General features: G+C 56.0%; 9 protein-coding genes and 2 non-coding genes across 11 annotated transcripts in view; 9 read left to right on the top strand and 2 right to left on the bottom strand.

The window, feature by feature from the left end:
- Positions 1 to 3,149: 3,149 nt before the first annotated feature.
- Positions 3,150 to 3,473, top strand: BESB_017370 (uncharacterized protein; the record flags this gene model as incomplete). Its single annotated transcript, XM_029360452.1, has 1 exon — positions 3,150 to 3,473. One exon carries the CDS (start codon positions 3,150 to 3,152, stop codon positions 3,471 to 3,473), a length of 324 nt encoding a protein of 107 aa, XP_029216428.1.
- A 3,736-nt stretch (positions 3,474 to 7,209) lies between these two features.
- BESB_017360 (3'5'-cyclic nucleotide phosphodiesterase domain-containing protein) lies at positions 7,210 to 14,900 on the top strand (the record flags this gene model as incomplete). The annotated part of the gene is made up of 12 exons (XM_029360451.1): positions 7,210 to 7,287; positions 8,084 to 8,382; positions 8,775 to 8,874; positions 9,749 to 9,907; positions 11,405 to 11,458; positions 11,639 to 11,806; positions 12,202 to 12,251; positions 12,668 to 12,773; positions 13,075 to 13,182; positions 13,900 to 14,039; positions 14,262 to 14,525; positions 14,738 to 14,900. The coding sequence occupies 12 exons, from the start codon at positions 7,210 to 7,212 to the stop codon at positions 14,898 to 14,900; spliced, it is 1,689 nt and encodes a 562-aa protein (XP_029216427.1).
- Positions 14,901 to 16,750: 1,850 nt separating this feature from the next.
- Positions 16,751 to 18,586, top strand: BESB_017350 (uncharacterized protein; the record flags this gene model as incomplete). Its single annotated transcript, XM_029360450.1, has 1 exon — positions 16,751 to 18,586. One exon carries the CDS (start codon positions 16,751 to 16,753, stop codon positions 18,584 to 18,586), a length of 1,836 nt encoding a protein of 611 aa, XP_029216426.1.
- Positions 18,587 to 21,316: 2,730 nt separating this feature from the next.
- On the top strand, positions 21,317 to 27,637 carry BESB_017340 (uncharacterized protein; the record flags this gene model as incomplete). The annotated part of the gene is made up of 13 exons (XM_029360449.1): positions 21,317 to 21,449; positions 22,008 to 22,240; positions 22,999 to 23,226; positions 23,410 to 23,508; positions 23,719 to 23,787; positions 24,385 to 24,453; positions 24,785 to 24,904; positions 25,009 to 25,104; positions 26,656 to 26,724; positions 26,817 to 26,873; positions 26,996 to 27,064; positions 27,196 to 27,282; positions 27,398 to 27,637. The coding sequence occupies 13 exons, from the start codon at positions 21,317 to 21,319 to the stop codon at positions 27,635 to 27,637; spliced, it is 1,569 nt and encodes a 522-aa protein (XP_029216425.1).
- Positions 27,638 to 31,458: 3,821 nt separating this feature from the next.
- Positions 31,459 to 39,363, bottom strand: BESB_017330 (enoyl-CoA hydratase/isomerase family protein; the record flags this gene model as incomplete). Its single annotated transcript, XM_029360448.1, has 14 exons — positions 31,459 to 31,845; positions 32,220 to 32,303; positions 32,697 to 32,832; positions 33,372 to 33,457; positions 33,821 to 33,952; positions 34,588 to 34,646; positions 34,987 to 35,053; positions 35,329 to 35,395; positions 36,030 to 36,141; positions 36,452 to 36,532; positions 36,933 to 37,106; positions 37,581 to 37,720; positions 37,942 to 38,051; positions 38,683 to 39,363. The coding sequence occupies 14 exons, from the start codon at positions 39,361 to 39,363 to the stop codon at positions 31,459 to 31,461; spliced, it is 2,316 nt and encodes a 771-aa protein (XP_029216424.1).
- Positions 39,364 to 40,686: 1,323 nt separating this feature from the next.
- On the top strand, positions 40,687 to 45,388 carry BESB_017320 (tRNA -methyltransferase family protein; the record flags this gene model as incomplete). Its single annotated transcript, XM_029360447.1, has 11 exons — positions 40,687 to 40,878; positions 41,266 to 41,389; positions 42,048 to 42,083; positions 42,379 to 42,453; positions 42,790 to 42,848; positions 43,015 to 43,077; positions 43,594 to 43,662; positions 43,971 to 44,041; positions 44,253 to 44,311; positions 44,862 to 45,001; positions 45,320 to 45,388. 11 exons carry the CDS (start codon positions 40,687 to 40,689, stop codon positions 45,386 to 45,388), a joined length of 957 nt encoding a protein of 318 aa, XP_029216423.1.
- An 899-nt stretch (positions 45,389 to 46,287) lies between these two features.
- Positions 46,288 to 46,359, top strand: BESB_018770. The gene has a single exon. It is a non-coding gene; the product is annotated as a tRNA-Gly (tRNA).
- A 615-nt stretch (positions 46,360 to 46,974) lies between these two features.
- BESB_018780 lies at positions 46,975 to 47,046 on the top strand. The gene has a single exon. It is a non-coding gene; the product is annotated as a tRNA-Gly (tRNA).
- Positions 47,047 to 48,555: 1,509 nt separating this feature from the next.
- BESB_017310 (uncharacterized protein) lies at positions 48,556 to 57,502 on the bottom strand (the record flags this gene model as incomplete). Its single annotated transcript, XM_029360446.1, has 2 exons — positions 48,556 to 56,878; positions 57,498 to 57,502. 2 exons carry the CDS (start codon positions 57,500 to 57,502, stop codon positions 48,556 to 48,558), a joined length of 8,328 nt encoding a protein of 2,775 aa, XP_029216422.1.
- A 655-nt stretch (positions 57,503 to 58,157) lies between these two features.
- Positions 58,158 to 60,017, top strand: BESB_017300 (uncharacterized protein; the record flags this gene model as incomplete). Its single annotated transcript, XM_029360445.1, has 1 exon — positions 58,158 to 60,017. One exon carries the CDS (start codon positions 58,158 to 58,160, stop codon positions 60,015 to 60,017), a length of 1,860 nt encoding a protein of 619 aa, XP_029216421.1.
- Positions 60,018 to 61,699: 1,682 nt separating this feature from the next.
- BESB_017290 (uncharacterized protein) overlaps positions 61,700 to 61,745 on the top strand; it is a gene marked incomplete at both ends in the record, with an annotated part of 849 nt that continues 803 nt past the window's right edge. The window contains one exon of the mRNA XM_029360444.1: positions 61,700 to 61,745. This exon is cut by the window's right edge and continues 803 nt beyond it. Coding sequence (XP_029216420.1) covers positions 61,700 to 61,745 — 46 coding nt within the window.

The following is a 61,745-nucleotide window of genomic DNA, read 5'->3' as shown; positions in this document are numbered from 1 at the left end:
GCCAAGAAGCCCCCGCCACAAAACTTGACTTTTCGGGTGCAGGCGGCCGTCCTCGCTCTGAGACTACGCTCTGCAGCGAGATATTCCCGCGCCTTGGCAGGCTAAGTGGCGGTTTCGGTTTTTCAGAATGGTAGAATTAATCAGTGGTTAACAAGATAGTGGGGCGATCAATGCTGCAACATCCAACGATCGCAGCCACATTTTCACGTGGGTCATAACTGAGGAGAGGTCAAACAAGTGAAGAATACGTTCGGTGTGTATGCTTCACAAGAAGGCCAAGTTCCACAGTTGTCTCTGGCGCGTTGCACAGCAGGCAAATCCGCAGGCCCAGAGAGCTTCTGCCCTTCTCCAGCAGAAGGAAAAGTTGGGAGGGGGGGAGCGGGGGGCGGGGATGCGAGAGAGAGACCAGGCGATAAATTCTTTCTTAGATGCGTATGATTTGACTGAAGGCATTTTCGTTACATGAAATGCACTTGTCTTCTGTTCCGTCACGGTTATGCAGGAAGTAGACTGCAAACTATAGTGTAGCTCATGCTTCGTTGTTTCACGGAAGTAAATGCAACGTTTCGTCATCAAAAGGTGCTCTCTGCTCAACGATACCCAATGTTACCCCGTCCATGAGAGCGGTGACCTCCGCATCCTTCGTATGCAACTCGCACTACCTGGCCTTTTGAAGCGCCCGCTCCAAGAGGCTTCCGATCTTCCGTAGATGGGGGGGATGGGGGATCATTGTCACCTCAAAGAAGATTCTTCAGACAGGGAGGAGCAGCCACGAGGCCACCCTAGCCGTAGCCCGCGCCGCCAGAATTCAGTTCCTCTCGGTTCAATGGACCGGCTAGATCCCTCATGAATGGCCGACACGGGCCCGGTGAAGAGTGCCTGGGTTTCCCCTCTGTTCAGCTGTGGAACTGAGAACTCTGCTCGCACAGCCCCCGTGCCAGGCCTGCGATCGTTGCGTAGGTTGCTCGCCACCACACTTCGTGGGAAATCAGCCCTGTATCCGGCATGAACCATGATAGGGAACAAGTAGCGGAGGAACGTAGCAAGCATGCACTGCTGTTCGTATCCAACAACACCCGCTGGATGAGCAAGTCGCACTTTTCAATACTAATGTTGCATGCGATACGTGGATGGTCGCTCGTTCTCACCGCAAGTTCGGCCTCCGCAAAGGGTACACGAGCAATATACTGTTTCAACCGGCTGGTGCTGCAGCATATATCAATGCTACCTTTACCGCCGCGGGATACACTTCGGGCCGTAGCCGCTCGCTGCCATCATGGATCAGGTTCGTAGACAGTCTGCGAAAATGCCAACGTTGGCATGTGTTTGCGGATGCTATCACGGGAATTCGAAAAAAAGGAGCCCGTGCGTAGTCTCAGTGTCAGCGCTGTACAGCCGTCTCTGTAGGACTTGGCCTCTCCTGCCTGTACCCTACGTATTTTGCCAAAGAAGTTTGCTCCTGGGCATACTTTGTTTTTGTGGTAAGCAGGCGTGGCAAAAGGTCGGGACTTTGCTTAGTACATCCACGAGTTTCTTCCGCGAGGTGCGGCATCTCGGGCTCTCTTTACCGTGCACGCCCTTTTAGCGGTGCCTGTTGGTGGCAGAGATCAAAATCGAGTTTCGGCGGCACGGGTTTGAAACCTCTCACACTGCGTGAGAAAAAAAGGACATACAAACGGAGATAGCATCGATGGAAGGAAACACCAACGCGTAACAAGCCAGGCTGGGCAGACATCCGTTGAGTTGCCAGGAAGGGAGCATTGGCTCCCAGGGAACAACAGGCACTTGAAATTCGCAGACGTGCATGCGAACGGGTGATGCTTCTCTACTTTTTCGTGGTGGTGCTGCAGCTCCTCGTACGGAAGTGTGACTCTCTGCAGGCGGTCAAATACAAAAGAAGGAGGTCCTCAGTTTCTCTTCAAGTGAGTCGAGCAGAAGTGTTCACCCTGTCCCAAGTTAACGTCGAGATCCCGCCGCCTGAAACCTTTCCCCTGTCGCGGGTAGGCCCAATTGCTGGCTTCTCTGCAGCACATCCCGCGTTCAAGCGGTCTTTAATTTGCAGCCAGCGAAGCCGACTTCAATTGTCCCTTTTTCTCTCTGTTGTGGAGCTGCTTTTATTTAAATAGATATCGGCATCCTTTTTTTCGGGTTCAGTGCTTGCCCGATCTTCGACGTCCAGCGATTGTTTCACTTGGGGGATGCGGAAATCGGTCTCAGGGAACCCGTTGCAGTGACGTAGATAAGTTTCACTGCCTCTGTCGCAGCGCGGTGTGTTTCCGAAGGGATGATTTGCTCTTTCCCAAGATCCAGTCCTCTGCATTTCAATTTCCGTCCTTGCCGCTGCCGAGAGTATACTTCGGCCGTAGGTAGTAGACTGATTCAACAAGCGTCGGCAGTGGAGCCGCGTTTTCTCCCTTCGTCGACAGGCTATGCAAGCTGCTCTCTTTATTGCCGGTCAAAAAGGCTAGTCTTCGCGGACGCAGCAGCCGTTCACTGATACTGGGCATTTGCCCTCGAGCGGTCAGACGCGCGTGCTTATTGCTCGAAGCAGTCGTCAGCTATTTGCGACCATGAATCGTGACACGCTGCATGCGTTGTCTGTGATGTTAAATCTGCGGCAGAGCCACGAGGCGACAAGGCTCTGTGTGCGCAGCTCTTTCTCTGCCTGGGTCTCCTCCTGCTTACAATTAAATCTGGGGCTTAGGCATCGTATATATCCTTCGTCTTGTTTGTGTCCATGGACGGGTGCGCTGTGGTCTTGACCCCAAGCTGTACGATGCCTCCTTACCCTTTGACTTGGCGAACGTGTCGGTGTTGTGGTAGGGCCGTGGACGAGCTGTATGTCACTTCGCTTTGGTCAATTCTCTTAAAAGCATCGTAAAAAGTGTCTCTTTGTATCGGTAAATTGTGGCGAGTTCGTGTAATGCTTTTGCAACGGCGGTAGTTGCTGTCTTCTACGAATTCTATACGGTTCCACCCTTTCCATCATCTGTCGCAGTCACGCACACAGCTGACCTGGATCACTCAAAACGGCAGGCTGCAATGTCTGCGGGCGTCTGGCCGGCGCGAGGGTACTGAGGCCCGGTGCTGTGTATGTTTGCTGCGTGCAGGCCGCCGCTTGCCGTTTTCTCGTCTCTGACTCTTTTGCCATGGCGCGGTCCCCACAAGAACGGGCGCCGGCCGCCCCGTCGACGATGCCGGTGCGAGATGTCTTCAGCTCATTCTTCGCCCGAAGATTCTCCACCAATGCGGCTCCCTCCGCGCCGGTCCTAGAGACTGGGTCGCCGCTCCGTCGTATCAGAACCGGCGCCCCTGTCAGGAATGACCACCCGGAAAACTGGCGCATGTTCATGGGAGGCCATGATCCCGCCAGCCCGATGGCCGAAGGTCTCATCAACGTACACAACCACAACGTTATGTGGATGATCTTTGTTGTCTCCTGTGTCATGTGGCCCCTGAAGTGCAGAATCTAAGTGCGCGAAAGCAACAGCTCGGTTCTTCTCGAAGAGTGTACCCCCCCCCCCCCCCCTCCGTGGAGGGAGGCAGCGGAGTCTTTGTGGACGAGCTGATGTTTCCCACCGGTGTGGTTTGCATTGACATCGAGAACAGTGATACAGACACACAGTTCCGTTCAACTTAATTCTTCGCAGATTTTCAGGCGGAGCAGCTTGCTTCACAGAACAAGCGCCGATGTAGTCGCTCACTGCACAGCTCCGTACTGCGGCACTGCTTTCGCCAGAGCAGCTCACGACAAACTGCGTCCTCGAAAGCCTCTGGCCGCGTCGTAAAATACGGTTGTGTTGCCGCATGGAGACCGGGTCTTTTTTCCTGAAACGCGACAGCAAGAGGTAATCACTGAATCGGAAGCGTGTGTTGCAACCCACGCGAGCAAATATGGCGAATCGCCTACTCCATAAATCATCGCAGAGCCTCCTATCCACATGCTCAGCTCCTGGCATGCATTGTCAACATTCATTTCATCAGCCGTGTTAGCATGCCGAGCGTGCTATGGAGAAACCGCATGGCCCCGTCGCCGCCACAAGCATCACACCGCATGCTGGATTGCAGATGCTTTCACAAAAGGACGTTATCTTTAGGGAACGGCAGGATGGCGATTCGCCCACAAGTGACAGGGAAACGTAGCACGCCTGCAGAACGCCGCCATGAGACCTTGTTGTTCAACCAGACAGAGCCCTCAACTTTTTAGCATCATTCAATGTACTGCCATGCGCGTGGGCAGTGAGGGAAGCGCCGACGTATCTGGGCATAATAACAGAATGGACGTAGCTCAAGACGAGACCTGGTAGCCGCTGCGTGCTAACTGGTGCTCCGCAAATACAGAGCCACAAGTGTAGCTCAGGACGAGCCTGGAACTTCACGGTCATTTCTCGAGTGGCACTCAAACTGAATTGCTAATGCCTCACAATCTTACAGTGGCTGCAAATACCCTACCATCCACAGGTGATAAATATTGAAGATGCGCGGTTTGGACTCCGTGCACAATGTTTTAGTCTTTAGCCTTCTCGGGAATATTGAAAGTGCGCGGTGTGGACTCCATGCACAATGTTTTAGTCTTTAGCCTTTTCACGTACGCAATACCCAGCTATGGGGAGCTTCTGTCGCGCCCGCGAGAGCTTCTGACGTCGGATTCCCATCGACGACTGCCGCGCGTCGCGCGTTTTGCGAGGGCGAACTAGCCTTGCCGGTGAGGCACCACGCCCCACGAGATGACGTCATCTGAAAGAGCCGCTAGCGGGGTTTACTCGTTCAATGCACGTCCACTAATGTGTGATGACATCGTTGTTGTTATGAGAGTCAGATGCGATCACTAAGGCCTCGAAAGCGTACACTGCAACACAAGCATCCATGGGGCTCGGAGCACCCGTGGCTGTTTGCCTCAACCGCGAGTCTTCCGCCTGCAGTGTCTCTTTCCTCTATGCAGCAGCCAAGCAGTGTGCGGTCACGGTGAGCAGTGGACTGCGATGTATGGAGAACCGTGCCCTTCAGCTGCGCAACAACAACTTTCTCACTACGGAACAGCGAGCTACAGATCCGACGGTGTGATTCTTTTACGGCACATTTCGTGCCAGCTCCGCGCCTAAAGAGACAATTTCGACACTCGAAGGGGATTCCTTTGCTCTACGACACTACAGTTTCTCTGGTCAGCCCTCGGGCGTGTCGGTGATATCGCGTGGTGGCGCTAGACTGTGCCCTCGGCAGTGTCTTAAAACCAAGCCCAGCAGCCAGCCTGGTGAGACTCTTCCCATACGGTGTTTTCCTGCTGTCTGTGCACGAAGTATCCTTTCTTTCCGGCAAGTCGTGTTCCCGGTCCTTGCCTTATCACAGGGTGTCACTGAATCCTGTTGCTTCATCCTGCCCAGTGTAAGGATCTACCGTCATCTCTCTTTCACTGTCACGTACAGGCGGAACCTGATACAGGCTTTGTGTTCGAAATCGGTCGCACAGGGCCGGTCCCCAGTGACAGAAAATTTTGAGTCATCGAAACACCGTCGCCCTTTTCGTGTTCACTGGCAGTACTGTAGGACTGCACAGTGACGCCATCTGTGCGGTTGTCAGAGTTGGGCTCGCGTAGTGGTTCCACCAGTATACTCTTTGCCCCATGGCCGTGCCTCGCACGCTCGCGCTGGGTGCTCTGTGTCGGCCTCACCGGTCAATTTCACGACCCCACTGCTTGGATTAAGCGTGTCCGGACGCCTTCGACATGACCGGTGACAACTCCCGAAGCTGCGGGGCCACTTCAACTTCAGGAATCCGTAGGCCCGTGTTCTCTCATCACCTTGCATTAGCCAGAGGAATTCGCAAGTGGTTTTTCTTTGAGATACCGGCTGAGGCGGGGAGACTGGACGCGTGTACCTTCTCTCGTGGCATCCCATGCGCCGATCCACTACAAAGCCCAGCCCGCCCCTTCTCCTCATCTCCCTCCTTCTCGCATTTCCTCACTCAGGATGCGTCAGAGGGGGATGCCATTGAGCTCGTCCACGAGCGGACTGACGGAGAGAGGTGCCGAAGTCGTCCAACAGGCGCAAGAATCTGACGAGCCACAGGGAGGTGAACTGGCGCCACGTATTCCGCCACCTTCTCCAAACGGAGACAGTCAGCTTGGCGGGACTCCTTCCCGTCCTTCGCAGGTTGTGCCACTGCCCCCCCGCGGCGATCCCACTCATGAACTGCCTACTCTTCCACCTCAACTTTCACGGGAGCGCCGAAGTGCGCCTTCCGCATTCAAAACCCGGCAGACGGGATCCTTCAAGTTGCGTGTGCGCGGGAAATGGAGACAAACGAGGAACACACCAGGTCGTGAATCACCGTCACGAGAACCGAGCGGTTTGCGAGATTCGCACTCAACACATTGCCATGCAGCAAGAGACGTACAAACGGAAAATGCAGGGAGCCCGCATCAACAGAGCGACAGTCATAGTAATCTACACTCAGGGATGGTCGTAGGCTTCGGTTCCATCGACGTCCGAGGTGAAACGGAAACAAGTCATGATCGTCCCTCCAGTGAGCGAACCAGTCCCGAGTCCGCCAAGCACACTTGGAGGAGGACACGCCTTCCTTTCACGTTGGGCCGAGATCTTGAAGAAGCCAGAGATGTGAGAGGAAAGAGACATGGTGGAGCCAGAGAACCGGCTGCCTTTGGTGCTGGCATAACACGAGCAGAGCTTCTTCGACGGCAAAGTGATTCTCGGGAGCGAACTGCGTGCCGCGGGCTAGTGCATTTACTTGAGAGGCTTACTGAGCTCGTTTGCATAAACGACGTCGACTTCGTTACGATAGAACAGGGAGAGGCTGAAGCCAAGCGACGTGCACCAGAGAGTTCTGAAAGCGTAATTTTGGACGAATGTGAGTCCTCTTGTCTCCACAACGGACGTAATAAGAGGCGAGAACCGCGAGCACGGGATGGGTAGGAAGCACGAGCTCTTGATCTCTTGTGTACTCATTGTGAGAAGTGGACCATGCGAGAAGAGCAACTTCTTTAGCGTTTGCGCCTCCCGTGAATAAAGTGCTGTTCTGGAGCAATTCCTCGATAGACACTTCCGGGGGGGGGGTGCGGGTGAGGGGAGCGAGATGGGTAAACTTTGCACACGAACACACTACTTGCCTTGTGTGACACGCGGGCGAGGGCTGAGAAACGCGTGAGCTCTAGTGTTTCCGTTGACCCAAGGATGCTTCGCCCCGTTCCACTCGATGGAGCGGATACGGGGTGGGTCACTCGACCCCCTTGAGGGTTTCTTCTGCTGCTGCAGAGTTACTCTCATCCAAGCGGTCAGATTCCGAGGCACCAGAACCAGTGGCCTTAGTTCCCTGCGTGCGCCAGCCCAGCTCGTCATACAGAAAGAGATGCCACGGTGGAATCACATTTACCGGAGCAGATGTGCCTTCTCCCTCACGCGAGTTGTTTTCTGAACCTTTTCAGTGCCTGTCTTTCTTCATCCTTTCTTTCCTCGCATGGCTAGCCCTATTCACTTGTTCTCAGACTCTGGCTTCGCTACACACTTCTGACCGCGTGGCCTGTTGCCATGTGTTTTTTGTAGCATCTGGAGAATGGAGTCCGACGGACTGGAGGTCTCTACTGTGGCGGCCTATGCGAAGCAGAACGCTGAGTCGTTGGAGCCTGTGGGGAAGTGAGCCTTCTCGTCGCAGAAGCCAACCAGCATGCCGCACTCGGTGGATGATGAGCAAGGCCTTGCTTCCTCACAATTTGATGTTTGTTGATCCTCATTTTGAAGAAGAATTTGACTACAACGTGAATCGCTTGTGTGCAGAGCGTCTGACTTTATCCTCCGTGGTTTTCCTCTTTGTTTCTCTTTGCAATTATTCGTTTCTTCTTGCTGGCGTGAGTAGTGGCTGGTATCTGCAGGGCCGTAAGGCTCTGATAACCTTACATGTTTGCTTGGCACTGTCTATTGCGTTGTGTGCCCTCTTCTGGGTTGCATCCAGTTGCTTTCGACAGTGGGTGCGTCAGTGTGCGGAACAGGCCATCTATTGGTTGCTTTCCGGCCTTAATCTTGCTGTAATTTCGTTTGCTATATCTATCACAACAATTCTGTTTTTTGACCAGCTAGAACCAGGGGAGGTTCTGCCGAGGGAGCATCCTGTCTTTAAAGCAGGCCCTCGGCCTCCTCCATCCGCACCGGCGCCAGATGACAAGCGAGACACTCACCTTGTGTACGTCCTGCTCAGCGTGAATATTGTCGAAGCTGTTCTTAGTTCGTATTTTTTCCTCATGGTCGTCTTCTTGAGTCACGTGATTCCTGGGCGCATTGGAATTACGTTCTGGCACCAGCTTGCTCTCCTCCTCTTGCAAGCTGTACCGTCATCGATTGGGCTTGGTCGACTGTCTATCCTCGTCTGGCCTTTGTAAGCATCAAAGTGCAGGTTCAAACTGGTAGTTTTGCATCAACTCGGAGACTTCTCTTTTGTATGAGCCACTCGTCTGCAGGGGGGTCATTCGGATAGCTGGTGCCCGCATCCGAGTCCGCTGTATTCCCTCTGAAGGTAGAGCACGATGCGTAGTGTGCGAGTTCCTTTTCAACCGCTCAAACCCTCTCCTGTGTAAACTGCACAAACAGGAAACGCCTCTATAGCCTAGCAGGGGCCACCCTCTCATCCGGCAAGTGAAGAACGGTCGTTAATTGGGCCATCTACAAAGCTTCCCGGGGACTCTCGTGATGCCCGGCGTTTTGCTTTTCTGTCTGTTCGCCAACGTCTCATCAGCTGGTTGTTGCGGCGTGCGCGTTGTTTCGCTGCAGTCTGATCAGGGTCGTCGCGACAGCCGTATTTTTGCTCGTTTCTCTGGCCGCGAATGTATGCACGGAGGTGAAACGAAGAGAAGCATTCTCGACGTGGTTGGTGAGCTCACTGCAGATTAGGCATATCAAGGGTCCGCTGCACCATGTGTGTATCCTGGTACCATGACAGTCAGTCGCGGTGCAGTCACCTTCTAGAGGTGAAAGCGCCATATTTCTAGCCAGCGTCAGCCGTACCACGTCTCCAACTGATCCGGTTTTGTTTCCATATTCTCTGCTCCGCATGTGTTACACTATGGACTCCCGGTGTATTTCTGCAGTGTGCCAGTGTAGTCGCCGGACTGAGCATGCCGTCCCCGCAGCGCGAAGCCCAAGGCTTAGCGCCATGCGACTAGAGATTAACGCGTGGCAAGGGAGTCTGGGTCCCTATCATCTTAGATACCGGCGCGAACATGAGTGGTCGGAGCCAGGGGAAGAGGCAGCTAAGTGTGAGTGCAGGCACACATATTCGCTTCTGTGCTTCCGTTTCTCTTCGTGAAAGTAAGGAAACAGTCACGTACATTTGCGACAACGCGTTTCTTCGTCGCTCCCCCATTTCTGCGCAAGGTCGTGTTTTGCTCTTCAGCTGGTCCAAAGGACAGCGGAAGCCAACAGACAGATCTCTGGAGATGCAAGGAAGAACTCCATTGTGTCTGCGCTGGACCGAGTCGGATCAAATTGTAGAGAGGTCAGGATATGCAACCGAGGAGAATGCAGCACGGATATCTTGCTTCGATGAGGGGGCCAGGCAGTCTAGTTCTTTGCTGCACGAGGGAGTTGACCAACACAAACGGAAGACAGCAAGCGTACCGAAGCATGCTGTAGAAGCTATGAGAAGGAGCTCTCCGCACCTTGGGGCCGGTTTTTCCTGCTCGGTCACTTTCTTCAATCGTCCGCAGATTGCTTCCGGATTTCCGGTTATCGGGTCCTGTTCCCAGGCCGTCACTGTCTTGGAGCAATGCAAACAGAATGTCACCGACATTGAAGTGAAGGCGCAGATCACTTACGCCACCGATCTCATCTCAGACAGCCTCGAACTCCTGACCCGTTGCCCGAACATTTACGCTTCTCACGTGGATGAAAAACTTCGAGAGCAGGTAGTGCAGCGGTACCGGTCGACAACTCGGTTTGTTTACTGGGCGTCGTCGGGCCGCCACTCTCTTCTGCGTCACTCTCACGCCTGGCTGAAGCCTTTTGCACGGACCTGGCTTTCCTTCATCGGCGACATGCTTCTCGCAGATTTTACACGCATTTGGTTGCGGCAGGCAAAGAACACCAGGTCGAACAAGCTTGGACAATTATTGGTGCCATTGTGAGCTGGTTTTTGTGCAGTTTCGCTTTCTCGGGTCATCAGTGTATTCGCGCATGTTCTCTGTGCTTGATCCCGAATCACCCGAAGGGCGCAGAACCAATCCGAGCTTTTGACCTATCTCGTACAAGCTTAGGCCTTCATACATCTTCGCACGCGGGCGTCAGCTAGACAAACACTCTAGCCGAGTGTTGGGAGCCTCCCTTTTCCAGGCTCATGCTAAAAATCGCCTCCATGAACGAATTCTTTGTAGCACTGCCCGGACTCAACTTCTGCTTGCATGTGGCGATGTAATGCTTTGCTCTTGCAGAGCTATATTCAGGGATACCAGATTGAACCACCGAGTGCAGCAGCGCGCGGAATTTCGCTCCACATGCGGGCGGGTCCCCAGCTCTTGCGATCGATGACACGGACGCGCTGGAGCCAAAGAATGACAATGAGTTCGTTAGCGACCGGTAGGGAGGAAGACAGACCCTTGAACGACAGGCTAGGTTCCAGTGGGTGGGACAATAAGGGTTACGAGTCGAAGCCATTCGCAAGCTGAAAATCAAGTGCTGGTATGGATTTATTATACGCCAAACAGAAGCAAAACTTACGCATAAGCAGAAGTGCACCGATGGGTGAACTCGTATGAGCATTCAACTGAACAGGGCCAGAAACACACTGGGCAAAGGAGATAGAGACCGAGTACCATTCCCACGCAAACAACCGGTCTCTCTCCATCGTAGACTGTGATATATTTCCTCCCCCGCCCCGCAGGCCACTTTTCGTCTCTCTTGTCCAAGGCTATACCGCTTCCGTCTCAAGTAAGGGATGCAGCCGCTGAAAGTGCCCGCTCTACTGGTATTGTTGCTCACTGCGTGGCCTACACCCTCTCTATCGCCCCCTGTGTCTGGATAGCTTTTGCTTTGTCTCCTTTCTGCGGTAAGCCTTCGTTCTCCGCCTTCGTGGTACCTTTATGTTTTACATTGCAATTTGATCTGCCCAACACGTAACGAGGGATACAGACGCTCGACATAACACCACCAATGTGAGCCGAGGAGTCTTACAGAAAGATGCATGGCCAAGTATGGACGTTGCTGATAAAATTAAGCGGGTTTTCCGGTCCCCAGCTGAGATAAGTTTTAGAAAGTGAAGTGGCTTCAGGCGTATCATGCTTTTGCATCGTTGTCCATCGCATGTGGGATGAAACATGAGCAGAGCCATCCACCAAGGATGTCCCTGCATTGGCGTGGGTCTGGCTCGCTCCATTTGCTCATTTGCATCCTGCTGATGTTGTTCCCAGACTGGTAGAATCTCTGCAGCTCTGCGGTCGGGGACTCTCATTTCTATGCTTGAGGTAGGTAATTGCGGGGTCTCTCATCACCACGCCGCCATTCGCACGCACCAGCGTGACTTTCGCCAGCGCCTCATCTTCCTTTCCATCACCCCTCCTAAATCGATAACGTCGCGCGAGGGGATTCTGAGTGGGCCCGAGCAGCGAGAATTGTGGCGCTCGCTCATATCTGTGGTTCCACAGTTGGACCTCCAGACGGAGCGACGAGCTCTCATAGAAGTCGGATACGCGCTACTCAAGCCTCTAGTCGATGAGTGGAGCTGCGAAGATCTTGTGCTGCGAAACTTCCTATGGAGGACTGACCAGCACTACCAGGATACACCCTATCACAATCAGATCCACGGAGCCATGGTAGGCCTTGAGGAGGAGAAAGGCCGTTGCGCGCCATCCCAGTCTAGAAGCGGTTGAGTACGTGACGGATTTTCTGAGGGCAACTAGCGTTTCTGGAACTTTGCAAATGGAATGAAGCAGTTGATCATGCTGATCACCCGGCGGACCAGAGGTGCGCACCCGCATCTCGATTCACAGTCAGGAATAATGCGAGAGGCTGTAATGCCTGACCTACTGAACTCGGGATAGTATATCTGACCATGAACTAGCCTACCGAACCGACTCTTGTTGAACAACAAGAGAGTATACAGCTAGCATCAGACATTTGCTTTCCTCACCGCAGCGGGGGGTTCTCCTCCGTAGGCCCATGGCCAGGTGCTGATCGGGGCTACAAAGCACTGCGGTTTTCTGCTCAGGTGGCTTTCATGATGGCGCGCATGATAAATGCACTACAAGTATTTTCTGAGTGAGCACGCTGTGTTTCCATCTTGCCGGACAGCTTTCACGATTCTGAGTCATTTCTCAGTCCGTTCTGTCCTCTCATGTAGTAGCTGGCAACATTCGCTTGTAGCCACGGGGAAGGTGAAGCGAGATTTGCGCGCGAGTCAGAATACTGTAGCGCGCCATGAGGTTCCATCTGGGCAGGTAACGCGTGGAAGCTTCTCTCCGAATAAACATGTGGCATTCTATTGCTGGAGGACTGACAGCGCTCTTCCGGCAGGTGGAACCGGCCTTCGTCCGCCATGGCACGTGACGCTGTTAGAACGAGATATCATGACAGTTTCCACGTGATCCTCGATATGTCGTATCTGAACCGAAAGCGGAAACAGTCCGTGCCATCGTGTGTAAAGTGTCTGTCTCTTCGTTTCCCTGTGTTCCCAGATCCCAAATCTTGGCACTAACCGCGACGCGCTTGGCTTCACTTTGCCATGACGTTGGCCATCCAGGTCGCAACAATGCCTTCCTCACGAGTACTTCTCACCTTGCGGTAGGCTGGATTGTCACCATCCACCCGGAGGTAACACGAATCAAAATTCTCGTGAAATGTGACAGCAGCAGGATATAACCTGAAGTTGCCGTCGATATGCTGCCGATACCCGGGATAGACTGCTTCCTCGATCGGCGTGCTGCGGGGCTGTTTTAGCCTCATATACCGACTGGATAATTGCACTGAGCCTGACAAGAGCGTGATGCGCCACGATTAATACACTGGTTTCGCAACCACACGCGGCTTCTACACTTTGCTCACGTTCCGGCTCGTCGCCGCTGCCGGTCCTTTGTGTGTTCAGAGCATAATCTACAACGATTCGTCTATACTGGAGAATTTCCACGCGGCCCTCACTTTCCGAATTCTCTCCAGCGAGGACAGCAACATAGTAGAGAACACAGCACCTGAGGTGAGAGCTGGCCAAAAGGCACCAGGGGGTTGAATATATCTCAAGCGCGGCCATGCTTTTGTTGCAGTCCTGGCGGACGAGTTGTGTTCCAACAGCTAAGAAGTAGTCTTCACGCCGTCTTCGCTATAGAAGATGAAGGAGTTAGCAGAGACACAACATAGCCCTCGCACCCGTTTGTTGCAGTGGCTCCCCGGGGCTTCGATGCTCGAGAGTTGCAAGCCGATATTTTGTTTAACCGTTAACAGCATCCAGCCAGCGCGCGCACCCAAATCCCGTGCGACCAGCGCAGCCTTCTTCTCAGGCGCTTTCGATCAAGTCTTGGACGCTGGGCATGCCACGTTCACTCGTATCTTGATCTCTCAGGCGGTCACTTCACTGCTGTCCAGCGGCTGTTCTGACACATCGACACACGAACACAGCGCTCCTAGTCAACTAATATTGTTTGTGCACGACCGGCAACGAAGCAGCACTATGGGTGTCGTTAGCCTCGCCCCCCTGATGGCAGCGTCGTACCAGACCGGTTTCCGTAGGATAGCGGAAAGGGGGTGTGGCGTGCATATCGCTGTACGTCATTTGAAGTTTCAGTGTGCTTGCCAACTGACCAGCAGTTCGACTTCAGCGTGCCTCACGTAGACTAACCGTTGCGCCTTTGTGGTGCTGACTTCTCCGCAATGACAGCGATGCGAGAGTATGAGTTCCACGATGTATCTTATCCAGTTTTACAGAAGTGTCCGGGCCCTGATGATCGACTTGATTCTCGCAACTGATATGAAAAGTCACTTTGACTTTGTCACACGAGTGAGAACGAGGAGGAAATCACCGGAGTTCAACGTATTACAGAACATCGAAGACCAGTGGTAAGTCAGTTGCTCTCAATGCCCCACGCGCTGGCTATAAATCCCTCGCATCTGCAGCCTGCTGGGGCAGAAGCAAAAAACAGCCCTTTTTTCGGGACCGTGATATCAGATGTGGCTCTGCATACGCCGAATACCTGCCATTTTGACCGCGATAAACGTTCCTCACCTGCTGTGAACGTGACTTCCGAGTTTCCTCGCCTTGTTTCTCTTCTGGCTCCTCAGCTTGATGTCTGAGGCTTGCATGAGAGCAGCAGACATCGGCCACGGACTTGTGAACTGGGAGGAACACTACGAGTGGTCGATGAGGGTAACCGTTGAATTTTATCTCCAGGGCGACGAAGAAAAGCGACTCGGATTACCGACATCTCCTTTGTGTGACCGCGACCAAGCAAGCCAGCTTCCAAAGTCCCAAGTTGGCTTCCTTACCTACGTTGTCCTGCCCCTTATTGTGGAACTCCAGCCTGCCGATGAAAGCAACGCGTTCATGTAAGGCATACGGTCAACTATCTAGAAGTGCGCGTTTCCTAAATCTGCTTCGATACGCCATCATCAAGAAGTATTCTCACACTAGAGGGGGAGCGTTTCTGAATGCGGTCGACCGTTTGTTGACCTAAAAGTGCATTTTATGTTGTTGGCCACACCTCATTTCGTGCTTTTCGTAAGCGTTTTGGATGTCACTTTCGCGTTCATGTTTACAGATCGTCGCTGCTGGCAAACCTGACAAGCAACGCGACCAAGTGGGAATCTCTACAAGGCAAGGAAGTAGAAAAGCCCGCATCATTTAGTCGGTTTGACCAGCGCCTGCGGGGGCACGATATGCAGCTGGATGTAACACTTTTGACTCGCAAAGAAGTCCCTTGAGGGAAGCTTTGGGATAGCTATACATATTTAAGCGGACGACCCCAGGGATCCAACTCGGAAGCTACAGGAGGAGGGGTCCCGGGTCCGCGGTTACAAGGAGGGAGGATTGTGGAGCAACGAAAGTCCAGGAACGCTTATTTGCAGCAAGAGTGGGATAGGGCGCGCGCGCGCCGAGAGGCGAGTCTTTTAAATTCTGAGCGCCTGTGCTTCACGAGCAGGAACAATGGCGGTACACCTCATTTTTTAGTGACCGTGCGAATTATGAGCTGTTGTCGATGAACTGACAGGTACATAAATACCGATTTTAAGAGCACATGTCTCTATGTGTTCCGGTGTCAGATATACTGTCACGGCCTTTGCTGCGATCCGCAGGGGAATTTGAGTCACAGCTGCGCTTTTGCCAGAGTATCACAGTTTAACACCGCAAAAAACCCAACGCTGCACGCACCAAACTTCGTTACTTGTCTTGATTCTTGCCACGAATAGAAAAAGTCCAGTTAGCTGGATGCCACGAGGAGTAACACTCCGCGACCCCGGCCCCTCCCCCCGCCAACACAGAACCCGTTTTGAGACAGAGCATGTTCAGGTTACATCGGTTTGTGAACAACGCTTGCATCTATTTCAAAGTAGTACCCGAATACGATGGGGAATTCCCAAAGTTGTTGCCCAGTACCCGATCAGCAGGCAATACACGGACGTTCGGCACGGTGGAGGCAAGACACCTGCGTGAGTGAGTCGCGGACTCACTTCGAAGCATGCGCCATATGCAGCCTGGTGGCAGGCCTATTAGACAACGCAGGAAGATAACCACAGTCTGTTGAGAGGCTTGACAAAAGCAGCTTGTGAAGAAATGACATAGTAGGCCGTACTTTTTTTTGGAGAGAGACACCTTAGCAAGGTCGCTTAGGGTCGGGGGCGGGAGACCCGCCAGATACAGGCATGCGACTGCTGCCAAGACTTTCATTGCTAAGTCACCAGTATTCTTTTCCCGCACCACTCTGGTCCACTGACATCACGGAGAATAACTAACTCACCGCCCCTCGCCCATGACTTTTTCCCGCGTGCTTCGTCCGTCTTTTCGGGAATTGTTTTTAGTTTGTTTCGGGGTGGTATCACCGCGTCGTCCGGAGGTTGCTCTCGAGACACTCCATTGACGGATGCTATGTCTGATGCCTTCAGTCTTCGAAAGCCGCCGGCGATACCCGAGCATCCTTCATTCTTCGTTTCTCCTGTGCTTTATCACGCAACAGGTCCAATGAATGCCTCGCAACACCCGTGATACGGGGCGTCCAGTTCTTGATGGCGAGTGGCGGAAGATAAGAACGGCGCGGTTGGTGTTGTCACTGGCGCACGGCTGTCCTCTCCGGAGCTCGTCTCTGCTACCTCTTCCCACGTTTTCCCCTGCAGTGTTTGTCGGCGGGACTCATGGCGAACTCATTTGTGGCGTCGCTAGTGGAACGTGCGTCGTTCGCTTTTCATTGTCTTTTCCGCTAGCTCCCGGTAAAACTCGCGTTTGTGCCCAGTCCTGAAACACCACCCAGGTGCTCCATTTATTTTCCCGACCAACCCCTGCGCGCTGCTCTACAAACGTGATATTCTTAACCGTGCTATTCTACAGCTTGCTGCTCTTCCATCCTGTAGTTCCGTAGTCCTCGTCGGCGCAAGCAGTACCAGGGCGGCGCAAGCGCTACCAGGGCGGCGCAAGCGGTACCAGGGCGGCGCAAGCGGTACCAGGGCGGCGCAAGCGGTACCAGGGCTGCCTCACCCGGTTGGGCGACTGCGCCAGTACTTAGGGTGGTGACACATTACTCGACGTTCTGTCACCATTCTCATCTGGAAGGGCGGAAACAATGGTGTCGTGTCAGGGGTGTGGTGAAGAGACGACTTCTCGTCTGTGTTGTCCGAAATGCTCAGAGTTCGGACGCACCACCTTCTTCTGTTCGCAGGACTGTTTTGTTAGCAGTTGGCCGTCGCACAGCAAGCTCCATGTTATCATCAAGCAGTCTGCTATGAACGCCTCGCCTTTGTCTTCGGACGCATGCACAGATGACGGCTTCGATGATTCCGCAACTACTGCGGCTTCCTTGCCTACTCCGTGGGTATCTTCCACTCTTTCCACGCGTCCTAGCAGCCTCGTGTCTTCAACAGACACCCCAAGTTATTCCAGAACCTTAGGAAGTGGAGGGGACAACGCTTTCCCTAATTCACGACTTGGAACAGAGCTGCCTGTCGTCCCGCCTCGCTCGTCGCTACATCCATCCTCGTCGCTTCTCACGTCGCGCACACCGGCGGTCCCGTCCACGTTACACGAGTCGCAGGCGGACTCAGACGCCGAGTCGCGGCAGCACGAATCATCTCCGAGAAGCCACACCTCGTCGGGCGTCTTCGGCAAGGTTCGCAACTTCCTGACCGCTGCCGGAGACATCCGAGGGTCTGCATCTGCTCTTCCTACCTCTCTAGATCCTCGCAGCAGTGGCCGTCAACGCCATGCCAGTAAGGGAGGCGGCGGTGGAGCATACACGAGCGCGGCTAAACGGCTGGGTGCGTTGGGAGCCTTGACTCGCGCCTCCTCGTCGACTTCAGCAGGCCGACGGTGCTGCTGGATGGTTTTTTGTTTGCTTGCGTGCGCTGTCGCGTCCGTGTGGCTGATGCGACGCATGCTCTCTGACGCTTCTGATCAGAATGGAATGTTCGACGTTGCGCAGGGGGACCTTTCCTCTAATTCCAGTGGCGCTGCGCCAGGCGGCGCAGGGGACAGTACAGTTGTCAGCTCGATGTTCGCTCATATTGGAGGGCGACGCTACGCCGACGAGTTGTCTGCGCTCAACGAGAGCGTTCAGGACCTTCGGAATGAGCTCGCGGCGGTGACGACCCTCGTGCAGCAACACGCGGCAGTGATATCTCAGTTTCTCGAAAAACCGTCTTCAACTGGACGACGCCAAGGAGGAGCAGGTGCGTTGAACCATCCAATGTCTGCGTCTGTGGAAGGCCCGCCGTTGCCCGAAGCTCCTCACCTGCGATTTGGACGGGGTGGCGGGTCGGGAGGTGAAGCGGGAAACAGAGCCAATGATTCTTCAGGGACAGGAATGGAAAACGCGGAACCGGGCGACGCGAATTTCAGCGGAGACAGGCCTGACAGCACTCGCCAGGGTGCGGGAGTATTACTGCAGAAGTCTTTTGGAGCGAGTGTTGCACCGGAAGGGGACGCGATACCGCGCGAGACGCGGGAGAGTCCGGCCCCAGCAGAAGATACAGCGGGAATGGTTTCTGTTCCCGACGCAGGCAGAGAGACAGATGCACGCGACTCTCGGAATGCTTTCGCATCTGGCGGCAGGGGACCTGCTGATGGCCATTTGCCCCTGAGTAATGACAAGAATAGTGCTGGCGCGACCAACGAGAGCCCAGCGGGCGCCGTTGAAGGCGCAGATTTGGCGAAAAAAGTGAATAACGCCGACTCAGTAATGGAGGGAGAAGCTGCGAAGCAGACAGGGTCGCGAAGTGCTGCAGCCGCTCTGGGGGCATTTCAGGCGCGTCACGGTGAGAGCTCAGCCGCGGCCGGAGGTGCTGAAGAGACTATAGAGGAGGAGGGGAGCGAAGGTGACGGTGGAGATCAGCGTATGTTTTTGGGCCTCATGGAAGGGAAGGGCGTCGGCGCAAAGAGAGGAAAACGAGGCGACAGGTTGTGATCTCTACGGATGAACAACGCGTGGGAGACTCTGTGAACCAAGAGTGGTCTGACTGTTTCAAGGCGGCGTCCAGCGCGGATCCCGCCGCATTTCCGTGGGCTTTGCTAACCTAAAAACGTCACCTGTCGCGTACTCGCAGAATTGGCCCGTGAACATGGGAGCATCGCGCGTGACGTTTTTTCTTCGGGAATGAGGCACTGTGCTTACTTTGTCCGCCGCTAATTGTGGGGTGCAGTCAGAGGCGCGAATCCGCTATGTAGGGAACGTGCCTTCTTACGTGCTGTGCTCGAACTCAATTTTTTGTCATTGGTCAAAGTTTCACTGTCACGTGCGTGGTGGCTCGTTGTGGTCGGGTTCCGGGTCTCGACAATCCGCCTTCAGCGACATGTGCGTGACTCTTCAAGCGAGAATTCGCAAGCGGCTAGGCCCAGGTTGTACGTGACCAGTGGAACCATTCTTGCGCTGCGGCGCTCTAGGTATTCCGCATGCAAAGCAACGCAGCGTTTCTCTGTTGAGACTTGTTGCTGCACGTAGCGCGAGTTTACAGCCGCTGTTTGTATGCAGCACTGGCTTATCGCATCACTTCATCAAGCCTTCACATCGTTTTCTCAGCAGAAAAAAAGATGGTGTTTCAAGCCAGGACCTCCCGGTGCTGTTTGCATGCAGCATCGACCTAGTCGACCTCGAGCATTCCTGCTAGGCGAATAGGAGAGCGAAGCGTTCTTCTTAAAGACACAGGTTCACAGAGGAACATAAGAATCGCTTGTTCTTTTCCATTGGATTCTTGCACCAGGCAAACACCACCCCGGTCCCCACCCACACAACAGAACTGTGGTCCGACAGCCTTACATCGCAGTGCTGCCCCGAAGAATGCCTCATGCACGCCCCCTCCCGGAAGGGCCCTGGGTTAGTGGGGAGACAACGCTTTTGCTACTGAACAGGGACCAGATACTCTCATTCAACCGCCTGAGCTATTCTTGCAAGGAGAGAACAGCCGCGGACGCAAGACACGTAGCTATTAAGCGCCTTTACCGCCCGCCACACGATCAAATACACAGGCCACTTTCCGAGCGCGCCGTTTTTTCTAGCTGCTTGGGGTCCCCATTTCCTCCTCTGCTGCCGGATGGCAGAGGAAGCTCCAGACTATGATCTGGAGTTTTCTCAGGTCTGCTTGCTCTGTAGGTGTGGCGATCAGAATAAATGGCTGACTTGTTCGTCGAAGTACCAAAACATTTACGGACCGAATCGCCTGGTCAGGTGTCGACACTAGATAAATAGCATCCTTACGCAGGGTGGGGGCTCAAGAACTTCGCCTGTGAAGGGCAGTGTGCTTGAGAACCTTGTCATCGCTATACTTCCAAATTATGGGCAGAATCCTTGGGTGCCGGTCCTCAGGTTGTGGATCCGCAAGAACCCCGAGAGCAAAGATCGCTTGCACGGGCCCCCACAGCTGTCTGCATGAAAAACGATGGGGCTGCCGCTTGAACGGATACATGTGTGAAAGTCTTAACGAGTGTCTCGCCAACAAAAGCCAGTGGCGTGTTGGGCCGCTGTGCAGCGTGCTCCCTCCAGAGCTGATTCTGGCCACGAGGACAGGTGTTCTCGGCCCGATCTCCTCAGGTACCGCGAGATTGCTACTTGCTGCCCCGACGAAATAAACGACCCTCCTTTCCGTTGCCTGTACTGTACATGCATCAGCAACTCGACGTTTCAAGCCACTGAGTAAATCACGCAGCAAGTGCCGCTTCCGACCTGCCGAGCGAGTCCTAGGCAAATTCGACTTCAGGCACTTAACTCTGAATGCTCCCCGCGACACGGTGACCTGGCAGAGTCACACTGTTTCCGAACACATCCACTTGTGAAGGAAGTTCATAGAGAAGCACATTGTTGCAGCCCCGTATCGAGAAATATTGGACGGCGTGTTATGTGAGGCCAAATCTCCCAGTTCGTGGCGATCTCCATTTCTTCATGACCTGATTCTGCGCCGTTTCTCACGCGATATGGAAACACGGTATTTATATTCGGGATCAGTGTCATGTAGTGAAGACGCTTTCGCACGGCGGGAGAGGATATCATGTCCTCCCAGCAGTCGGAGAGTCTCGTCCGCACCGCGGTCGGTTGCATTCCTCCGCAGAGGCGGGCAGACCAGCCCCCCCTGCATATCCCCCCACAACAGACAATTTTCAGCACCCTTCCAACCTACTGGACCAGTTGGAAGCATGCAAAGCTCTTTTCCAAGTCAGCAGCTGGGCGGGTCGACCCAACAGATCCGTCCATTTTACTTGTCGCCCGTCCGAGGATCTTCAGGCTGCGCCTGTACCAACCTGGGATCGCACATGCCGCAGCTAGAAAGCGAACAAATGGGAGTTTCTGCAGGATCGGAAAATTTTCTCGATGCTTTCCAGCAAGCATTGCATGAAGCTACAACACAGGCTAGCAAAGAGGTACTCTGAATCGGACGATTCCTACGACTTCCGTGATGCAGCAGGTCGAAGGGTGGCACCCTGATATTCCGTTGCACCTGGCACCCTGATATTCCGTTGCACCAATAGGAGCACCGGCACCGACGTCGCTGTGTTACAACCGCAGTGACACAACCTTCCTCTCCCGCACAACTCAGCGCACTGCTGCACACGACAGTTGTTTGCCTCCGAGCTCGCTCAGAGGATACAGACATCTCAGTGACGAAACAGAGTACCCCCAACATCATCCTCCTCAGTTCCGTGGGCGATGCCTCCGCTTTTGGAGACGAGCGTTCAAGTCATGCACTGCAGTTACTTTCTCGGAGCGCCTTCGCAGTTTCCCTGTCTAGCGCTGTCGGGCTCGCGCTTGGAATCCTTGGCAGCGGGCAGCGCGGTCAACTGTGAGTTTTGATGCTCCATCATCATGCTGCGCGATCGATTTCTTGATCGATTGGGGGGCTTAACGACAGTACCGGGACTAAAGCACTGCCACTCTGCCGAGCGTACTCTTCTTTTCTCTCAACTCTCTTAGCCCGTCACTTGCTCCGAAACCTGGCGTCTCCAGCCTAGCTTTGGGCTTAAGAGGCATTCCGCCCCGAGTGCTGTGCCGTTTACATGCTGTCCAGAGACTTGACAGAGAAAACGCTGAGCAGAGATCTTTATGTCTAGAGACGGAGATGAGAGAATGCAGAAGACAGAATGACGCCCTACGGGAGCAGGTTTCGTCTCTTCTGGAAAAATGCAATGGTCTTGTTTCTGAAAATTTGAAACAAAGTAAGAAACGCCTGCCATCTCGAACGTCGCCGCCAACTGGAGTGTGCATGGAACCTGTGAAGGAAACCAACGTGGGACGCGAGAGGTTAATACTTTGGCAGGGTGCAGCTTGAGCAGCGATCCACACAGATGCACTTCAGAAAGCGGAATGTGTGTAACTGTTTTGAAACTTCTTGTGATTCAAGGGACAGAGCTCAACCAGATGAAACAGCAGAGCGATGACGAAAAGGCCAAAGCAAAACTCTTCCAAGATGGAGTACAGGAGAAGCTCCGAAAAGCCGACACACTAAACGACACTCTTCAGAGTGCGTGGAAACAGCTCAATGCAGCTCGCATGGCTCTGACAGAGACGCAAATGGCCGCGGCTCAGAGTAAGAAGGAGAATAAACAGCTGCGACAAGACATCTCAATGGAGAAGGTAACGCTCCGGACATAAACATGGATTCCGCCATAATTTCGTTGGAATACTGTAGGGATGGATCTCGTCTTGTATCTTTAGCAGCGGCAGCAGACTCAGGCGGGCTTCACAATAGGCGCATCTGGGTTGTCAGTTTACAGACATAACGTCAGCTTTTTTCCATGTTTCGGCTCTACAGGCCCCTCTTTGGCAGACAGCACTCATCCGATTGGCTGATTGTTCTTGTGTAGAACGGCAAAGCATTCTTCACTTGCCTTCCCCAATCGGCGGGAGAGACCGGGACTCAGGGGTTCTTTCACGCTGCGGGCGCAGTTACAGGATGGACGACCATGCAACGCTCTTCTTCGCAACACGCAGCACTGCAGATCACTTTGCGATACCCTCTATGCATTAGCAACTTAAACTAGAGGAGTGACCGGGTGCACATTGTCGCCGCATGACGAGCTGGAAGGGCGTTATTACCCCCTGTGCATACGAGAACTACCGCTGGCTTATCGCTTTCGCTCAAGTGGAGGGTTTGGGCGTGAGCCCGTTCCTACGCTTATCAGCGGAGAGTGACCTGTTGTTACTGCAAGCTTATACAACCTGTGCTAGTTCTACACGCTCTGCCTCTGAAAGCACCATCTTGGTCCTCCCTTCGCCACCTGGGAGATGGTCGCTCATTAGCATTTGCGTCCTATTGGCATATCCCATCACTGAACCGACAACGCGATGTGCGCGTATGTGGGCTGCGATTCGTGACCTGCTCTCGCACGCAGGAGCGAATCAGTTCCCTCCGAGAAGAAATGCGCATACTGGTGGAACAACGGAAGTCGGAAACGGAGCTGTGTCTCAGTCTGAAGGAGCAACTGCGAAACTTCCGCCAGCTCCAACAGGCCGCTGGAGCGATTGACTCAGACAACGCGAGAATGCGGGACGAGCTGTCTCGTGCGCAGGAAGAGATTTGCAGCTTGCGGATGGTCGCGCGGGAATTCGATTCGTGTAAGGTGCGGATGCTTTTCTGACAATCACTAAAGCGCCCAGGGCTCCATCGGACTTCGGCGTTCGCCTCCGCGAGGCGCTGACGAGGAAGGCACAGCCGAGTGAGACAGAACTGATGCGGGGGCTCAACCGCGTCGTCTTTGTTGGCTTGACCGTAATGTTCTTTCCCTCTGCCAGTCTTCCCGTAGGCCGAGCTCGAGAATCTCAAACAAATCAACACCGAGTTAGTCTTCCGGATCAACTCGCAGCAAACTAAAATGGAAGAACTCCAAGGAAAACAACGAGAGGTACTGCCCGCCGACTCGCTCGTTCGCCAAACACCGCGGACCGCACGACAGCGTCGCTGTATAGCACTCATCGTTCTGACAGCTGAAGGACAACAGAGCCGCGACCCACTTAGTTGAAGACAGTATGAACTCAATACCAGTGTACGGGCATGAAGGAAGCGTGCGCATCTATCACTTTTCTTCGGTAAATGTCGCGATTACGTGCTACAGGAGAAAGCAGAATCAGCACGTCTGGGTATTGAGCTCAAAAATGAGAAGCAGAAAGGAGAGGAGATGATGGTAAGCGAGAGGAGCTAACACCTGGCCTGGTACACGGAGAGCAGACACTGGAAAACTGACGGCATTCCAATGCTGTGTAGACTCGAATACCGTATATCTATAGTGCGGGGAACTTTCGTGCAACGCAGTGTAGCGGGCAGTGAATATGCTTGACAAACACCTGCGCCCGCGACGGCAAGGCAGTCTCGCCATGTACCTGCAACTCACTGCGAAAGCGGGGCTCCACCTGGAAAGTGTCCGTCCGCTCATTGCTTCTCTGTTGCTCAGTACAGAGAAAGGGACCTCATGAAGCAGGTGCACCACCTTACCCAAGAAAAAGACAGAGTGGAGGCGATAGCGGCTCGCCAAGGGAACGAGATTCGGCAACTAACTGGACGACTGGATACAGTAAGCCGAGAAGAACGATAGCGTCGAGGAGCATTTTTATGTCGCGACACGTGCGAGGATGTTCGCATAATTATCTGCGGGGCCTGGCGAACGCAATATCGCCTCGTTCGCTAAAAGGCTATCTGGTTCAGCTGCTAGTGTTTATCCCAGTGACACGGGAATCGCATGCATGAATGTGCCTTTTTAAGCTGTTATTTATTGCTACTGAAGGCTGCCAATGAACTCGCTCGACTGCGGTGCGAGGTGGCGAAGGAGAAGAAAACAGTTGAACAATTGCAAGTAAGCGTTCGTTCCTAGTGTTGCATGGCCATAAACCTGGCACACTGTGATATCGACTAGACCGGCCGACGACCTCACACAGCGACTCTTGATTAGGGACGCCTTCTAGGATCGAGTAAATTCTGCTCCACAAACAATTACGCCTACCAGGTTCATGCCATCACTTGCTTACCTGTGGCAAAAAGGATGGAACCGCAAGCGTGAAACAACAAAGCAAACGCCTCTGATCGACTCTCGTGAAGCAGGTTGCACGCGGAATGCGGTGGGAGTCCCTTCTTTGGAAGTACCCACGGGCTGGATTCGTGTGGATTTCTTCTGTTTTCGCGAACAGGAAAGGGAAATAGACCTGCTGCAGCAAGTGTCCGCGACGACCCAGCAGGTTGAGGAAGAGCGGGCTGCGCAGAAACGGCATAGGGAGGAACTTCATCATCTTGCAAAGAGATCAGAAGAAGTAGGCAATCTTTCGGGTACGGCGCCCCTAATGCAGCCCAGGCCTCCTCCCGACGGAGACAGAAAAAAATCTCTGTTTCCATGTATCCCCTCATGTGCCCGCAGCAGAATTCCCGTCTCCAGCAGCAGATGGATAAGGAAGAGCTTCTGCGCCGCCGACATCAAAAGGACATGCACTGCCTATCTCACAGGCTGGCAGAGGTCAGTTTCCGCTGAACCTCGCTGTGCACCTAGCCCCTGCAAACGAGCCTATGGTCTTTGACTTGCTTTGTGGGCGGCTGAGAGGTGGAGGCTTCTGGGAATATCGACACCTCCAAGCGCCCTTCGAACATTTTGCTTGGCAGTATAAAAGGGCTTCTGGCCCCAGTTGGCTTTGTGACAAGAAGCGACGCCAGGACCGCGACTGCCCTTTTTGAACAGTTTATCAACCGCTTGGCGCTGTGCGTGTGTGCGCGTCCGCCTGCTCAAACTTTCGGTAGAGCATGGAGGCTCTGCAGACTGCGGAAGAAGCGGCAGCGACGAGTCGGGAGCAAGCTCGGATTATGGCGGAAGAACTGAGGCAGCTCTGGGTAAGGTTGCGTTCTTTATAGTTCCACCGCCTCCTGGATGCCACGATGTTGTGCGGAAGTCTTCGAGAGCTAAATATCTCCCTGACAACATGGCAGAGCCTCCCCGACTGAGGCGACGCAGATGCACCCAACAGTTGTCTCCCCCCTTCTCACCCGCTCATAGCCCAGGTGTAATGGATACCTTTTGCCGCGTGGCGCGTATTCCCCCACCGACAAGTCGCTGCCCATGGTTCATGCGCCTGGAGATGCCTGCGGTAATCGAGACTGCCGTTCCACCAACCTCTCTTGCGCGAACGCAGTCTCCAGGAGAGTATCGCGCCTCCAAAGTGTTCATCGTGTTCGTGCTCTGTGAGCCACTTTAGCGATCCTGAGCTTGAAACGATACCTGGTGTGTCCGCATCAGGTCCCGTATTATTTCGTTCCATGGATAGGACAGCCTGCGTGATAGCAAGCGGCTGTGATCGCGCCTCTGCGACGATGAAGTGGACCCTAAATACACCTCTGGGCGCTTGCTCTGTGCGCAGGAAGTTCGTGCCACCGCTGCTGCCCTCGAGGAAAGAATGCAGACTCAAACTCGCCTCGTTACTAAGTACAAAAAGGTCAACGACCAGGTGTGATACAGAATTGCTCACCGCCTCGCGTGGCTTCACTCCTAACTCTTGGAGAAAATCTAGCGCACAATACATAATTTAGTGCCTTGCGGCTCTGCGTGAGCCACCTAGACGCTGCCGTTGCAGCGGGTCCGGCGAGGGCAGAAGACCCTGACGCAGATGGCGTCCTCAGAAGAGTACCCTACTCTGCTCCTCTAAAGCGCACGTTACAAGTATGGACACGTCTATCGTTGAACGTAGAGCCGCACCGCATCCTAGTGTCGTGAGAGGACAACTTTTCCGGCAGGCAGCAGGCTTTAAGGGGCCTGATAGTAAATGCGAAATACCGCGAAACTCTCACGCAAATACAACCCGTTCGTTCTTCACAGAACGCCCTCCCCTCTTTTAAAATGCCACTGAGTGTAACAGTCTTGTCTCTCGATGCCAAGAAGGGGACCTTTTGTCTAGGGTTTAGGATCACCAACTCCCCTCGTTCCTCAGAGGGTATGAGACGAGTCTAACTGTCCACACCGCGCGGTGCGAGTCGTGTTTAGCCTTTTCCGCAAGGCTCTGTGATGCGGCGTACTGTACAGCTCGAACTCAAGCTTGCGCAGCTCGGTGCGGACTGCCAGCAGCTCGGAAGTAGTCTCCGTTCTTGCCAGGTACGTGCCCGTCAATCAGACCCCAGGGTACGCGTGCGCGTGCCGTTGAGAAAAAATGCTGCGAGAAGGCACGCATCCCCGCTAACCTTCAGGAGGAGCTGCGACTAAAAGAACAAACGAATCGAGACATGACCACAACAGAGAACACGGTAAGGCTACGGGCTGCAACTCTCGCATGAAAGCGAGTTGCATTCAGCCAAGAGAATGCAGGCATGCTGCCTGTCAGAGAGAGAATTTGTCTGCTTTCCTTACTCGACTCGGTTGCCTGCAGCTGCGGAGCAGGCTCCTGCAGACTCAGGAGGAACTGTCTGCTTCTCAAGAGCAAATAAAAGTCCTCGAGGTACGGGGTACGGGCGAGAATGCTGGAGAATCCACGGGAATAACTGGCTCGCTACACCACAGGAGCAAACCCTTGGTGCCTCTCTTTCTCGATTTTTTTAATATATATGCACTATATATCTTTATCCGCAGCGAGACAAGGCTGTTTTGCTGAAGTATGAAGGCGAGTGCGAGCGACAGGCTGAACTCATCCTGAAACTGCGATCGCATCAGAGCCAAGTGAGAAAAGAATATCGCCAATTCAATTAACCCTGCGGCCTGAGCCGCCAGGCTGTAAACTGACTTTAGGAAGTACTCCATTTCCATGCATTCACATTGTCTCATTGGAGTCCAGAGCGAGGAGGAAATCAGTTTTCTGAAGGAAGAGATTCAACAACAACAACTTCAGCACCAAGATGAAGTGGGCGCACTCCGCAACAGGCTATCTGAGCATGTGACCCGAGAAAAAGACCTCGCAGACGAAGCCGACCGCCACCACAGAAAACTCGACGCTTTGCAGTTTCAACTGGACGAGGTGGGAAACATGCTTCCGACATCAGCTTCTGTGGATTTCGAAAAGTGGCTATTCTTCTGACTACGCTTAAATTGCCTGTTTTGGCGATACACCGGCAAGCCTCTACTCCACAAAGTGCCTGCTCAACCGTACTATGAGTCGCCTCGCGAAATCATGCGGAAGGGTTCCTACAGCCGCACGTTAAGTTGAACCAGGAAACAGTAAAGGAATTTTGAAAACCAGACAATACCTGGACACCTATAACGGTCTCTTAGGCTCTCAAACCGTACAGCATCGTACTCGCCCGCAACGGATACATACATCTTAAGCTGACAACTTACGGGAGTATGTCTGCCATGTGCCGCTATTCCATGGGGCATCTCACCGGCGTTTCGCGTCCGGCAGAGAATCCGCACAGTCGGGCTGAACGTAAAGTTGCGGTGGATTAAGCTCCATAATCGGCGACCAGCTGTTACACCGCAGAGAACCCTAGCGGACAACAGCCCGTGGCACCCAGAGCCGACTTGCTTCCATCCTCGACGCAAAATGTTCCTCTATTTACGTCTATCACGCTGTTTCTGCCATCTGTGGAAGTGCGGCGTTACCTCAGGCGGAAGCTCGGGTTGAAGCCCTCAAAGTACGCTGATGACAAAACACACGATGAACCACTCTCCCGTACCGTCTTTGCTGTCATTCCTAGCGGGCGACCTGCGGACCTTAGCTCAGGTCTACGATTAAGCACTCGAGACAGACCACAGGAAGAGAGGGCCCCTCTGTTTTTTCCAGATTGAAGAAAGGGCGCGCGAGGAGGCGGAGGCCGAGGTTCGATCTCAGCGGCAAAAATGCAAATTCCAAGAAGAACAGAAACAGGTAATCCGCGCGACTAAGCATCCATACCCACAGCACAGCGCGTGGAGACGCTCGGTAACATACACAGCCGGCAGCGACTACCGCAAACCGGCATTGTAAGCCCTAAGTGGCAACATTATGGAGCCGCTTCCCTAATTGTTACGAGAGAGAGGTGTCGTTTGTTTCGCTTCGCGATCCTTGCACACCGTCATGAAGGCGCCGGCGAGCCGAAGTATTTCATGCATGCCTGCTTAACCGGTGTACCGTATCGTGGGTTTTTAAGGTGGTTCACACCCGCGTCGCTGAGGCTGCTCACACGCTCTACCCACACTGAGCAGTTCGTAGGGGGTGTTCCGGGGCTTGGAGATCATAAGTCTGAGAAAGCAGTGACGCTAGTCTGATACAGAAGGTGGATCTTGTCCGTGTACGGACAACCTGACACACGGGAGAAAGGCCCCCCACTTACACTACGGACGCACTAACTCTTCATGCTTAGTTCACAATGAGGGCGAGTACGCACTTGGTATGCACATCGATCGCAGAGCCTCTCCGCTAGATGCCAGGCCCTAGAACAAGAAGTCCTGCGCCTGCGCCGTGCCACGAAGGAAAAAACGGCGATAGCGCAGCAGTGCGAGGAACTGGAGGCGCACAGAGAACACATGACCGAAACACTCGAGGTAAGGGAAGCCCCCCAACACTCGAGGCTTTCCTGTGGATGATGCGCGTTGCGCCCAAAACTGTCTGCGCACTGGGTAAATCCCCCGCCGGAGGCCTCGTTTGCGATAAGCGAAAATGGCCTCGATGAGCGCTTGGGAACGGGACAGCACTGACTGGCGGTCTCACATGCTCCCTCAGAGCCGCATGCTGGGCTGCGCGCCCGCGACATCGGATTGTAAGGGGGGGCCGGTGTACGCCTCCGCGACCTCGCCTGATTCTTACTTCACGGTACCGTGAGACGCACGCCCATGATCCATCGCAGCACGGAGACGGTGATGTAGCCACGTGGTGGCGGCTTCACACTCGCCTGATGCCTGCTGCAGGAAGCACAAAGAGACTGCCGGAATTTGGAGGAGCTGCTGCGAGCTCGTGACAACGAGATCTGCTGTTTGAAGCGAGCTGAGTCCGACCTACGCCAACAATTCCAGGTATATATTCGGATTTTGAGCCCAGCTCTGTGTTTAAATGTCGTCTCATTCTGAGAAGTCTCTAGGGCTTGCTTGTCTTGGTAGCGGAGTTGAGCAGGTCCGAGTCTCCCCCAACAAAGGCACTTCGTCGTATGAGACGCTGGCTGCATCAAACAAAAAAACGATTTCACCGACGAATTGTTTATAGCAGCTTTCCTGAAGTAGCATTTGTCCACGCCCCAAACGGAGACTGCCCACGACGAATGAGAGGGTAAACCTCTCTTTCGATGCCGATGACCTTCCATCGCGCCCCAGCACAAAGCCCTGCTCCATCGTCATACCTCAGCGCCGCGGGTAAGAACTGCCGCATGCGTACTCTACATCCGGGAGCCTCTTTGCAAACGCTGAATGCGTGCTTCGCAGCGAGAGAGAGCTGAGGCCGTAGAGGCCGCGACCGCTATGATCGACGCCGAAGTGAATGCGAAGGTCTCGGCACTCAAACAAAGATTCCAGACCAAGCTCCAGAGGTAAAAGGATTGCTTGAGTGTAGCAGCTTTGCTGTATCCATGCTCGGGGCTCACGTTTGACGACTTCCAAGGCGTTCATGCCACCGTTCAGGCTGCAGAGGAAGCTCGCGGATCGAGACAGTTACGAACAGAAAGTTAGGGAAGTGATGCACGCAGGTACGCTGTGAAGTCTGTCTTCCTAGCGAGCTCCGACTCGCTTCTCCCAGGATGCACATCAGATACCACGTGATTCCGATTGCGCTGAGACACCCTAGCAAGCACAACTAGCTTTTTTGGAGGACTCTCTCTGAGCGAACAGAGCCCGGGTCACACAGGGTAGGGTCTCTTCGTCACCGGACACTGGATCAGCAGACCCTCGTCACTACGAAGTCGAAAGAACACGACTAAAGGGTAGTGGAAATGTGCGCCGTAAGCGGATGCAACTGCTTCTTCCACTCCATGGCTGCTGGCAATATCGCGCCAGCTCCGCCAGCGGGCATCTGCATGCCTCCACTGCTGCTCAAAAGGCGGCAGCAGCGGTCTTCATCAACCAGCACATAACTTGTCCGACTGTGGAAGCGTGTGGGACCTGCCACCCTGTTGTCGCCGGAACGCGCCGGTCAACGATAAAACATGCAAACAGTGCCGTTCCCCTGTCTCGTCTGTGACTCGCGAGCAGAGCTGTGCAGCCTCGAGCGGTGGAATCAGGAAATGGAGGAGTGGGATCGCGCGGCCAGAAGACGAGGCAGGGCGAGAGCGGCGCTCGGTTCCTGCGCAGCTGCCTGCGATCCATGCCACCGGCTGTGACATATTTACGTTTGAATGCATTCTTGGCGTCCCTGCTTCGAGTACAACTAGACGGTACCAGATCGTCCTACACCTCTTTTCCTGTATTGTGGATCCGCGGCGGAACAACTCCGGGGCTTTCCGAGCCGCCATTTTGCACGCTTCTACGCGTCTCGGCGACAGAAAAAAATCGCTTGCTGTGAAATCTGTACGGGTCCAGTCAAAGAGCTCAGGATGTAGAGGGGAAACCGATGCCTGCGGCCGATCCATGCTCGACGTTAAGCCCAAAGCGGTTCACGTGGAGCAGCAGTGCCTCTTTCGTGTGAGATCATCCATGTCTTCCTAGTCTTCACGCTGTCTACCTTACTCGAAGCACGCATCCGAAAAATCGGATACGCTCGTCGAGCTGCCATGGAAAGCAGCTCTTTGGCTTGACGACCTTCTGAGTACCCGCCAGTAAACACCACGTCGGGAGCGGTCAGTCTGCATGCCGATTCTGTGCACTGCTGCATGCACTACACTTTCGAAGGTGCGGAGTTCGATTCACTTCACACGGCAAACCATTTCATGCTGAGACCACAGCTCGCGTAGTATTGTGCATCGACACACCTCTGAAACAGGACTACGGAGAACCGCCCTAGTCTTCCTGAGCACTGGCGCCGCCGCGAACTACGTGCTCTCTGGCCTGCGCTTGACTTCTTAGCTGCTTGAGGGCCTGAATGCGCTCCTGGATAAACAAACTGTGGTTCCACTGCATTTGCAGCTTGTGCATGGCGTAGGGATCGTGGTCGTTTCCTGTGTCTTCATCGAAGTCGGGGTGTATGCGCCGAAGAAGGGGATGCGCAGACAGCGGGAATAGCGTCCTCGGGGCCACCGAGAACTCAGGACAGGGGAAGAAGTATGCGCAGGACGGTGAGATCTGCGGCCCCCCACGAGCCGATGCAGCTTCTCCGAAACCCGACGCCGGCGGGAAGAAGCCCGGCAACGGGCCTAAATAGTTCTCTTTGTGAAACCACTGTCCTTTCTGCGCAGCCAGAAAAATCCAGGATAGCAAAACATGCATCTCTGCGAAAGTGACACAGACACCATCGAACGAACTCGTTCTGCCCTCCTCCCGAAGAATCTTCTAGGAAACACAAAAAACGCTACACTCCACTCCTTTGCCATGGCGGGTCCACGACAAACGAGATAGTAAAGCGGTTGAGTCACACCGGAAAACCCTTCGCACTTTCACGGACGCTATTTGCAGCACACGTGAGCGGCTTGTACAGGTGCAGCGCACAGCCGCGACTCTGAAGGGAATTGTGTCTCTAGAGGTAAACCGCTAGTTGGAGGTAGACAAAGAGGAAGCGGACGTGCACAGAAACCACTGAAAAAGCACTCCTTTGAGCCTCTCACCTTCCACTGCGGAGGGTACGCATATTCGGGGTCAAGGCGCCCCGCGAGCTTGAATTGAAGCCCGGTGATGATATCGGGGCTCCACTGCAAAGAGAAAACAGTCCTTCGGAACATTTTGGATGCAGTCAAATGACCTGATGCCACGGCCGCGTCCCAAGTCACAGACGCCCATATACGCCTCTGAAATAAAAACACGCGAGACTCGTCAGTGCGCGCTTGCCTCGTCGAATTTCCACACTCTCTTGAAATAGAGACTCTCTTGTTCCCTCCTCGATCACCACCCGCATGACAAAGCAGAACGCGTACGCGAACGACCGGAGGGCGACAGCACCACCGGAGGCGCTTCCTCGCGGAAGAAAAAACGTGCCTGCGCCGCTACGACGTCTAGCGAAAAAAAAAAACGCACACCGGCAACCTTTCTGAATCCAAGCCGTCGGCTAGAGCGCCTCCTTTTGCTTTCTTCAAAAAGGAACCTACCGCCAAAAGACGCAGCGCAGCGCGGAGCTCGAGCTGAAGGGCTTCTTGCAAGAGTCGGTCTTCGATCGCCTCTAGCACCTGCTTTCGGCAGTCGCCGTGGAGCGAATAGGGCACCGACAGGCCTGTCCGGCGAATTCTGAAGAAAGACGTCGCGTCCAAAAACTCAAGGGGGCGTGGCGGCTACACCACAACGGCGAAACACGAGTGAAAACGTGAAACGCGCCAATGCATGGGTTTGCCCGCGCCCACGCGTTCTGCCGCCGCGCCACGGGTTCCGACCCTCCCTATCGGAGCGGCGTCTACCTTACTGAGCGAATGAAATTTTCTTGCAAATGACTGAGAGACGAGCACGTTTGACACCGCCCCATGTAATGGAAGCGTCCGCACGCAACATGCACAGTTTCGCGAGGATATCTGCAGCGCTACATGCGGCGGATTCGAACGAGAAAGAGGGCGCTGAACCCACAGAAGAGAAAGTAAACCGCGGGGCTCCTCTGGAGCCCCAGACAGGGAGCGTTGGAGTGGGAATGCAGATATATATATATATATATATAAACATATATGCATAAGTATATATACAGAACTGCATGATGTATTCCGCCCTGTTTCCGTGGGTGCCTTTTTTTCGGTCCTCAAAGTCTGCTGCGGTCGAGGGAGAAGAGAGCCTGGTCTTACTTGTGCCACTCGCTTCTGAAGATTCCGGCCTCCTGAATGATGTCGCGCTTCAGCTGCTTGACGCTGCGGATAAGCGCGAAGGTGACCTGCAAGGCGTTGCGATCGCAGGGCGCACAACACACAGGAGCGCTTAGCCATTTTGTTTGCACTCGCGAAGACATGTGCTGCGCGAAGGAATAACCAAATAACACCAGAGTTATAGGATGAACTCACAGAGAGAGAGGGCAACGCCATGTTGGGTTTCCTGGAGCAAGGGCTCCACACATCCCAGGCTCTGGTGAGCGCCATAGCGTCGTTTCTTGAGCTAGGGTGCAGATCCCCGCCACGCGCCGCCGCGCCGGCGATGGGACGTGGACTGCGATCGGCGACTGGACACATCCCATGCAGACGGAAAAGATGCCGAACGGGTGGTGTAAAGCGTTTTCACCGAATGCGAGGCTCGTGCTTACGTCGGCGGCTAAGGGCGATCGCTGCGCAAGACGATCCAAAACGGCGCGCGCCCAGGCTGCGTGCATCTGGTCGACGACGCTTGCAGTTTTGCGCGACGCAGTGACCTTCAGGCGCTCGCAGACCTCCGCAACCTGAAAGCCATTCAACAACAAATGACAACACCCGGCATACCTGAGCTGAGAGGCACCCAAGCAAGAAGGAACGCACAGACGAGCGCGCAGGCAAACAGGGAATTCACCAAATGCACAGACAAGAGATGCTGTCGAGAGCCAGAGCAAGCGACGACAGAAAGCATGCGTCAGCAGAAGGAACGGATAAAGCAACGATGACATGTGCAGGAGGTGCGAACTGGCAAAATCGGAATCTGAACCGTGAACCCTCGAAGAGAAACGCAACGCCTCGGAAACTCATTCCAACAAAAGACGACAGGAGCATAGCCAAGAGACAAAGACCCGAAACAGAGTCACAGACACTCAAACGGAGAGGCCGCAAAATCCCGTGAAAATACCCCAATTTGAGCACCGGGTTTAGTAAGCCTAAGTATTGTATTATTAGTATCATTCCTATGCACCTCCTGGGTTTCAAGCTTATTCCAAGAAGGATGGAGAAAACATGGATGAAGCAGGTCGATTCGTGAGACGAAGCCGGATAAGCGCCGCAGGAGCAGAGACTCCTGTGCTTCTTTTTCACTATCTGCAAACACGAGGCTTTGGGTAATACCATAGCGCCGGTGTGTACGAAATCGATGCTATTACGCCGAACTCACATTTGAGGCATCGAAGTGCTCATGAATAATCTCCTCCCACTCGTCCAGGGAGTAAGTGTCTGCAAGAAAATCCAGGTGAGAGAGGAGGAACGAAAACAGATCCGTTGAAGACGCGGGGTGACGCAGCAGCAAAGCAACGCTTTATGCACCGCGAAATGTCACAAAAAGCACGCACAACCGCGACGAAACAAAAAGATGCCTGCAAGATACGGGAAGAGCCCCTAACGACCCGGGTACCCGAGGCACAACCGAAGACGCGCCACTGAGTTTTTCACGACATGCAGCGGCTGGAATGACGCGAAGCGCCCCTCCTGAGGCAAACACAGGACGCTCCAGAGGTAGACACAGACACCGCGAACGCGACCGCAAAGCCACAGTCCTCCTATTGCTCCAGCTCACCCGGAACTTCCAGAAAATGTTCCTCCAGGAGCACCGCGGCCTCGCGTTCAGACACTTCGAGCTGTTTCTGAAAAGAGGCACAATTCAGAGAAACGCCGTACCACCACGTCGTCTCCCTCGGGTACTTACTGCCGCAGCCGACGAAAACGTGCACGTGCTGCACCGTGGGGCCAAGCTCTCTAAAGAAAACAGCACACCCTGTTCCGAGAGCACATGGAGTCCCAGGCACGAGACGATCATCTCCCCACGTCAAGTTGTCTAGCCTGGAGCGTCGAAGAGGGAACTGATTTCTTCTTCGCGTGGAGAGACTCGAGAAGAAATGCAGATGCTTTGGAGGCTTACCTCAGCGGTGAGTTCCAAGAAGGGAAGCGCCTCCGGCGACACCCAGTGCTTGCAGAGGCCAGACCACCTGAATGGAGAAAATCGACGCAGCAACGGTTCGCTCTCCATCACAGAGAGAAGAAAAACAGATGCTGCCCTCTGCGGACTTGCCGGGTTGGCACCTCGTGAACTGTCAGCGAACCGGAACCATCCAGTCTCCAAGAAAGACGCCGAAAGGAGCTAAACAGGGAATGACGCTCAGTGAACACCACTCCCGCCCGATTCGCGAATCAACAATGTACAGCTGTTCACGACAAGGGCTGCTAGATACCGGGAACTGGACAACGACTTATATGAACGACAAGGTTATGAGTCTACTGGAATTTGTAATACAGGATTGAACTGTGGGCTACATTCAGTGCTCCAGGCAGAGCCCGGTTCCCATAAAGTACAAACGCACACACACGCAGGCGCAGGTTCTCATCTCTCAGCTCCACGCCGCCCCTCCTACAGCAGAGACAGGCTCGCGTCCCTCGTTGCCACCGCCCCATCCACGAGAAGATGCCCTCCTCTCTCCACGCATATATACATATATATATATATCTAGAAACACGCACATTCGAAGAGGTACATACAGCGGGCAACGCGCGGCTCAGAGACGACGCACTCTTGTGAACAGCCGCGATTGAGGACTCTACAGACCTCCAGTTGCTGAGACTCACACTAGGTCGGGGCCTGAGAGCGTGTGACCGGTCAGGGCCAGAAAAGTTCCAAGAGAGCCGCGGAGATTCGCGAGGACGAACGACATTCCCGAGTCCGGAATCCACCCATAAGCTGCGAATAAACACAGAAGAAAACACAGGGCCTCCCACGCCTTCTAAAGATGGCGCCCGCGTCCGTCGGCCTGAACTCAGCAGCCTGTCTACCAAAGCCGCCTACCAACACCTGTCTCCTCCCTGCTTTCATAGGTCTATGACTCGACTCACACGTAGAGATTCAAACACGAGAACGAGAATGTATGCAGCTGCGTATTTCGCTCGCGCGGCACTGCCCTTGGTCTGCTCAACCGAATCACGACCTCTCTGTCTTTGAGACCGCCAGAACGCACCTCCTGGTGCGCAGACACATGCAAGCATACACTCACCTGTAGGGTCACACGTGAAGGAGGACGAGTGGTACGCTGCGCTGCGATTTGCTAGACAGCACAGAGCGGCTCCGCTGCCCTCTGCAAAGAAACACAACACGCTACACCCTTCCCTCTATAAAAGTTTCGACAAGAGCGTCAAGGGCTTGTTGACCAGACGCTGGTCTACACGCAGACCTAAGGCCTCCAAGGAAACTGGAGAGACCTACAGTCATGTAGGTTTTCCATGGATATTTGCAAACATTAATATACACACATATATGTGCACATGTACGTACGCCCTGACGCGCTACAAATTTGCCTGGATGAACACGCGTATATAATCATACGTGCATACATCTGCGCGTGACGCAGACTGGATGTCGGATCTATCAGCGCCTGAACGGTGCGCGGCGTCGGGAGGGCGTCGCCCGGTGCCCAGCTTGAATTCTGTCGCTCGCGCTCAGGCTAACGAAACGAGAAGCAAACCCCCAGGATCGACGTATTGGAGACATGCCTGTCGCGCCGTTCATGAGGACGATGAGCGGCTTGGTATAGTTGTGAATGAGGTAGGCGATGTCGCAGAGGTTGCGCAGCTGCCAAAGCGCGACCAGCGGAATGGTCTTCTGCTTGCTCGCACTGGACATTTGCGTCAACTCAGCGAGGAAAAGGAGCTCTAAAAAAACGAAGCGCGGCGACACCGACAAGCCACAGACTTCCTATTCCGCTGTGCGCAAACAGGTGCGTGAACTCGCTTCGGCTGATGAAGATTCGGCTCGTTCGAGGAGTCTGTCAGCCCGTACACACGCGCAGCGCCAAGCGTCACTGGAGAAAACTGCATCTTTACTCTGGCTCGTAGAAAAAACTCGAAACTCGCGTAACTCCACGGACTGCCGAGAGCGCCAACATGCTCACTCGCGAGCGCGCAAGCACCAACTGGACGCACACACGCGCACATCTTACGCACAAAGCGCTAACCGAATGCATAGAGACAGCCAAAATTAGACACTCATATTCACACACAACTACACATATATACGTGGATACACCTACAGATACTGTATATACGTAGACATATGTTATGAGAGGGCGCCTGGAAGCCGCAGGCCTCGTTCGTGCGGACTTAGAGACACACTTTCGGTGGACGTACCCTTCAGGTCGAATCCGGCGCTGAAGAAGTGCCGATGGCGGGACGTCAGGATGACGAAGCGCTTGAGCGAGTTCACTTCGAGGTCGCGGAGCTTGCGATGCAGGCCGCAGAGGCCTCGCATGTTCAGAACGCCGGCCGAGCTGAACGCCACGACACGACCCACACACGCCTCCGTCGTGCAGGCGCCAGACACGCCCTGAAGGAATCAGTGCCGTCGAACTCGAGCGCGAAGGAGTCGACCGCACCTGCGTGAAGCGAGGGAAAAGGCGCGGCTAGGCACCCGGCGGTCAGCGAAGCGAAGAATCTCCAAAGTGAGAAGCCCGCTCACCACTGCGCCCACAGCCTGAGAAAGAAGACTCACTTGTTGAGAATGCAAGTCCCCATGCCAACGTTGCTGCGCTCCAAGACTTCCGCAGCGAGGTCGCCGCCGCCGTCTGCGTGCGCCCACGTCCGCCCAGGGTCTTCAGCGAACTGGGAACAAGAAAAACGAAAGCTGTCGAGCCTGATGCACGCCGCAGAGACGCGTTTGTTTAGAAGGAGCAGAGATATGGGAACGTCCCCAGAACGGCAGATACGGCCCCTCCGAAAGTTTCCGATTTATCATTGAGTTCCATTTTAAGGCCTACAGTAAAAGTCTACTCCTAGTTACTGATTCGTTCTTCGGGATTTGTAGCAACTTCTAGTTTTCAAGAAGAGATTAAAGGTTTAATTGAATTCACTTTTAGAATTGCACTTAACCGCTTGACAGATTGGAAGCTAAGAGTATTGCTGCCGACTTAAACGTTATAGGAACTGGATGAAACAGATATTTTAATCAATTCAACTCACATTATTTACACGAAAAGCCCACGGTCCTTCCCCACATAGCTGAATCGAGAAACAGTTTCACTCGCGCTGTCCATGTCGCCTGCTCTCCTCCGCGCGCCGATTCTCTCTGCGTTTTCTGCTGACTCAGCGCAGCGAGCGAGACGGCGCTGCCCTTGTTTCGTCTACGACTTTTCCAGTCAGCGGTCTTCCCTCATGGTATGACTTCTCTGGAGTGCATGCCGATCGCAAAATAGTTTCTGGCTCGACTAGAACATCATCGAACGCCACGACGTACCAAGACGTCCTCAGGGTTGATGAAACCGGGATCTGTGCGGAAAAAGCCTGTGCGCACACTGCGCGCCGAGGTGCGCATCGCCCAGCTCTCGCGGTGCCGCGTGTTCTTTCCTTCTCTAGAGAGAGGCAGCCGCGGAAAAGAGGCAAGCGGCGTCTCAGAGGTGAGCGACAAACCCGGGCGGGCTGCGGTCGGCGAGCCAGGCGCCGCCAGAAGAGACGAGAAAGGACAAACAGGCCGCCGCTGAACGCCACCGACGGAAGACGAGTGAACGGAGGCCACAGGCGTGTTCTGCGAAGCCTGAAGGGGCGAGCGAGGCGACATGAGCTTCAGAGAGGAAAACGACACGAAGAAAGTCGGCACATGGGGGGGGGATGATGAGGCTTCAGAGATAGCGGCTAGAGACGTGAGGGAGCGACGACGCGAGGTTGCGGTGAGGGACGCACGCAGAGCGAAAGAAGAACACGAGGGCCTGTCAGGGATGCAAGGCAAGAAAGACGCGCGCCTCGTCTCCGTGGTGGCCGCAGCTCGCGGGCTCACGCCGCCCCTCTGCTCGCCTAGAGCGCTCAGGCCACTCAGCGAGCGACAGCGAGCGCCGGAGAGCTCCCCAGCGGGGAAAATCCGCCCGTGGACGATCTGCGACAGACGGCGCAGCGGCGCGCGGGCAGCGCGGGACGCCTCCATCGTCGAGAGGTGCCGAAAGATATGGGGAAATTCCGAAAAATCTGGAGAAGTCCCGAAATAGCTCTGGAGGAAGGGCGGAAGAAAACGAGACGAAACGTACGGAGAAAGTCAGGGAAAACCCGAAAACCCCGGTCTCCGGAACAAAACAATCCGAGACGCCACAGGGAGTGTGAGAGAAGGCAGAAAATCACAATCCTAAATCGCGCTGAAGAGCGACGAAACGACCTTGCGGGCGACGAGAGAGAAAGGCGGAGGCGCTTTCGTAAGCCTTCGTTCTCACTCGAGCGCCAGGCAGCCACACACATGAGCTGCAGAGAGGGAGGATAAGCAGTACTCCCTTCCGCGCGCTTCTTCTTGTACCTAGAAGCCTGAGGTCCGTCCTCTTTCGCGTCGACGTGTGAGCAGCGCCACACACACACACAAATGCTGGTCTTTTCTCCCTAGGAGAGTGAGAAATACGAGGAAAATGCGGAGAAAAGGCGAAGAGAAGAGAGATGATTCCTGCCTTTCTCAACGTTTCCTTCGCTGCTCGTCTTTCCTGCCGGCATAGAACAGGTCTGAGGAGGCAGAGAAAAGACGGAGGCAGCCAGCCAAATAGAGAGGCACAAGAAGAGGATTTCGCCCCAGAATGCGCGAAGGCGGAAAAAGAACCCGAATACTGAACCTGGTCCTGATCTCCGCGGCTTCACCGCTGGAAAAAAGAGCGGAAACGATGCACAGCTGTAGTGAAATTCTCCGCAGTTTTCTTCGAGAGAAGTCCCGGCAGTACCCACAGCGGTAGGGCACGTCCGCGAAAGAGGACAGACCGAACATGTGTGCGCAAGAGAAGCGCCTTGTCTCTTTCTCTTTTCTTTTTGCGAGGCGTTTCTGGTCGCTTTTCTCTCTCCACGTGCGCCTGTTCTCTCCGCTGGGTTTTAACGCGCATGCACAATGCGCATGCGTCGACTATTTTTCTTTTACGGGCTTCGAGTGCTCACATCGATGCGAGAAAAAACTGCAGATTCCAACGAACATGAAGGGGTAGGAATCCGAGGAACATCCGGCGAAGACGGGAAACAGGCTCGAACAACACCCCTTTTCCGAGTTTCCTCGCCGTCCCACCTCCCTCGACGCCCATCTCTCTTCGTGTACGCGTGTATCTCGCTGCCGTTAGAAGAAAATTGAAAAAATATTTCCTCTCCGCAACCTCCCTTGACACTTTGGTCATTTCTGGTGTTTCTCTTCCCTATTTTCGCGCCGCTCTCGCCGTCTGTGAAGAGCCTCGGTGCGGGTCCTTCGCTCCACTATCTCGCCTCTTCACCGATTTCTAACTTCTGCCAGACAATGACGGTGACAGTCGAGCGCGAAGGCGACGCAGTCGCTGCGGAGAGTTCGCGCGAAGCCTCCGCGCGGAATCCCCTGACTGCGAGCTGCAATGATGCTTCTTCCTCCTCCTCTGCAGACGCGTGCGCGGCGCCTGGCGCAGCGGAGAGCGCTTTGGTGAAACCCAAAAAGGCCGCGTATCGGCAGCGTGCGGTGAGATCTTTATCTCCTTCAGCCTCGCCTGCAAGCGCCGCTCGCAGGAACTGTATGTCTCCTCTGTCTCGCGTGCATGTGTATGACTGAGCGCGCGCGTCGCTCGCGTGCGGAGACGTGAACAATCTACAAGTACATGTGTGCACATATGGATGGATATGTGTATAGACATATTCGTATGTAGATGAATGTGTATTTTTGCGTAGTCCTGCGCAACAAGAATAGACTGATGTATCGGAGTGTCGGTGTGCAGGTCCTCCTCTCTGTACAGCCGCTGCGGCGACACCTCTGCCGCGGCGCTCTGCGTTTTCTGGCGTGTCGTCTCCAGCAGTCTTCCTCTTCTGGCGAGATTCTCTCGGACCGAGGCTGTGCTTTTCTTCTTTTCAGCACTGCAATCCTCTAGCCGACTCGTACATTGTCTATCCGCGCAGCCCTGACTTCGTAGACTGGTCTATGCACTTCCCCGCCTTCTTCCCCGAGGCCCCCGGTCCGCGCGATCTAGCTCTCAACAGTGAGCCAAGACACACCCCCAAACTGCGCCAAGGAGACGTTCTTGAACACACAGCTTCCCCTTCTCATTCTGCTTCACAACCTCTCTATATATCTATATGTGTACCTCTCTATGTATATCTGCATATTTATGTCGAGGTATGCATGTATTTATATCTGTATTCACCTGTGCCTATATATCTGTGTCTCTCTGTGTCTCTCTCTCTACATTTGTGTCGTTATGTGGGGATATGCATGCGCGCGGCTGTGTTGTGTGCCGCGGAGACTCTCTCTCGGAGGCGACGCAGCAGAAATCAACCCACATGGAGAAGCGACGGTCTCGCAAGCCTGCAGCTGTGCTGCCACCTGCGCAGGCCGGTCTCTGCATCCGCAGATCGGCGTTAATCTTCAACTGATATCCAGAAGTGGTTTTTTCGGCGAACTGCCCCGTCGTGCGCCAGACCTGAACGCGCGGAGCTGCATGCGCGACGCCCGCTCCACGCCAGAGAGATCGAGGACCACTTGGTGGAGAGAGCACTTCGGCGCGTGGGTCGTGTGCGGACTGCCTTCCAGCGCAGACACCCGTTTCATACCCCCACGCGGCAGTGAACGGCCCAGAATGTCGAACACCCGAGCGTAATAAAGCCGGCTCCTTGTGCGCTGCTTGCGTTTGCGTTCAGCGGAACAGTACCCCATTCGCTACCCTTCTCTCCAACGTAAGCGGCCTGCGCGTTGCGCAGACAGAGCTCGCCGCGTGGTTCTGAGGTGGTGGCGGGACCGTTTGGCACTGCAGGCGTTTGGTTCTGCGTCAGGGCATGCTTCGGCAGTGATGCGTTGGCGCGTTCGCTCGTGGAGCAGAGCCTCGGGACTGCTTGCGTCTGAACTCATCCTAAATTGCGAAGGGGGATTTACTAAGGGTTGTATTGGTAGACCTCTAAAATGCTAAAATACTGAAATTGATTTCACTGTCCATGCTGAATCCCAAATTTGCGTCTCCTCGACTCTCCTTAGCGCCACACCTCAACGGCTCGGTCGGTCGCCGTGTGGAGTTCCTAGACGTGGGCTGCGGCTTCGGAGGCTTGCTAGGTGAGAGGAACTCCTTGTCACTTCGTTTTTTTCAGTTTTATCTACTCCCCTCGCCCTGCCTCTGGTCGCCGTGAGCGACTAGAGCCCGCCACCGACGCCCGGTTGCGCCGCGGGCATGAGCCTCAGCGGTTTTATCGAGAAAATTTCAACTCGCGCGAACACATCATAGATCTACTCGTGCGTCATGCAAAGTGCCCATACGTGCTGCGAAGCGAGGAGGAGTCTCAGTTCGCACGTCGCCTTCAGGTGGCTGCGTTTTCGCGTTTCCAGCGGGCTCGTCGCCATCTGGATTTTCGCGGCCTTGCCCCTGTGGATTTTGCTGGCTTTCTGCGGCAGTTTCTCTCGCGCCGAAGTTTCCCGAGACGCTGATTATGGGGATGGAGATTCGCGAAAAGGTGAGTGTGACCGCTCGGCGCGGGGTTCCTCCTTGAAGCCGCGTAGCTCTGCCTCAGAAGGCGGCGCCTCACCCGCGGCTGGGCACCGTTATCAAGAGAATTCTCGGTTTCAGCCGTCGCCGCCTTCATTCCAAGCCGCCTGTGAGGTTTGAATTCTTGTTCGTAGGTCACGAACTACGTGGGAGAGCGAATTGTCGCGCTGCGCAAAGAGCATGCAGCCGCCGGTCTGGTATGCCACGACTCTTAGGGTTTGGTAGTGTCTCGTGGGTGTTGTCGCTGCGGTTCTGCGCCTCTCTCTGGAGCCTCCCAGTGTCGGACCTCACATGCCTCGACAAATTCAGCTCCCAGCCTAGACTTTGCAGCTGCGGGATCTTGTTTCTTTGCGTATGCTGACTCCGGTGCGGTCCTTCGCGTCGCCTTTGTGAAGCTGAAGCCTCTCGAGTCTCTTCGCAGTTCGCCTTGACCGAAGCGCTGGCGGAGCTTGGCGTGCTGGCTTGGTGTGCGCCTCTCTGGTGATCGGACGGCTGTGTCTTTTCGAGGTCATTTCGCGAGGAGTCCGTTTCTGGCGCACTCGCCGTTCGCGTGCTTCTTCAAGGGATTCAAGCTTTTTTCTTCAGCGTCTCTGGCGCACGCCATTCAGTGCCGGAGGAGGCTCTTCCGTGTTTCGTGACTCCCGTCTAGGTCGCCTGTGGGCAATTCACATCTTTTCTTTCGTTTCTTGCCTCGGACGCTTTCTTTTTTGCAGTACGGAAATGTCTCGATTATTCGCACGAACGTCATGAAGTTTCTCGTTAACTACTTCCGCAAAGGCCAGGTATGTCCGCGCCCCCGTTTCGTTGCCATCCCCGCGGAACTCCACTGCATGCGCGAATCTGAAAACAAACTGTGCCGCCGCGCGGCTTCACCTTTTAGCAGAGGTTCCGTTTTTTCGTGCTTTGCCACGCGCCCCTAGCGGAGCCTTTGCGAGACGATGCGGAGGCTGTGAGCGCCCGACTCGTGTTCCTTTTTCGGTATGATAGTCGACGTTGAAAGGCAATGTATGAACAAGACTGAACCGTCGTGGAGAGGCTCAGCTGTGCTCAGGCGCGGGGCTTTCCAGGTCTCTTTTGGTGTCCTGTTCAGCTCACCAAGATGTTTTTTTGCTTTCCCGATCCGCACTTCAAGCGAAGCAACTGGCGCCGTCGCATCATCAAGTACGCTCGCAGACAAAACAAGTTCGAGCTGTGTGTGCATTGGAGCCTCTCCAGCGAGTGATTCGCGACACTATAGTGCCACTTGTCGATTTGATGCTGCTACTGCGTCTACATTAGCCTTTTCTCGTAACAGCGTTTCGGCCGGTGGCGGAGAGCGGTCGACCTTCTTTTTCTTTTTAGGGATTTTGCGTCTTTTCGTGCGATGCTGCAGCGCTCCAGTCCTGTCCCTGTACGCTTACGTTCTTCAGCCTGGCGGGCTACTCTACACAGGTTCGTGATTCGCGCCTCATTTGTGACAAGAAACGGATTCAGTCGCGCAGACGCGATTTTGATGGAAGTTTCAGTCGCGGTTCGCATCTCTGAGGCGCGCTTAGAGCCCTCGACAGAGCAAAGCACGCGAAGCCTCGCTGGGCTTCAAAAACGATCAATGCCGTCGGGAGTCTGCTGAAATATGAGTGCTGAGACTCCGCGTCTCGTATCAGATTTGCTCGCCGTGTGGATACCTTTTATCGAAGGCCATTCTTTCGGTTTTCCACGCCTTTGAAATCCCGCTTTTTTCCCCGTGCCGCCTGTGGATTCGTTTCGTTCTTGCTCACTAGTCCCGCACATGTGAGGCACACACGTAAGCGGCCCCTTGGTGTTCGCTGCGTTGGCGCGTTAAAGTCCGTAACATTTTCAGGTTCCTGGGATCGCGCGTCGTTTTTGAATCAGAGTTGTGTGCTTATCACAGGTGTGTTGAGTGAGCGAGGCGCGGACTGTGCGGCGCGTTTGTCGAGAGTCTCTGTTTCTTTCGGTGTGGCGTCTCGCTCGCGTTGTTCAGTCACAGACGTCGAGGACCTCCATCGGTGGATGCGGAAGTCGTGCTTGCTGCATCCGCTCTTTGAGGAAGTTCCGCTGACTGACCTGAAAGACGACCCGTGCATCGCCGCAATTGAAAGCGACACAGAGGAAGGCATGAAGGTAAACCAGCGTTCTCGCTGGACATATGCGACTCGAATGCGCACCGAAACCCAACTGCAGTTTGAACACGGACGACAGGCCGCTGCGCGATCCGGCGAACTGGTGATGGAGAATAGACTCAATCCGTCTGTATATATATATATATATATATATATAATCGCATGCATACGTGCAAATACCCGTATAGAGTTACATCCGCCCGACCTCGAGCCTAGCTTGACTGCTGAGTGTAGACGTAGTTTCACTTTTTGGTGAGGGGTTGCATCAGGGATTCTGAGGGAAAACGCGTACACGCGCGAGTTTTGTTTGCGTTCTCAGGTCAAACGGATGGGGCAGCCTTGCTACACGTGCGTGTTTCGCCGGCTCCCCGACAGGCCTCTCGAGTGAAGAACTTTCTTCATCTGCTTCCTCCACTGTTCCTGTTTCTCTAGTCTATACAGCTTCCTCTGTTGGGTTGCACGCTTTTATTGTTGCACAGAGCCTCGTGGAGCGCTTCCTGTGCCGCGCTGCTTTGGTGCCAGTCGCATCTGTAGCTCACAAACCTATATGCCCAAGTACGCAGCTTTCGTAGAAGATTTTCTTCCGACAGTCAGACCGTCGCGGTCCTCATTTTTTTTCAAAAAAAGCCGAGCCTGCCGCAAGCCTCTGTCTCCTGAGGACCAGCACCTCGCTTACAGGAGAGCAACTGCGGAAGAAAGATATTCAAAAAGCAGCTCTGATTATCGCGCGCTCACCCGCTCTTGAGAGTGCGCCAGGCGCTTCGTTTGAGACACGCCGCAAAGTGATTTTCGCTGGATGCCGCAGACAGTTACGTGGGTTTGATTAACTGGAGTATCGGCAGCAGGCGCCGGCGGCCTAGGCATTTGCTCGAGTGCGGCGTCTGGGATGTAGGCAAAAGCAGCAGGACACCTGAACGCAATACTTGGGGAAGCATGACATGACATGTTAATACCGGAATGCGCGCGGAAGCCTTGCAGGTTCCCTTCCGCCCAAGTGTCTCGGGGTCTTGCATATACAGCCATTCTCGGTTGTTCAGGAAAGGCCTTAGGATTGAAAAAGGGTCGTCGGGTCCCTGCCGGGGCGGATCTTCAGTGTATTATGCAGGGGTGGAGAACCTTGGCCGGGCTTGAATGGACGCCGTACTCCAGAGCGTTATGTAGAAAAGGTACACAGGGAGCAACCTTGATCTCTTAACGCTCAAGCTGAATCTGCGTGCATCGCGAGTGCCTAGAATCAACTGAATGAACGAGCGAACTGCTTCGCGAGGTGTGCGCTTGCAGGGCGACGCGTCAGTAGTCCAACGGTTAGGATACCTGCCTTCCAAGCAGGTGACCCGGGTTCGACTCCCGGCTGACGCAGCGATTTGAACCAGGATGCACGAAAAGGTTCACGGGGCCACTCTGCTGCCCCAGTGGGTGTGCCTCTGCTTCTTGTTCGGCGCTGTTGAGTAGTCCTCCACTCCCCTGTAGGTAGGTTGAGGAGGAAACGCGGCAAAATTGTGTCTTTCCAGCTCAAGCAGGAGGCGTCACACTCCAGAGCGATACTCGGATCGATACGATATATGCCTTCAGGCGATGGATTTACTGATCGTAGTGTCGTCGGCTGCACTCTTCCACCGTAAGAACGATCTCGTGTGCAGTGATCTGAGCGATTCAGAAAGCGTTCTCTCTCTCCCATCCCGCCTCGCTGTTCTTCTCGTTCTAGGCAACAAACACTCTCTTCAAAGCCAGAGAACGCCAACGAAACATCTAGACGCCACCTTGAAACTACAACAAAACGAGTGGAATGCATTTCATGGGGAGCGGGCACTCTTCTGCAGGGCCACATACGGAACACACTGATGAATGTACAGGTGCCTCTACCACTGTTTCAAGCAGAACCGAGAATTCGTGACATCATCAGCCTTGGTTTGCCTTTATTCCAGTCCCCGAATGTAAAAGTGTCTATCTGACGACGGGAGACAGCTGTGTCAGGCGTCAATAGTCCAACGGTTAGGATACCTGCCTTCCAAGCAGGTGACCCGGGTTCGACTCCCGGTTGACGCACACTTCTTTAATTCGTTTGCTCCTAATGTATTCTGGTACCGTACTTCAGTTTTTCTGCTTACTTCCGCCGAGACTGTCTCCTTCCACGCTTGGGGTCTCGCTCGAGTTCTCAGCCTTACACGCCAACGGTGGCGTGAACCGGCCCCGTGGTCCACTCCCTAGCAACGAAGGTCTCAGCACTCCGTCACTGAGAACTGACGTGACTCTAACCTGACATCAGAGTGCCTCTATCGTGTTTTTCTGGGACGGCAACCGGCTCAAACGGTTTCTCGTGTGCCGGAAGTGAGATGGGTTGTGTGCCGGGGCGCCCCAGTGTACGTACAGCGTGTGTCTGCTGCTGCGGGGAGTTTCATGCCCCATTCCAACAGAGGCCTGAATCAAAAGAATGCTGACGCCGCGAAGTCGCCGAGCACGCTTCGCATGTGCGGCCTTCCGAGTGACAGAAATTAAAAAAGGACGGCACGGCAGCCCGACGACTCCTGAAAACTTTTCTCGCGTTACCTTCTTGCGGAGGTCGCATGGAACAGGCCACAGAAGGCGCTGTCAGTCTACGGGTGTATGGCAGCCGCAGTCTCTCTGGCGCTTCGCTTCTCGTATGAGAAGCGCGCCCAGAGAGCTAACAAAATAAACAACCTGAAAAAAGAGGACACACCTCTCCCACGCGTGCAATCAAGCTCAGAGCTGTCTGAGCTTGGGCGCAGATGTAGCTATGCACTCTCGACAAGAACACGCCGAGAGCAGTGCCATCAGGCCCCGTGTGAACTACACAGGGCCCCAGCCTCCCTTGCTTCGTTCTCTCTCTCTCTACGGGCACTCGCGCGCCTCCACTGCCATCTGAAAATCCGCGGTACATGCATGCATCTATGCCTCCACACAGAAGTATTTAAAAAAAAATCTATGTATCTGGATGCTGTCATTGATCTAGGACTGCGTGCTTCGCATTTCCAATGCGAGGCAAAGCGAGATAAATCCAACTCAGGCTCCACCGCGGGTACGCCCAACTGACACAAATCAGAAATTGCCGCCGTCTTCTTGCTCCTCTGTGCGCCTTGACTCGTCAGCCACAGAGTCCGTTCGCCAAGAAGCTCCAGCGCCGAGAAAAACGTGTCAGCCGAGACAGTGGCCGCCGTCGTTCAAATTGCTCGCTTTCCACGCTACACGCTCCGTTTTGCTTTGCACCGGAGGTGACAGCACGCCAAACACACGTGTGCCGGAAGCTGCTTACGCCGCTGCCATGAAAAAGAGCGGGCTCCGTCGACCCCGATCCCCAAACTCTCCGTCGCGTCCCTTCAGCGTCGACGTGCTCCCCCTACGCCTTTCGAGCTCTTCCTTCTCACGCCGCGCGGAAAAGAAACGCGGGTGTCGAAAAGACAAAACCGTATCACCCTCCTTCCTCCTTCGTCTCCTCTCAGTCTCCGCCGTCTCTCGCCCGCATCGCGGGAGACGCCCCTTCCTGCTCCGCGCTTGCGCCTTCCTCTCTACGAGCGCTTCATGTCTCTTCCGAAAACTCTAATTCGCGGCCGCCCCCCCGCGCGCTCCCTCGAGGCTCGGCGTCGCCCTCTCTTCTTCGCCCTCCAAGAGGACACCGATGGCTGTCTTGATCTGAGGGAGGAGAGCGAACAAGCACGAGGGAACGAGCCTTGTGCGCGGCGGGTGCTGCCCTGCGTCGCTGCTTCGCCCTTCGTCGCTGCTTCGCCCTGCGTCGCTGCTTCGCCCTTCGTCGCTGCTTCGCCCTGCGTCGCTGCTTCGCCCTTCGTCGCTGCTTCGCCCTTCGTCGCTGCTTCGCCCTTCGTCGCTGCTTCGCCCTGCGTCGCTGCTTCGCCCTGCGTCGCTGCTTCGCCCCGCTCCCCCAGGAACCTTCTCGCTCGCCTGTGTCGGCGCGCCACTAGGGGGTCGGCCGCCGCTTCCGGAGCGTCCTTCTTGCCGTGACCCCGCTGCACCAAAGCCTTTCAGCTGCGCGCTCCACACCTCCGCGAGGGCCAGTGAGAGGAAGAGAGTCGCCCTGGCGTCCTCATCTGCTTGCACGCTGTCTGCGGTCGCGTCGCCCGCTCCCTGCATGCGCTTTGCACTCTGCGTCACCTTGCGCATCGCCCCGCGGGCATCCGCCTCGCTCTCCTCCAGCGAAAAGAAAGACAAAGCCGCGTTTCTGTCCGCGGACTCGCCGCATCCGCGCGCCGTCACGAGGAAATGCTGCATCAGACACTCGCGCAGCAGAATGGCCAGGCGCATGTGCCGAATCGTCACCTGCGCGTCTCCTCCAGTTTCGGCTTTCGTGTTGCAGTCCTCCGCGCATCCCCTCTGCGGCAGAATCTTTTTTCTCTTCAGAGATGTCTCCCCTGCGTTGTCCGCGTCCAGCGCGAGATCCTGCCTCGCGTCGGCCGCAGGCTGAGCCTCCGCGGCGAAGGCGAGGAGAACCTCCTTCCACAGGCGAAGCGGCGCGGTGGCAGGCGCCTCTGCGGAAGTGCCGGGAAAGCTGAACGCGACGCGCAATAACTCTGCGAGTTCGCACGCCTCGTGGCCTTCCACCAAGGCACGCCGCGCCAACAGCGGAGACACCCTGTCGCTCGCCGCCTCCGCGACTTCGAGGCCCGCGGGGTGAGACAGACGCGCGAGCCAGCAGACCCCCATGCGTCTCTCAAGCTCACTTCCTCCCGAGCCGCAAGCAGAAGGCGAAGAACGCGAGTCCGCCTCGCGAAGCGAGCACCGGCATCTGAGACTCGGGAAATCGCGCCGCTCGCCCTCCAGCGCCTTCTCTCCTCCTTCTCCTTCTCTCTCTGCACCGCCGTCCGCCAGCACCCGCGACAGAAGCGCGCGACAGACCGCGGCCTGCGCGACGCCGCGCGCTTGACGTGCGAGTCGGTGCAGCTGCCCGCGAAGCCTCTCTTGATCCTCTCTCTCGGGTATGGGCGCGTCGTCCCACCGACGCCTTTTCAGTTTTCCTCTCGTTTCTTCGGGCTCTCTGAATCCCTCCGATTCCTCCTCGCGCGCGGTCTGTCCTTGGCAGCTGCCCGCGACGCCGTGCAGAGCCGCGAAGACGGCGGAGAGCTCCTCCGCGGCTTCTTTGAAGAGCTGAACAACGATCCGCGACGTGGAGCTCGCTTCACAGAAGAACACAGAAGACGAATGAGAGGCGAGGCGATGCAGAATACGCGCAAGCGAGACAGCCGTGCGCCAGGCGCTGCAAGGTCTCTGCGTCAAAGCCGTTAAGAGGTCGTCGCCTTCGCAGAGTCCCGCGAGGCACCCCAGAGCCTCCGCGAGAGCACACAGAGGCGAGCTTGCGTCTCTGTGTTTGTCTGCGTTGTCTCGAGCCTCTCCTCTCTGTTCGGGGCCCATTTCTCCTTCGAGTTGCTGCGAAAGCGAGAAAAGGCTGTGCAGCTCGCGCGACAGTGAGGGTAGAGCCGGAGCTCTCGCTGAGGATTCAGGGACGTCTTGTCTGCTCCAGTCGTCGGGCGGTCCTTCCTCCACGGCCTCTCCTTCGCACAGGCCCCAACAGAAGGCGAAGAAGGCGTCTTCCACAGTGCCTCCTTCGCCTGCCTCATCGCCTGCGTTTCCCTCCGCGCGGTCACCCTGCACGGCAGAAGTCGCCGCCGACGAGCTGCGAGAAGACAGGGCCAACGCGTCTCGCCTGAGGAGGCGCAGCTCCTCCAGGCGCATGTGCTGCGACAGCAGAAAGTTGCTGTGGTCATGGCTGAATGCCGACGCGCGCTCGCCCTCTCCCGACGACGGCTCGTCTCTGGTCTCTTCATTCCGCGTCCCTCTCGGCGCGCGGGTCGCTTTGCGGGCTCCAAGTCGCTCGCCCCGCCGCTTTCCTTCGACGGGGTGAACCGACGACAGCCGCCCCTCGACCTCCACACGCGCGTCGCATCGCTCGCGCTCCAGTCGCGAGTGACAGCTGAGAAGCGCCTCTTGCCAGGAGGAAGTGACAGGAGACGCCGAAGCCCCTTTCGCCCCAGTCTCGCTCGCCGCAGTCCTGCTCGGTGCGCTCTCTTCGCGGGGGAACTTCTCAGGTTTCAGCGGGCGCGGGTTCCGCGGCGGGATGGGCAGACCGCGGAGCTTCTTCCGTTCGTTCGCCCGTGCAACGCGAGCTGCTTCCCCCTCCAGCGTCCGTTTCTTGCCTGACGAAAGCGCCCCTGAGGCCCGACAGCCCTTCGCATGTGCCTCCGCACCTGCGGTCGCCGCGACGAAGGCCGCACACGTCGCTCGCAAAGCGCCTGCGAGGGCGCGGACGCGTGGAAGAAGCAGGGCTGAAGGCGGCGACTCGCTCAGGCGCTGGCGAAGGGCCGCAAAGGACGCCGAGCAGAGGGCTGCGACGAGCTGCCGCGAAGAGCCCAAAAAGCGGGAGCGTGACCGCCCGTCTTCTCCTGCCTCGGGTTTCGCCGTCGCCGCTTGAGAGCCTTTCGCAGGCGTGGCAAGTCCGTCCCTCCAGGAGTCAACCGGCAGGGCCTCGGCGACTCCGACCGGAAACGACGAGGCCGAGTCCTCTACTGGAGAAGAGACACCGGCAGGAGAGAGGGAAAGCCTTCCCGCCAAGCGACTCAGTTCGTCGGCTGCGCTCTTCGCCACATGCGCGCAGGCCTCCGCGAGGGCCGCCTCCTCATCTCCGCGGCGATGATTGCCACAAAAGATCCGCCGCGAGGACGCGCGAGCGAAACCTTCCCCACACTCTTCATCCTGAGCCTCCTCTTCGGGTGGCATTCCGCCACTTTCTGGCTTTCTGCTACCCGCGCCTTGTCGACGCCGCGCGAACGCGAGCGGGGCAAATGCCACGAGACTCTCCGCCTGAGCTGCAACGCTCTTCCACAAGCTGGAGCGGCTGTCGTCGATTCTCAGGGAAAAAGCGGCCGAAGGCGCGCGAGAGGAGCCCAGCTGCCAGTCTCCCCCTGCGTCTCTCTGCGGCGCGAGTCTGCGTATGTTCTGCACTCGATGGAGAGAGAAAGACCGTCCTCGGGTGCGCGGCCTCGCGCGCGCGGAGAGATGAACCAACGAGGCGAGCGCGTAGGGAGAAGCAGGCGGCGCCGCCTCCTCGGCTGGCGCGTCGTTCCCTGAGCACGGCGCATCCGATAGAGAGGCCGTGCTGCAGCGGCTGCTCATCGCGTCCGTTGTGGCGCTCTCGAGGTGCTCAGCGGCCGCTGCGGCCGAATCGCAGAGCTCGTCGCGGCCGCCTGCCCTCTCCACCCCCTCAGCGAGCCCACGCTGCGACGGCTCCACTCCGAGCTCCTTCTGTGCGGCCTCGTCGCGCAAAAAGACGCCGCCAGTCGAGCGACGATCAGAGTTTGAGAGAGACGCCTCTGCGGAGAGCGCGTGAGCCATCTCTTCCCGGCGCTTCAATCCTCCCTCTCTCTTTGCCTGCGAAAACTCGAGGCCTTCTAATTCTCCGTCGCCTTCGGGCGCCGGTGTTTCCTCCCTCGCGCCTCCTCGCTCGGCGGCTGCCCACCGCCCCTCGACGCGTTCGCGCTGGTGCGCCCCTTCCTGTTCCTCCCCTTCTCGCTCTCTCGTGTCGAGTGTCTCAAAAGACTCCACGGAAGGCGAACGACCTCCCGAGCTCGCCGCAGCGGAGGCACGCGGCACCCGCGAAGGCGAAGGACTCTCCAGTGAAGAGGAAGAAGAGCGCGTTGCCGACGATGCAGAGACAGCGGAGGGAAGGCGAGCCGCACCGATATCCGGTGGTGTAGAGGAGAAAAATGCCGACGACGAGCTTCCGCCAGGCGACGCCGAAATGGGGGATGCAGACGCCGTGCGCGAATGCGGCTCAGGAGAAGTGCGAGAGAAAGGAGACACCGAAGAGGACGGAGAAAGTGACGCGCTTGTGCTTGAGTCCGACGCGGATATCCGCCATACGCAGGACTTTGATGCAGTCTCTCCAGGCGTCGCCAGCGACTTGGTTGTCGCCTTTCTTTCTTCGCTTCCCTCGGGGCGATCGACCTCGTCGTCTGCAGCGCCAAACCCTTTGGCTGAGGCCGGCGCCGCTCCCTTCTCCTCCTTCCCCGCCTTCCCTTCCTCCCAGCGGTCACATTCCTCTCTCCCTGTCTCCTCGCCCGCACCCGTGTCGCCTGCCTTGCCGGCAAAGGCGAAGTCTGCCGGGGCTGCCTGAGGTTCAACAACTCGCGCTTCTTCTTGTTGGTTTTCCTCTTGGAGGATTATTCGACGCGTGGACTGTGCAGGGGCTGCTGGCGCCTCCTCGAAAGAGTCAGCGGGCGCCGCAGTCCCCGGCGCCGTCTCTTCCAGCAACGCGCGTCTTTCTTTTCCCTTCCCTGGTTCCTCCTTCTCCTCTTCGAGGCGACCGTTTCCGTTCTCCCTCTCCGGTGTATCTACGTGCATTTCCTCAAAGAGCTCGTCATCCAGACTCCGCGCATGCGGAAAAAACGGCGGGGACGCAACACACGCCAGCGCCGCTTCCCCCTCGGCTGCAGAGGCTAGAGAAAGCTCCTTCTCTACTGTCCGCATCTCCGTTTCTTCTTCGCGCTCACTCGCCTCTTCCTCTGCCTCGCTGGCGCACACAGCTGCTGCTGCCTCGTCGTGGTCGGTGCGGCCTCTCTGCTTCCTCCGCGCGGCGTCCCTGTGGAGGCGCTCCAGCCGCTGCGTGAGGCTTTGGATCTGCTGGGCGTCGAGCGCCGCAAGACGCTCCAGTCTCTTCACGGTGTCCCTTTCTCTCTTGAGTTCCTCCTGAGTGCAGACGAGGAGCTGGTGAAGCTCCGCCTCTTCTTCGCGTCGCCGCTCGCGCTCGGCCTCCAGGTCGCGCAGACAGGCTTTGCACGCCGCGAGGCTCTCTTCGCTGCGGCGCCGGCGCTCACACTCCTCAGCGCACGCCTTCCGCTCCTCGTCCAAAGTTGTCAGGAGCGCCGCCCCGCGTGTCTCGAGCTGGTGAATCAGCGAAATCTTCTCCTCCAGCGCAGCCTCCAGCATCTTGCACTTATCGCTCCACTCGCTGAAGCCTCGCAGCCGCACCGCGAGAAGCTGCCGCCGAAGGCCCTCGCAGGACGCGCAGCGACTGGCCCCCAAGGCAGCTTGGGATGGCAGCGAATCCGACGGAGCAGGCGGACACGCAGCAGGAGAGCGAGCAGACACACGGGAAGACTGAGGCGCGGGCGAGGAGCGACGGGCGAAAGAGGAGACAGGACGCTCAGGAGACAGCGGAGACGGGGAGACAGGCGCCGAAGAAGGCACTGAGCGCGCCAGAGAGGGCATGGAGGACGCGGGATAAAGACATGCAGCCCGCGTGTCTCCACTCCCTGCTAGATTCGGAGCCTCCCCTGCCTCGGTAATTGCTACAGATGTGAAATTCCCGCAGGGGGATTGAAAAAACAAAGAAGCTTCTGCTGCCTCGACCGGAGCGGCAGACCGTGCAGCCGGGGAGGACTCCCCCGGGGGGGTGCGCGCTGCAGGCGGCAAATGGCATTCAGAGCTTCTCCAGAAACTGTCGGACGCGGTACTGGACGCAGGCGTTCGCGAAAACGTGGAACTTGGAAACTCAACAGGCGTCGCAAACGGCGCAGATGACGGCCCAGATGACGAAAGCGTCGAGAAAGAGGAGGCAGGCGGCGCGGGATGCGCAAAGAGAGAATCCGGGGGAGTACAAGCAGGAGCTGAGGCAAGCGGAGAACACGAAGACGACGATGGCGGGAATGGAGCGTCAGCAGGGGGAGACGCAGGAGCAGACGACGAAATGTCTGGTACTTGCTCGGGGAAGAGGAACTGCAGAGCTTCGTCGGCGTCCAGCTCTGCGCTTTCTTCCACGGGGTCGTTCTGCACGTCTTTCGCCTTTACTCCACTCTTCGCCTCTTTCGCCTCCTTGCAGCCTTCTCCCTCGGCATCCGTGAACCACACGCTGTCATCAAGCAGACCGCCCGCGACAGGCTCCGAGGTGGCCTCTGGATCGGCCTCGCGTTTTGCTTCCTCTTCGTCCTTCGCTCCTCGCTCGCCTTCGGAACAGAAAACGAGCGCCGCGAAGGTATCCTCATCCAAATCTTCTCCGGTTTTCTCATCGTTGGACTCTCCCGCAAAGCCGGTTGTCGTAGAAGGGATGACAGAACATGCGCCCGCCCCTGCCGAGAACGCCGTGCAAGCAGGGGTCTGTACACCGCGGCGCGGTGTCCATACACCCGAGGCCTCTTCTCCACCGCCAACCGGTTGTGACTCTTCGCTGATCTGGGGCAAAGCCACACTTTCAGGTCGGTTTTTCCGTCCTCTTCTGCGCCCCTCGGCACTTCCTCTCCCTCCCGGGCTCGACCGTGGCCTGCGTCCGCGTCTCGAAGACGTCTGAGCTCCATCGGCCCGCGGTGTATGTACACCTCCTGGTGGCACACTCACGCCGACCGGCTCTGCGTCTCCCGCAACCGCGGGCGCGGATTCGACCGGCCACCGGCTCTCTGTTTCGGGGGGTTCTCCCCTTGACACGGCCTGCGAAGTTCGGCACGCTGCGGATGCGTCCGCAGCCGCCGAATCTGCAGAAGGGGAGGCATCGAGCCGCCGCGCGGCGTCGCCTCTCTCTCTGGAGCGCTCGGCACGCATGGGTCGCGCCACGCAGAAGGCGGGCGAAGAGCCCCCCACGGGTGCCGGCGAAGCGGAGGAAACAGATGAAGCGGCGTGAGACGGAAACGAGAGAAAACTTAAACGTTGAGATGCATCGTAGCCTTCTCCAGACCGCATGGCAGAAATCTCGTGGGGAGGCGAGCCCTGAGCTCGCACCGAAATCGGCCGACCGAGCTGCAACCCCGGTAGAGCAAATGCAAGGGAGGACGACGGAGGGGTGAAAGCGTGTCTTTCGCACCCTTTTCTCCCGCCGCGAACCCCTCTGGATCCTCGCCTTTGCGGCAGGGAGGCTACAGACACCTGAGCGTCTCTAGCGGCGACATTTTCTTTGTCATTTTCTCCTCCGTGGCGTCCCAAGAGTCCGCAGCCGCGGCTCTCGGCCGACGCTTCCGCGGGAGATTCGGCAGAGCCTGGAGCCAAGGCCGCGTAGGGCGAAAATCCACCCTCGTGCCAGTGTTTGTCGCGGGACAGAGAGGCAGGGAGTACGAGCTCTGCCCCCCGCGGGACGCCAGCAGTTTTTTGTTTTTGCGAATCATTCTGCAGCATCGCGGGACTCCTTCGCTTTCGCTCGCGTTTCGCTTTCGAGTCGTTCGCTTTGCTCGCAGTGGCCTCTCTCGTACCTTCCTCGCCGCCCTTGGCACTGCCACCTGCGTCTTTCTCAGGAGTTAAACGCGAGAGGAAGAGAAGCATCTTCTCCCAGTCGAGGCCTGCAGGAGTTCCGCGCTCTGCCGGCGCCTGCTCGCCCCGTCCTCCGCTCCCTCGGCGGTCGCCGGCTCCCAGCACGCCATCGTCCACCCCACCGCCCTCCACGAGTGCCTCCTGTCTCTTCACATTTTGGAGCGACAGGAGCAGCCCGGAACCAGGCACGCTGGCAGGCGCTGCGACGCCAGACGCAGGAGAAGAGCCAAGAGAGACAGCAGAGAGAGTAGAGGCAGACGAAATTGTATGCGGATGGTCTGCCAGAGGAGAGGACGGCGGTACAGGGGAGGAGGGAACGCGGTGCGGAGTCGAGGATGCGGTGGAACTTCGGCCTGAGCCGCAGCTCGCCATGGGAAGCGCCTCGGCCAGAGGAGGCAGACAACTGAGACGCAGGCACGGAGCAGAAAAGGCGATGACGCATGCAGCGGCACGCCTCCTCCAGGGGAAGAGGGCAGTAGACGCAGGGAGCGCAGCGAAACTGGAGGGAATCGAAGCCGGATACCGAAGGGAGGACACGTAGGGCGCCGCCACGACTTGTCCCAGGGCAGCGGGCCGGCATGGAAAGAAGGGCGTAGTCGAAATGCCTGGAGAAGTGCGACGGAGTCTGCGCGGGCGAGGCGGCGGAGAAAGGAAAATGCGTAAAAGTTGAAATAGAGGGAAAGGAGAGAGAGGAACGGGGCTGAGGCGGAGGCGGGAGAGGAGCCGGGCGAGAACGCGAGGGGTGGACGCGACGGCAGTGGAGATGCACGAACTCGACGAGAAAGTCACAGAGGAACCATTCGAATAAAACACCCTGGAAATTACGCGTTTATCCGAGAGCGGCAGGACGAAATCGTAGGAAGAAGACGAGGCGGCTCGTTGGGAGTGACGAACAGGGGGAACGACGCCGCGGCGAGACGGGGAAAGCGAGAATTGCTTCAGAGATTCAGACTCTGCAGGCGACCCACCGCCTCGTCACCGCAGGAAAATGCGCAAAAGCAGGAACATATAGGGAAGTGCTGCCTGCTGTCCATCGAAAGTCTATGAAACACGCGCGAGCGGCGCAGCTCCCCACCACGAACGGAAGGAACCGTGATGTGGTCGCCACAAAATCGGAAAGAGAAAACGAAATACACGCAGCAATCGCTCCCTGACGTACCTCGTGCTGAATCTTTTGCTGGGTACATACACTTCACCAGCCCAGGAAGCAAAGCGTGAATTCTGCACGTTCCCGGAGCGCTTACGCCATTTTTTCCGCAGCAATTGCGAAACGGCGCTGCTCACAAAGGGCCGCGAGCGGCACACCCGCTTTGTGAGGCGCCGCGCGGTTTCGATTTTCACGTTTTCTGCATGTCGACGATTCCGAACTTCCCTCCGTCGAGGCTGTACATACAGCGGACTGTCTACACTCTTTCCTCTCTGCGCGTGCGCGCTGCTTTCTTTTCTTTCATCGAAGGCTGCTTCCTTCCTCGTTCTACACGAGTGCATCGGATTCATTGCACCTTGTCCCGCTGATCGTCCAGGGCCGGCGCCCTCTCTACGCCGTTCTGTCTCCGCCGACTTCCTTTTTTTTTTCGTTTCTTAATGGACCTCCAGGGCAGCGCGCGCGGCTGAGCGCGGGAGCTTTCGCTGACTCACGTGTATTCGTCTTCCTCGGGGGTCTACCGTCCCTTCTCTGTCTTGCCTTCGCTCCTTCCTCCGTTAGAGGCCTCGTCGAAGCGATGTCTCCTTCGTATTCCACACCTTCAAGTCCTTCCTCGCTAGTTCGAGCTTCGCTGCCGTATGCAGGCAGCTCACGCACGCCATGCGGAAGATGACAGCGCTCGGCTTGTGAACGTTGCATTCCTCGTCGGAAGGGAAGCCGTCTTTGCTGATGTCGCGTCGGCTAGGCCTTCCCTCGCAAAATGAAGTTCTACTTCGGTCATACGCTGTTTTCTTCCCCCCATTCATGGCGGCTCGTACACGCTGTTCTGTCTTCTTTATCTCTCCTTGCTCTGCTCGTGGCGCTGAAAAGCCTGGACGGAGGGACGAAGAAAGCAGAAGTCCCTTTTCACGAAGCTGAGATTCGCGCTTCTTCGGTTTTTTCACATGAGGCAGAAAGACCGGGCCTTCTTACGCTCCCTGCGCTGCCCTCAGCTTCCCTGCATCTCCTTCATCGGCGTGGCCTGAGGTCGCCAAGTGTACGTACACCGCAGATCGCCGCGCGAGGGTCCCCGGAGAATGTCACCGTGCTGCCATTTCTTCTCTACGCACACGCTTCGCCGCCTAGCGCCCCGCTTTCCGGCGCGGACGTTCCTCGCTTGCAGACGGATGAACAAGTGAAAGCAGCTTCCGCTTCTCAGGGTGACAGCTCCCGAGGGAGGAGAGATGGCGGAGAAAGCAGAAAGAAAGAGGAGGCCGCGCCGGCGAGAGGAGGCGCAGCGGAGGAAGGCAATGAGGCCGAGAACGAAGAAAGGCTCACGCCCGATGAAGTTCTGGGGGTGCCATTCTGGTCCGTTCCGCGGACACGTCCCGTTGAAGAGGCGGCAGCGTTGTTGCACCCGTCTCTCGTGCCTCTCTCACGTCTTTTCCTTTTCCGCTCTGAACAGCCTTCCTTGGAAGACGCAAACGCCGCTGATTTTCACTCTTCTCCGTCTGCTTCTGCCTCCACTGCCGCCTCCCCCCGTCGCAGGCCCGCTCCAAAATTCTTCTCGACTTCGCTCTCGTCGTACCTCGAGGCGCTCTTTGCTTCTCTGGTGCGGGTTGTGCCGGATGTGCAGCTGTACAACCTCCCGCTGCGCCCAGACTTTTGCGTTTTCCTTCCGCTGCCGGCGGATTTTCTCGTTGCTCACACGCGCTACGGCTTCAAGGAGTCGCACCTCGGGGCTGCGCCCGTCCACGATCTCACACTGCAGCTTCACGGGAAGAGGGAGATCTGCGCGGCTGCCGCGGCAGCCTTTCGCCTTCACGTAAATCGACGCGCGAGAGATGCAGAGGCACGAGTCGCAGGCCGGCAAACGGAGGGAGAAAACGCGCGCCCGCACGCAGTCAGGGATCGCGGCCCAAACCAACGCGAAGGGAGGGAGCAGGAGAAGCCGGGGCAGGATGGGGGGGACGCACGGAGCGTTTCGGAGGAAAGGAAGGCCGAGCTCGTCTCGTGGCTCGGTGCGGACTGCGAGTCTCTTTTCGAGGCTGAAGAGCGGCTTTCTTGTTTCCCACTGGGAACAGAAGGCGAGCTGCCCGCGTCTCTGGACTATGTAGATACAGACGGAATCGCCCGCTTCACCTGGAAGGCCTTGTTTTCGCGGTTTGCTGCGACTCTTTCCTCGCGGGGCCTCTACAGTGCTGCGCTCGATGTCATCTTGCCGTGGACGTATACTACAGATAGCCAAGGGCGGCTCCACAGCGCCAGCTGCGCGAACGGCGGTCCTTTGATTCCGTTTCGCTTTGCGCCGGATTCGCGCGAGAGTTCGGTTCTCCAGAGTGCTGGAAAAGTCTCAGATTCGCCGAAAACCGCAAAGGAAAGGACCGCTTTTGACGGCTTTTTGGTCGAGGTGTGTAGCGCCAGACGAGGACGGTCGTTTGACCCGGTGTACGTACAGCTGCATTTTCTGTTCAACCTGGTTTTCCTCACGTATCCCTACGGAGTCGCACCGGTTGTCTTTACTGTTGTTGAATCCGTGCTCCTGGCTGTTGTGCTCACGGCTGTGGCGCTCTGGTGGCTCTACGGGAGAAGGAGATCGTCCGCATATTTCTCTGTTGCCGCAAAGGACAAGTCTGTCTAGGCCAAAGAGCAGGTTCTGTCGAAGGGAAGTGGGAAGTGTTTAGTTCATCAGTGTTCCCGCTGAGAATCTCGCAGTTCTCTATCCATTTTCAGAACATATCACTAGACATAGGAGGGCATACGGCAGGTAGGCCCGGGCGTGACTCGAGCCAGAAGGGGCTCGTCCCCGAAATCGAGTTTCAATCTGCATGCGTCCGGTTTTTTCCCCATTCGAGTCCCTCCATATGTCTGTCTCCATTTTTAAACGTGCACTGGCATATGTGTATACAATTAGGAAAGCCTATTTTTTTCTCTTTAATCCACCTTCAATAGAGTCGCAGCAATCCCGTTGACGCCGACTCTGCGCCTCTCGCTGCTGTGACGCGTATGTCTGAGCACGGTACAGGATTTCAAAAAAAGGACTTCGGTGCCGCTGACTTAGGGCGATGCATGCCGCCTCGCGTGTGGAAGCTCCTTTCGCCAGAAGAGCGACCTGACCTCCGTACCAAGACGAGTGTGGCGCTTGCGGTGGGATTCACCTAGCGCATACTCATGTTTTTTGCATCTTACAAATTAGTCACTCAGGTGAATCTGTGCCGCGCGGCCGCGGGCCGCCTCACCGAGACAGGCAGATGAATACAGGATCTACAGATTGTCGAGATCCGTGTATTCCGTACAGACTATCATCAAGAAGGCGACTACCAAAGAAATTGTCACGGTATTCGTACCGTTTGTTACAGATGCTGGTTCTTCAAAGTATACGCTGGCAGGCGCACCGCTGTAGTTCGCTTCTCTGAAGAGCGGCGCTCACATTCTTCCTCTCTACTGGACAAGTCTCCCACTAAAGAGTGACGTGCGCGTAGCCTGCTGCACTCCCGCCTGAAGGCGTTTGGCAGGAAAAAGGCTTGTCGCGAGCGCCTGCGAGCTGTAAATCGTAACTCGAATGCCGCAGCGGCATGCAAAGACAGACGTCTCCGCTCTCTCCTTCGCTCAAGCATTGCATGCCCCTTTGCGAGGTGTTGACCCCACCAGAGGACGTTCTGAAATCCATCTCTATCCACACGATGAACACTACATTGCGTTGGTTTCAATAGGGAGCTGCGCCTGACCCGCTCTCTTCAACTCTGATGAAAACAGGATGCGCTCGTGCTCCACGCGAGGCTCTGTGCCTTGGATCGCAGGCGTTTGTGGAGCTTCTCAGTCTCTTGCAAGTCACGCGGCGGGATTCGTCTCCGTGCGAAGCTTTCGAGAGGCGATACACGTGGTCACGGGTCAAAAGCAGGCCGCGCCCTTTTGCGGTTGGTTTTATATGCCGCTTTAGACTCCTGAAGCATCGCTCAAATCAGCAGCATATGCGGCTCGATGCCGAGATGTCACCAGGGCGCGGTAACGTGGTGTGTTGTACATTCGCGCGTCGCAATGCAGACACTGCCGTTTCGTCCGCATTACGAGTGTAAAACTTCTAGGCGTGAACCGCGTGAAGAACTCCATTTGCTTGGTCAGAGTGGCGCCTTCTTGGCTGACATCTCTGCTGTTTGACGCGACTCCTTGCTTCGGGTTCTCCGGGCGTTCGCGCAAGAGAACGGCGGTCGCATGGGCGCTGGTGAATTCTGGAGCCCGTTGCCGCGCCGCTATCATCTCGCGCGCTGCTGTTGTTTTTCATCCACGAGAGAGAGAGGTGTTTTCGCATTTGCGTTCGCCACGATGGATGGAACCCACCCTGCTGCTGTACCAGCGCATCTTCGTAGAC

Source organism: Besnoitia besnoiti, chromosome X, assembly GCF_002563875.1.
Source record: "Besnoitia besnoiti strain Bb-Ger1 chromosome X, whole genome shotgun sequence".
Classification (NCBI taxonomy): Eukaryota; Apicomplexa; class Conoidasida; order Eucoccidiorida; family Sarcocystidae; genus Besnoitia; species Besnoitia besnoiti.
The sequence above is the reverse complement of the archived record's forward strand: the minus strand, read 5'-3'. Positions and strand labels throughout refer to the sequence as shown.